Raw genomic sequence first — 72089 nt, 5'->3', positions numbered from 1 at the left:
CTGTTTTTACGTATTCACAGGCCTTTTGATAACATTTAGCGTAATGCTAGCGCTAAATTACGTGGTGAGTGAACTCGCTGTGACTGATGTTTCAACTCGTATTGTGCTTTTTCTACTAACATAATACCTTTCTAATATTATTATACGCTTTTCAACTTTATATAACTGTTTTGAGATTATTTCAGGCCTTACGTAAATATATAGCGTAATATTAGCGCATAGTAACACACACGGTGAAGTCGCTATGACTACTAATTCAACTTACAACCTATTTTTTTACTTATATAATTATTCTACACTAACATTGCACATGTAAACACTTGATATAACTGATATTACATCATTTCTGAACGTACGATGGAACTTAGCGTCATATTTGCGCGTACTTACACAGGGAGTGTTATCGCGATATCATTTGTTTCATCTTACACAAGTATTCAACTTATAAAATACCTTACTACTAACATTACAACATCATCCACTGTATATAATTCCTATCACATACTTACTGACCAGAATGTGGGTGTACTCGTGACATCAATTATGACAACTTACAGTAATGTTCAACTTATACGTTTTATTCATGCTAACATTACACCCGTTTCCACTTTATTTCCTTGCTATAACAAATTTACTGACCAGATTTACACAGTGGGTGTAGTTTTGATAACAATTCTTTCCACTTACACTAATTCTCATCTTATACATTACTTTTCTGAAAAAATAACACCCGTTTCAACTTTATATTTGACTTAGCACCTACTGACTGGCCTTACCATTATCATGAGCGTCATTTCGCCTTCCCACACAGTTTCAGAAGTGTACGAGATTATGATAATCCTTGAAACAAGGCTGAAGGCACAACGCAACATTGCACTCGACACACTCGTATCTTGTGTCTTTTCTCTGCGTTGATGGTCTGACTGTCGAGTGCTTACATACATGGCAGCGACGCTGGGGTTTACGACGGTTTGGTTCGGAAGGGATTGCGCTGGGGTAGTGGCGGGCTGCAAGACGTAGGGGAGTCTGAACAGCACGGGGGGCGCGGGGGCGGTGTGGGGGTCTTTCCTGGGCATGCTTGGCGATTATTTCACGTGCCAGCTCCCTCACAAACCCCTCAAAGGTCTCGGATACTCCGGTGGTCATTGCGTGCAGGTAGTGGGCGTTCAGGACCGTGATGTCGAGCAAGTGGAAAAAGAGTTTCTTGTACCACTTCATCGTTGTCCTGGCACAGTCAACACTTGAAATCATCGAGTCTGACTGATCAACTTGCCTCATGTTCAGATTATAGGCAAGTACAGACTCTGGTTTCCATACGTTGCGCCTCCTCTTGCTACGGTGATCCACGGAGTCTGTGCGGTGCATCAGGGGGCTGTGAACAGTTGATAGGAGGCAAACTTCCCTGTTGTGGTTCCACAGGGTTGCAAGGATGTTATTGGCCTGGAAGAAAACCACCTCATTCTTGTCAAGTTTCCTCCCTATCTTGACCATATGGCGACGGTTTCTCTTGACTGTACCACAGACTCCGGTGTCGTGTTGGTGGAGGAACCTAGCGAGAAGAGGGCTAGTGTACCAGTTGTCCAGGTACAAAACATGACCACGATGAAGGTACTCTTCTATCATTGTCTTCACCACGGCCCCAGAGAGTCCTATACTCCGATCTTCTATTATATCTGTCTGTGCGCCCGTGTACAAGACTATGTCTTGCACATAACCAGTCTTACAGTCACACATAACAAAGATCTTGAACCCGAAACGGTGTCTCTTGCTGGGTATATACTGCCTAAAGGAAATATTGCCTCTCCACAACACAAGACTCTCGTCTATGACAAGGTCTCTGTAGAGATAAAATGAGGAGCGGAACATTTCCCGTAAATGATCAAATACCAGCCTAATTCTCCTCATTTTATCGGTGTTATTTGCATTGGCTGGATCATCTGCATCAAAAAAGTGGAGGCGGCCGAGAATAAACTGAAATCTATTACGACCCATCACCTTTCCAAAGAAAGGTGTTAGGATGATTGGGTCCGTTGTCCAATAGGCAGGAATTTGATTTTTCTTCACCACACCCATCAAGATTACCAGGGCCAAAAATAGGAACATCTCTGATATAGTCACGGGAAAGTCATACTGTTCTGCATGCTTGCTTGTGGTTCCTAGGCGTTCACTTTCAAGGCGCTGTGATTGTGAAAATATATTCGTCTGTTCTACTATGCGCCCAACAAACGCCTAATCAAAAAACAAATTGAAAAAATCTAAACGTGACGACCCAGCATTTACACCTGGAGCCGTGCAACCTGACCGCCACTCCTCAGTGAACTGGTGAATGATGGGAGTAAAATTACTCCCATCCTCCCAGTTCCACGTGACACCACCGTCTCCAGCCACGTCACCATCGTCCCCTTCGTCAGGGTGGGGAGGTGAGGGTGGTGGGGGAGGTTGGGGAGGTGGAGAGCGGCGCCTCTCATCACTCGCACTTCTCTTCCCTCTCCCTTTTCCTTTACCCTTTCCCTTCCCTTTCTTTCCTTTCCCCACATCCTGGGGCTGTGGGGAGGAAGTTTGGGCATATTCAGGGGCGAAAGAAGTGCTGGGGAGTGACTCAACCTCCTCTCCCCTAGGCCTACGAGCACCACGTGCCCTCCCTCCCACCAATGGCCCCTTCACCCCGCACTACCCCCACACCACTCTCACTTTCACCCCGCGCTGCCGCCACAACACTTTCCCTTTCTCCCAGCAATCCCACCACACCACTTGCTACTTCCCCAGACAAAGTACTTGAACCATACCTTAGGTGTCGTCTCGCCCCACCTTCTGATCCACGTGGTGATATTTTTTCCTTTCCCAACCACTCGGCGATATCACGTCCTAGCCCTCCGTCATCCTCATCGTCCTCATCCTCGTCCTGATCAGAATCGTGATGGAGAGATAGCTGTGCACGTGGTTGGGGAGCGGCCTGGCCTTCCCTTGCCTTACGGTATGTCACATACCGCGTTTTTCGGGGCGAAGGGACCTCCTCATCACTGCTACTTATTTCTTCCTCTGGCTGGACGTAATCACGATCCACCACATCATCATCGAGTGGAGAATCACTGTCTCCAGTGAAGGCTTCCAGGACGGATGCAATTTGCTCATCTGAGAGACCTTTCCGCGCCATGTCTGACCTGGGTCACTGCTGGCAGGTGAGTGACCGAGACAAGGGCGAGCGCGGGTCACGCGGGGTCTAGGACGCTGCCCGCCTGGCAGCAGGTTGGGGAGGCTTGGGTACCCGGGCGAAACGAAAATCTCCCGCGAATTTTGAAATTTGTGGACATTATGAACCTTGCAATTGCAGGACGTTGAAGTACGTCCTCGGGACTGGCTGTGACAAAACGTGAGGACGTGGAAGTACGTCCTCGGGACGGCGCGGGTTAATAGTTTCCATAGGAGCAATTATTGTAAAATCGCTTATTTTTTTGCGAATAATGCCTGCTCCTGATGGTCGATTTTATAAAAAATGCCCAACCCTAAGAGGTTAAGCATCTCTGAATGTAAGAATGGGTCCGAGAGGTAGTGCTCATCCAGTTAGAACCTTGTTGGGTTGGACAGTTTGGAAATTAGTGAAAAGTAATTAACCAGGTAATTCTTCTGGGAACAAACTGACATTACTGTAGTAAATGAACATGAACATTTAAAATACCTAGATAACATTGTAAGAGATGCCTTTGATATCAATTTTCCTGAAAGAATAGTAGATGAGATGAGAGAACACTCACTAGGACAAAGTTTTCACAAGGAAAACTAGCGAGTCTGTGAGATTTAAAGATGGTCATTATGAAATACGCCTAACATTTCGTGATGATAACATTGTATTTCCTGATAATCATCATCATCATCATCACCATTTCCTGATAACCATAACTATGCAAACAGCAGACCTAGGGGCTTAGAAAAGACACCTGATACAGATTTTAAGGTCACTTCTGAGTACGCACAGTTTATGAATAAAATTCTTGACAGAGGCCACGAGTACGATGAGATGGTTCCTAAAGAGGAAATAGACAGGAATGACCGTAAAGTGTAGCATATACCCCATCATGATGTATATAATCCTAGAAAAACAAAATCAGCATAGTATGTGACTATTCATCTGCTTATTGTGGAGAGTCCCTTAACAGTCTGCTTCTTCAAGGGCCAAATATGACTAAGGATCTCGTTGATGTTTTGATTCATTTCAGACAAGGAAATATTGCTATAATGAGAGATTTAGAAGCAATGTTTTATCAGCCTAGGGTTTCTAGGGAGGACCGTGATTATTTGCACTTTCCTTGGTGCCAAGTCATCTCCAACATGTGCTAACTTGGCTTTATAACAGACAGTTATCGACAAAAAGAACTCGTGGTGAAATTATCCCTGGCTGCGTTTTGGATAATTTTTTACTTGGATGATTTCTTGGATCATTTCTTAAGTCAGTTCCCACTAAGGATGAAGCCACTGATCTAACTCATTAAGTGCCCACATTATGTAGCAAACGAGGACTTCATCTGACTGGTTGGATCAGCAATTGCAGAGAAGTGATGGAGTCCATTTCTGTCCATGAGACGTCAAAGGAAAGATAGGACCATGATTTACATACGATTACATATGAGTGTGTTGTTCCCCCCTTGAATTCATCTGTAGCTCAGTCATTTTCGTACCGTTTTCACGCACGTAAGATCGCTGGTTTGAATCCCGCAGCCACTTTGGTTGCTGGTTCCTTGAAAGCAGTGATAAGAAGCAGGGAAGTGAGCATGGAAGTGAAAAAGTTACTACATGACAGCACTGTGATACCAACTCTAACGAATGGAAGTGAAGCTTGGACGTTGTTGGAAGGACACAAGTCAAGAGTGAGAGCAGTGGAAATGAGTTATTTAAGAGGAGCCTGTGGAGTCACATGGAGAGACAGGCTGACAAATGAGGATATAAAGGAGCGTTGTGGTGTGGATGTGGATGTGACAGGAAGCGTTAGGAGGAATACACTGAGGTGGTTTGGCCATGTGGAGAGGATGGAGGGTGAAAAACTGACGAAGAGAGTGTATGTGAGTGAGGTGGAGGGGGGAAGAGGGAGGGGGAGGCCAAGGATGAGATGGAGGGATGGGGTGGAGAGGTATATGAAAGAGGCGGGTGTGAGTTGGAAGCAGGGCAGTGAAATGGCAGGGGACAGGGCGACGTGGAGGCGATTTGTTTGTGGCCACCCCGAACGGGATTGAGGCGTCTGGCAATAGATAGATAGATAGTGTTGTCCCAGACGAATAACTGTGGAGTATGACTGCAACTGTGTACAGGAGAAACAGTGATGCCTTGGAACGAAGAAATGGTAAAGGCATAAAACTTTTAGACCAGATAATGAAGGTAATGGACAGAGTTCCAGAAGGTATGACTAGAGAAAGGGTGAATGCTAATGAGATACAGTTTGGGTTAATGCCAGGCAAAGGGACCACTGATGCCATATTCACTGTTCAACAGGTTCAGGAAGAATATATAGGAAAGAAAAGGGATCTGTACTTTGTTTCTGTTGACCTGGAGAAGGCCTTTTGCAGAGTCCCCAGGGAGGTGGCGAAAAGGGCAATGAGAAAGCTTGGAATCGAGGAGTGACTGGTTAGGGTCGTTATGGCCCTGTATGGGGGTGCTCGCACCGAGGTAAGAGTGAATGGAGATTTGAGTGATGAGTTTTCTGTGAATGATGATGTGCATCAAGCATCAGTTCTCAGCCCCATTTTGTTTATCAAGATGCTTGAAGCCCTCCCACGTGACTTCAGTAATGGACTCCCATGGGAGATGTTGTATACCGATGATTTGGCATTGATTGTCAAGAAGAATGAAAGAGAGGCAGAGGAAAGATTTAAGAAGTGGAGAAATGGTATGGGGCACAAGGGTTTGAGAGTAAATGCAGATAAAATAAAGATGATGGTATCTAGAATTGGTGGTGGTACTGTCAAAGAAGAGGGAGATTAGCCATGTGCGGTTTGCCACAAGGGTGTGGAGAAGTAATTCCACCTTGTGCAATATTTGTGATAAGTGGGTGTACTGGAGACGGTGGTATTGGTAGACTGTGAGATAATGCTGATTTTGTGTGTGCAGTGAGTCGAGAAAAGCATGTAGAGATTGACAGGTGTGAAAGGAGTGATCATGCTGGTAAGTCTCAAGTGTGTAGAAGTTCTTTTTTATTCGGGGAATGTTATATGCTGGAGGTGGGGCTGGAGCTACTTCTGTGGCTTGGATAAGGACTGGCTGGAGAAGGATCAGGAAACTGTTGCCTTTCCGACACTGACAGGGCTCTCCCTCTCTGCTAAGGGTTCTTTCTATGGGGCATGTGTTGGGTATGCAATGCTGTATGATAGTGAGACCTGGGCAGTAGAGGAGAAGGATATTTGCAGTCCAGGTCATAAGGAAATGACAATGATTAGGTGGATGTGCAATGCATCATTGAATGTGAGGCCTGGGAGTGCTAGGTTTATGATGGAAAATTGCGAGGAAGGATGGGGCAGGAGTGTAATGGTGTTGTTATGAGGAGAAGTAGACTGAGATGGTTTTGGCATGCGGAGAGGATGGGGGATGACAGTCGGCTGCAGAATGTGAAAAGTGTGAATGCTGGGGGGTAAGGTTGTGAGACGCAGACTGAAAAAGACCTGGGACGAGGTCATACAATGTGACCTCAAGGATAAAGGAGGCCGCCAGAGATCGAGCAGCATGGAAAGCCGCCATTAAGTGACCAAGGCTTATGCATGCAGACATGTTGGAGCCTTTATAAATGAAACAAAACAAAACAATTATTACATGGAACTTCCACATGTGCTGTAGAAAGTCATTCATAATTTACAACAGACTTGACATCATAAAAAAAAATTAAGAATGATGGCTTAAGAAGGACATACTATTCTTGTCATACCTGTGGCCACATCCATTAGCACAGTACTCCAGCTCACAACACCAGCCAGGTCGAGGTCGCTCCTGACACTGCCGTAACTTGAAACAATGCTCACAGTGGAAGTGAATGTTGATATCCACCTCCTCCTCAAAGTCTTCAGGCAGCTCAAAAGACTCACTGCTTCCATCTTCATTGTCAGATTCAACTGGGGCCTCCATTTCTGTGAAGAAAGTCAAGATATTTATACACGGACTTGCAATGCAAATACAATCAGATTGTTGCAAATGCAGATAAGGTGGTGCCAAAGGATTAATGAAGGCTAAGGTAACTCCCCACACTTGAAGCCTCTCTTAAGGTGGAGACAACTGTCTGACATCAAAAATTATTCAGCAATGATGACACTGGATGGATGGAGTTAATACCTGGTGAAGAAACTGATCTAGTGCTGTACTACAACTAACAGAACCTTTCCCTGACTAGGTCCTTTCAATCCCTATGAAGACAAGACCAAACTTTTCTATTCTACAAGTGACAAACACTGCTATACAGTGCACCACAGTACTGTACTGTATAAGTTTACATTTACAGACTACCGTACTGACCATGCTAGCATGTACAATCACTCTAAGAAGTGATGACTCACTTTCACTAAATTTTACATAAAATTCCCTGGATCTGGCAACCTTCCAAATTGGAAGTCTGAGATGGTAATACTCTTTTTTCCTTTTTTTTTTTTGGATGCATTCCCAATAACCTGCTTGCCATCCAGACTTAATTTATGGTGCTAAAGAACTATAAGAAGGCTAATCTTGCAAAAACACAAGGTCTGTCTTTACCATTTTAGATTATCAATACTGTAATTAAATCATCATCATCATCATCATCATCCGGACCTCCCTTCCCACCCAAAGGCAGGGTGAGGAGTAGCAATGTCCAGACAGCCCAAAATTGCCCAATCCAATTGGCCACGCTTCCATTCACTCATCATTCAAGCCCCCAGAATCCTGGCTCTATCGGATACGCCAAAAACATTCACCACATTCTGTAGCTTCACATATCGTATCTGACAGAGTCAATCCAGACGCTGCCACATTAAAAAGGGGTGCCAAAAATCCCTGATCATGCATATCTCCTCACAAAATTCATCCAGCCAGCTCGATCCTGTCAGTTCCCTAGCCTCACCGACTTCCAAACCTCTCTTCCTCACACATTCATCCACCATGTCTCTCCACCTTCTCCTTGGCCTACCTTGCCTCCTCCCTCCTTCAAATTTGTTCAGATATACCTTCTTCACCACTCTATTGTTATCCATTCTCTCCACATGACCATACCATCTCAGTACACTCTCTTCAATTCTGGTGTCCACCAACATCCTCACTCCTCATCTTTCACGAATAACATTATTTCGTATCCTATCCACCCTCTGTACTCCACATACAATCCTCAGCAGTCTCATCTCCACTGCTCTTACTCTTGACTTTTCATTTTCATGCCACATCATAGTCTCACATCCATATGTTAAAGTTGGAACTAACACTCCTTCATGTAAGCCTCGTGCAGCTGCAACACTCAAGCCTCTGTTTCTTATCAAGGCCTTCATTGCACCAGCTACTTTTCTTCCTTGTGTCACTCTACTTTCAACTTCTTTTGCACATTTTCCTCTCTTTTCTATCACTGTACCCAGGTATTTGAACTCTCTCACCAATTCCAGTCTCTCTCCATTCACTGTTACATTGCACTGGGAGTCACCTTCTCTCTCAATAACCATCACTTTACTCTTTTCTACATTTACTCTCAAGGCACGACGCTTACAGACATCAGCAAAACTCTGCACTAGCCTACCAAGTTACTTGCAAGCAGTACTGCATCATCAGCATAAAACAAATTTGAGATATTCCATCCATCACCATTCATTGCCAATGCCATCCCTCTCTCCATTACTCGTGTTTTCACTTCTCTCATCACCCCATCCATATATACATTGAACAACCATGGGGACATCACACAACCTTGTCACACGCCCACACTGATTGTGAACCATTCACTTAGATGCCCATTAACCCTGACACTTGCTTCCCTACCATCATAAAAACTCTTGACGGCACCTAACAGCCTACCCTCTACACCATACATGCACAAAACTTTCCACAATCCTTCTCTGTCCACTTTGTCATATGCTTTTTCCAGATCCATGAATGCCATAAACACCTTATGGTCCTTCTCACAAACCTTCTCTACTATCTGTCTCACTGCAAATATTTGGTCCACACATCCTCTGCCACTCCTAAAGCCACCCTGTTCATCACTCACTAGGACTTCTGATATCTCTCTTACTTTCTCTATAATAATTCTTCCATATACCTTCCCTACCACACTCAGTAAGCTTATGCCATGATAATTCTTACACTCACTTCGTTCACCTTTATTTTTGTACAGGGGTACAATCACAGCCTTTTTCCACTCTGCAGGCACAGTTTCACTCATCCATGCCTTCTTACATATCTCCAACAAGCACTTCACTCCATTCTCTCCACTACATTTAAGCATCTCTGTATACACCTCATCAACCCCAGCTGCTTTCCCATTTTTCAGCTGCTTCACAGCACTCTTCACCTGTGCGAGTGTCACGTCTCCTGGCACTGCATTCCTTCTCTGCACACCCCCAAAACCAATCATGTTTACAGCTGCTCTGCTCTCCCTATCCCCATTCATCAGGCTTTCAAAATATTCTTTCCATCTGGTCCTTACTTCATCTCCATGGCTTAATAATCCACCACCTGCATCCTTCACCCCATCCCATTTCTTACCGCTTTCACTTCTACATTTCCTCACCTCTTTCCAGAATAACTTTCTATTTTCAGAGTAGTTTGCATTCATTTTTCTTCCTAGATCCTCATTTACCTCCTTTTTCCTCTTCACTAGTCTCTTTACGTGCCTCTTGCTCTCAACATATTCAGTTCTTATTTTAACTGAACCCCTATCTTGTAACCACTTTAGCCACTTCTTCCTCTTTTCCTCCTCTGCTCTCTTTACCTCCTCATCCCACCATGCCGTACTCATAGTAAATGATATCCGGCATGATTCCAGTCATGCCCAAGTGACCCAAGGAGGCCTTATGTTAGCCATGATCATGCTTTTTTTTTTTTTTTTTTTTTTTTTTATGCGAGGAAGAAGGAACCAAAGGCCATGAGCCCGCAGTAACAGTTCCCTCCAAGAGAAAAACAAAATACAATAGAGAGCCAAATTCAAGATCCGATCATTTTGAGATGCCTGGACACACTACGTTTGAAAGACTGGAGATCATAGGCAGCAGGAAATACAGACAGAGGGAGACAGTTCCAGAGCTGACCTGTTGCATAAATGAAAGACTGGGAGTAACGGTTAACTCTTGCATTAGAGAGTTGGACAGAAAAGGGATGAGAGTTTGCTGCCAGACGGGTGCTACGCGCCCGTCGTAGAGGTGGAGGAATGCAAGCAGACAGTTCAGAGGAGCAGTGGCCATTAAAGTAGCGACAGAAAAGAGATAAAGATGCAACAGTGCGGCGAAGAGACAGAGGTTGAAGGAAGTCAGTAAGAGGAGGAGAGTTAATGAGACGAAAAGCCTTTGACTCCACCCTATTGAGAAGAGCTGTATGTGGGGAGCCTCCCCACACATGAGAGTTGTACTCCACACAGGGGCGGATAAAACCCCTGTATAGAGTCAACAATTGTGCAGGGGTAAAGAAAGAGCGGAGTCGGCTTAGCACACCCAATCTCTTGGAAGCAGATTTTACAAGAGATGCAATATGATCTTTCCAAGATAAGTCCCGAGTAAACGAAACCCCAAGCATGTTCAACGATGATGCAGGATTAAGCTGAATATTATTAAACATTAGTGGGTATACCTGTGGAAGACTTTGTTGGGTTGATAGGTGTAAGAACTGAGTCTTAGATGCATTAAAGACAACCATATTATTTTTACCCCAGTCAGAGATATGAGCCAAGTCAGACATTAGGTGTGCCATAGCCTCATCCCTTGTTTCTTGAAGTAACTGTTGAGATGGGCGTTGCGGGAACCGAATGGAAAGGTGAAGGGTGGAGTCATCAGCGTATGAGTGGATAGGGTTAGATGTACAGCTTAGAAGATCACTGATGAATAAAACGAAGAGAGTAGGTGATAGGACAGAGCCCTGAGGAACACCACTTTTGATAGATCTAGGAGAAGAACGATGGCCGTCTACAACAGCGGCAATAGAACGACCAGAAAGGAAGCTAGCGATGAAGGCACAGATAGAAGGATAGAAACCGTAGGAGGGCAGTTTGGAAATTAAAGATTTATGCCAGACTCGATCGAAAGCCTTTGAGAAGTCAAGTGCAATGGCAAAGCTTTCGCCAAAGTCCCGAAAGGAGGATAACCAGGAGTCTGAAAGGTAGGTGAGAAGATCGCCAGTGGAGCGTCCCTGACGGAACCCATACTGACGATCGGAAAGAAGGTTGTGATAGGAAAGATGCCTTAAAATTTTTCTATTAAGAATTGACTCGAAAACTTTTGAAATACAGGACGTTAAAGCAATTGGACGATAGTTGGAGGGTTGGGAGTGGTCACCCTTCTTTGGGACTGGCTGAATGAGAGCAAACTTCCAGCAAGAAGGAAAGGTACAAGTTGACAGACAAAGGCGAAATAGTTTGCCTAGGCAGGGTGTAAGCACAGAAGCACAGTTCTTGAGAACAACAGGAGGAACCCCATCAGGCCCATATGCCTTGTTAGTACTGAGGCCAGTGATGGCAGAAAATACATCAACTGAAGAAATTTTAATGTCAGCCATAAGGAAGTCAGAGGGGGGAAGTGATGGAGGAACAGCACCGGAATCGTCTAAGGTGGAATTGGAGGAGAAAGTCTGTGCGAAGAGATCTGCTTTATCAGTAGAAGAAATAGCTACAGAACCATCAGAGTAGAAAAGAGGAGGGAAGGATGATGAGGTAAAGTTGTTAGAAAGATTTTTGGCAAGGTGCCAGAAGGAGCGGGAAGAATTCGAGTTGGAGAGTTGAGAGCATTTAGTATGGATGAAATTATTTTTAGTAGAGCGAAGAACAGACTTAGCACGATTCCGGGCAGAAACGTAAAGATTATGTGATTCAGGGGTGGGTTGGCTCCGGTACCTTTTGTAGGCCTTCTCCTTGTTGCGGACAGCATTAGAACAAGCGTGATTAAACCAAGGCTTTCTTGCGTTAGTCAAAGGATATGAGAAAGGAATGTATGCTTCCATGCCCGAGAGAATAACCTCCGTAATGCGCAAGGCACACTCAGATGGCTCACGGCCATGGAAGCAATAATCATTCCAGGGAAAATCAAAGAAGTACTGCCTGAGGGCCTCCCAGTCCGCGGCTCCAAAATGCCACAGACGACGTTTCCCTGGAGGGTCCACAGGCCGTACCGGAGTGATAGGACAGGTTAAGGTAATAAGGTTGTGATCTGAGGAGCCCAACGGAGAGAAAAGATTAACAGAGTAAGCAGAAGGATTAGTTGTGAGGAAGAGGTCAAGTATGTTGGAGCTCTCTCCAAGGCGGTCAGGGATACAGGTAGGGTGCTGTACAAGCTACTCTAGGTCGTTAAGGATAGAAAAGATGTAGGCTTGTTCACCAGGTGGATCCGTGAAAGGAGAGGAGGAGTGCATCTTTTCTGGCATTCATTGTCACTTTTTTTTTTTTTTTTTTTTTTTTTTTTTTAATAGCCATCCATTCATCCATCATCCAATCTTACATTGCCCCATGAGAAGCGTAGAAGCCTGGGGCTAGGCAAGTTGGTCCTGACATTTAAGACAAAAGTGACCAGCCTCACTCATCCCTGAGTGGCATTATGTGAGCAATAAACCCCAACCTTCCCTTAGACATAAACCTTCACCAGCTCAGTCCAATTGGAGCCCTGTAATTACCCACTAAACCACAAGGTGCCAAAATTTGGTTATATGGTTACCACCCAGCATAGTAAATGGCTTCCTGGTGTACAGGAAACTATTTGGCTTGTCACTCAGTGTAGAGTCACCCATAGGCAGAAGGAAGAGGAAAGAATGAAGGAAAGAAAGACAGAAGAGGGAGTGTAAAGTCACCTGTAGGCAGAAAGACATATGACCAACTAATTAATCTTTAGTTCTCTTCACATTTTTTCCTGCTTTTGACCACCACTCTTTCAATCTTCAGTTCTCTAATGAGACTGCTCTACATAAGCCTATTCTAATGTTACATGCTGAAATTTCATTGTCTGTCAATAAAAATTACTACAATTTTTAATTTAACTTGGTCTAAAATTGGCATCTTGCCATCTTGAAATCTATCTACCTATTTGCTACCAGATGCCATAATCCTGTAAGGGGTGGCTGTTTGTCTTGAACTGTTTTATGGGGAGGGGCACTAACCCTCTGCCAACCCACTTGTTGACACACAAGGAACATGTATGGGTTGGCTATATGATTACCAGCAATGTAAATGGTTTCCTGGCCTAGAAGAAACCATTAGGCTTGTCACACAATGTAAAACCTTCTGAAAAGGAAAGATCAGTAATAATGGAATGAAGGGAGAAACAGGAAGACAGGAAGGCAGACACAGAAAAAGAATGATGAAGGTGAAGTAAGAGGAAGGCAGCACTAAATGTCTTCCCATAATTACAGTAGTTGGACACTGTAAGGCTTTTCCATTCACTTGCATTTTAACTGCATCTTGTAATCTTAACAGTAGTAAGGCATCACAGGGTTAACACGGTTCATGAAAAGAGCTATAAACCTTCATTCTTATGAAATTAGAAGGATCCCTAACTCTTCTTCCTTACCAGTTTATTTCTATATGTTTGGGTTTACTAATATTTCTGCCTGTTGTGTGCAACCTATTACAGCTCAAAATAAGTAAATACAGTAACCCTTTTAAGACCCAGAAGTCCAAGTCCCGGTCATTTTGAGATTGGTCCAAAAATGACCAAAAATCATCAAAATGCAAAAGGCCAATATGTGTTCATCCCTACCCTAAATTTGCCGCGTGGTGACGAATAGCTGTGTTTTGATGCGTAGTTCTGGCAATGTCCGCTAGAGCACCCCATCCTCCCCATTTCCCGCCTACCTACCATCGTGACTGCACGCTCGTCGCCATGGTTGACCACGTGCTTGCTTTTGTGGTGGACAGTGAATAAACTGCAATACCTCACCACTAGACCACATGGGAATTTACAGTGCTGTGTAGTGTTAAGAAATTGGAATTCAGAATGCAAAGGAATAAGTGCAGAGTGCAACACTGGCGTGTTGCAACTGGTGTGGCGCAAGTAAGAACAGAATGTGCAGTGTTAATTATAACTCACAGTGCAAAGGATTAAGTGCAGCGCAACACTGAATTACTGTACATGCTTCAAGTGCCTTCTCCACTGTCAGAGCCATAGAGGAGGCGGGTTAATCTTTGCAATGGATGTATCATAAGTACCCTATACACTGCTAAATATTTTCCATACTCACTTCTAATTTCTCATTCCCTGGTTCCTTTTCATTTATTTTATGGTTTTTGTCCCTTATTTGTGTGAATAGGGTCTTTAATAGCTGCTGTGCATCTCCAGTAGGGAGTTATTTAGGTGTCTTTCAAAGTTAGGTTGAGTTGGGGTCTATAAGTACCTGTCCAGGGGCATTTTTTCCAAGTCCCATACAAAACTAAGTCCCGGACATGCCTTTGGCTCTACAGTATTACATCAGATCTTAGAGGGATTACTGTGACATAAAAGAGAAATACAGGAGGCCCCCCACTTTATGAACAGGTTATGTTCCTGAAAAAAAAAAAAAAAAAGTTCACTAAATGATTGTCGTTGTGTGAACCCATTATAACGTGAGTTAAATTGAGTTTGGTTCCAGGACCCTGATTTTCCCTCATCCTCCCGTATTAACCCCCGTTTTGCTCAATATGAATCAACATTTGTGTATTTTGTGACTCCCTAACCCTTAATCTACAACTATATTTATGATTTAACACACAACTGGCCAACAAAAACATAAATACCGGTAACACTTTAACAGCGTTTTATTTACTTAAATTTTACAGTTATGTTTAGGTACTACATGGGAAATTCCATTACCTTAATTACACAAGTGAGTTAATCAGATGTTTCCTGTGTGGTGGCAAGGTACTGTACTGTTCTGGATGGTAAGGTGGGAGTCAATGATGCACATTTTCACAGTGATGCTGTGGTGGAATCAGCTGAGTAAGACCGAACTTGGTTTAAAATTGCCCACGGAAAAAAAATAAGTTGGAGCAAATTTTGGCACACGTTAGATAGGTGGAGGGTAGTAAAACGTGATCTTCATTAAAATGAAATTTCATTGTGTAATCCTTCGTAAAGCGGGTGTCGCCTGTCCTGAGTGTAATATGACATGTTAATTTTCTCACTAATGCCTCATACAGTTGTACAGTATGTATTGGGTCCATCTATCTATCTATGACCAGATGCCTCAATCCTGTAAGGGGTGGTCACAAACAAATTGCCTCCATGTTACCCCATCCCCTGTCATTTCTCTGCCCTCCCCCCCCAACTCACACACCCCTCTCTCATAGCCTATACCACTCCACTTCATTCTTCTATTTCAGGGGTCGGCAACCTTTTCAGTGCGAGGGCCAGAGAAAGCTTCTAGGAGTAGCCTGCGGGCTGGAGTGCCAAAGAGAACCCAAAAGTGACAGTGTACAAAAATTTTATAGAAAAGCAGGCAAACCAGTGACTAGATTACAAGAAATTTATTGAAAAACATGCAAATCATTGACTGCCGAAAACAGTCTGTGACAACATACAAAAAAAAAATATAGAAAAGCAGGCAAACCAGTGACTAGATTACAAGAAATTTATTGAAATACATGCAAATCAGTGACTGCAGAAAACAGTTTGTGACAATATACAAAAATTTTGTAGAAAAGCAAGCAAACCAGTGACTAGATTACTAGAAATTTATTGAAAAACATGCAAATCATTGACTGCAGAAAACAGTTTTATCAAGAGACATACAAATTAGTGGGATGGTTGGTGCTGTTTGCCATGGAGAAGTGATTCAATGTCTGGATCAATTGATGAGGTAGACAAGAGCAGAATGTCATTGAGGTGGCAGTCACTTGGCTGGGAGCGAATGCGAGACTTTGTATATTTCATTTTTGAAAAGAGTTGCTCCCTGGCGATTTTCCGTGGTGCTTCTGTGGTAAAGATCTCAGTCATGCAAATTTGCCCCGCGCTACCCGCCACGATCACGTCGCGAGGCGCTGACTTACTCATTTAGTTGGCTAGGCTGTTGTGGGCCGGATTGTTATATAAATATCAAGCAGGGTGACAGGCCATGAGTTCGGACTCTGCGGGCCGGATCTGGCCCGCGGGCCGGAGGTTGCCGACACCTGCTCTATCTCATCCTTAGGCTCCCCCTTTCTCTCCCCTCCTCCACCTCACTTACATACACTCTCCTTGTTAGTCTTTCACTCTCCATCCTCATCACATGGTCAAATCACCTCAATGTATTCGCTCAGAACAAACTTCAGGAAGGAGCTGGAAAAAGTCTCTGACTCCCAGAAATCGGGTTTGGCAACTAAAGAAGCGTATGAACGAAACCTATGGTAGTACAATGATATGCTTTTTCTCAAAGATCAAGAAACACCTACAGCATCTAGGAACACCACCTACAATGCCGTGGAGGAAGAAATTGACACTAAATCACTTGTAAGTACTGTACTTAATTTATGTAATGTTGTACAGTCATTAGAGGTCAATACTAAGTACCGGTATACATTTTATATATATATGAATCATGTGTAACTACATATGGCAACATTTAAGTACAGTACAACTTTCCCTTTGCCAAGGGACTATCCCTTGTTGCAAAAGTGGTCATGGTTGGGGTCCCTTATGTCTTCAGCAACTCATCAAAGCATCCTGCATCCATTCCCAGGAAAGTCCTGTAGTCGTCCAGTTCATTTACTCACACTTCATTCAGGAGACAGTGTGTGTGTGTGTGTGTGTGTGTGTGTTTTCTTTTCAGTTCTTCAGCCATCCTTTCATCTAACATCTCTCCTTATGTCTGTTTTTCTTTTTTCTTCCCACTACCATAGCTAGTGCTAGTGCTGCAATGCCACAGTCCATGGTAACAGTATGCTACTGCAAATCTTCACTGCTTGAAGGCAGTGATACAACTGAATATTGATCATCATTACTGAACCACCGGAGGTCACTGGATTAATAGCCAAGTATTGACGTTAATATTACTGACCGTGTGTGGGCTGCTTAACACTAAAGTAAGATCATGAAGCTATGTTTATGCTGTTAATTTTCTGAAGTAATAAAGTGTTGTTTTAAATTAGTAAATGATAAAAATGGTAGATTACTAGTGGAGAAGGTAGAAAAAGTGAGCAAATGGAGAGAACACTTTAAGGAATTGTTGAACATAGAGGATGGAAGTAATGCGGGTATAAGTGCCTGGGGAATGGCTGGGAGAAGGAGGGAGATGAGAAGACAGGAAGAAATCAGTAGGACAGAAGTTGTGGAAGCAATGAAGAAAGTTAAATTGGGGAAAGCCCCAGGAATTTATGGAGTGCGTGGTGAAATGCTGAAGCATGGGGGAGAGATAGTAGTAGAATGGATGTGGAAGATGTGCAGACTGGCCTGGGAGGAAGGTAGAGTCCCGGAGGATTGGAAGTCAGGTATAATTATTCCCTTGTACAAAGGAAAAGGGGAAAAAGAAGTGTGTGGTAATCATAAGGGCATTTGTCTTCTTAGTATAATAGGAAAAGTGTATGGTAGGATACTTATTGACAGAGTTAGAGAAAGAACAGAGAAATTAGTTGGAGAAGAACAGGGAGGCTTTAGGAAGGGAAGAGGTTGTGTAGATCAGATATTCATTCTTAGATCTTTAGTGGAAAAGTTTCTAGAGATGGGAAAGAAGTTGTATGTGGCTTTCATGGATTTGGAGAAAGCATATGACAGGGTGGATAGACAAGGATTGTGGAAAGTGTTAAGAATATATGGAGTAGATGGGAAGTTGCTGAATGCTGTGAAGAGTATGTATGATGGTGCGAAGGCTGCAGTGCATGTGGATGGTGAACTAAGTGAATTTTTCTCTTTGAAAGTTGGGTTGAAACAGGGATGTGTCATGTCTCCATGGTTGTTCAATCTGTAAATGGATGGGGTAATAAAAGAGGTACAAGGTAGGGTAGTGGATGTTGGAGTGGCCCTGGTGAGAGAGGATAGTGTTTTGAAACTCCCTGTACTGTTGTTTGCAGATGATACTGTGTTGTTGAGTGAAGATGAAGGGGAGCTGCAAGGATTGGTGGATGAGTTTGAGAGAGTGTGTAAGAAACGGAATCTAAAGATGAATGTAGGGAAGAGTAAAGTGATGGTCTTTGAGATAGGTGAAGTCAGTGACTGTACAGCGAGGTTGGATGGTGAGGAATTGGAAAATGTGAGTATGTTTAAGTACTTGGGTAGTGTGATGAGTAAGGATGGAGGTTTGGAGGGTGAAGTGCTTGAAAGTGTACAGCAGGGAAGAAAGGTTGCTGGTTTTTTGAAAGCAGTGATAAGAAACAGGGAAGTGAGCATGGAAGTGAAAAAGTTACTACATGACAGTATTGTGATACTAACTCTAACGTATGGAAGTGAGGCTTCGACATTGTTGGAAGGACACAAGTCAAGAGTGAGAGCAGTGGAAATGAGTTATTTAAGAGGAGCCTGTGGAGTCACATGGAGAGACAGGCTGACGAATGAGGATATAAAAGAGTGTTGTGGTGTGGATGTGGATGTGATAGGAAGCGTTGTGAGGAACACACTGAGGTGGTTTGGCCATGTGGAGAGGATGGAGGGTGAAAGACTGATGAAGAGTGTATGTGAGTGAGGTGGAGGGGGGAAGAGGGAGGGGGAGGCCGAGGATGAGATGGAGGGATGGGGCGGAGAGGTATATGAGAGAGGCGGGTGTGAGTTGGGAGCAGGGCAGTGAAATGGCGGGGGACAGGGTGACTTGAAGGCAATTTGTTTGTGGCCACCCCAAACAGGATTGAGGCATCTGGCAATAGATAGATGGATAGATTAAAGTAGTAAGGGGCAACTCCAACTACTCGGATCCACTGCCATTTTATATTGTCCGCATTCCCTTTGTGAAAGCAGTGGAGATAAAAACTACACCCAGACAGTTAACTAAAAATTATGTGTACCCACAAGCACACCCAAGTCTGAGCTCATCATCAACTACCATAGAGGCTACCTTCACTAAACACTCCATTCTAGAGCTAAGCTTTTCTGTATTTACTGACCACTAATTAAGAGTGAATTAATTGGAAATGAGTGCGGGTTAAATGGCTAGGTTCAACCTACCAAAAGTTCTCACACATACATAAGCAGTTTGGTGACCTTTCTTCATCTCACATCACCATATCCACAAAGGTAAACCTGGGAATAGAAGGCTCACTTACCTAATTACAGTATTAGAAATGAGCAAAAAGACAGATATCTGGTGCACACTTTCCCTGGTCATTCAAGACAGGCTGCTGCGGCACATCAATCATACTTTTAGTGTCTCAAGTGGGGATCCAAGTGGACCTTACAAAAACTAGTCACTGGTAATCTGCATCTGCATACCACTACCTGTACAGGCAAGAAAAAGATATTTACAGAGAGAAAAGAACAAAATAAAGAGATTACAGAGTTAAACGAGACAGATAAAAATAATTCGTACCTTACTTACCACCACCCTCTTCGGCTCAGTTAACCAACCTCTCGGTAGATCTTCATATTAGTATATCAGTGTACAACTGGATACATGCTGATCTGTTATGACTAAAGTGAGCAGAAGGAATAAGCATTTATTGGTGGTTATTATTATTAATTTAAAGAACAAAAATTTTTCCATTTTACATTTTTTGAGTTGTAGAACATAAGATGAGACAGTTAAAACCCTCATCCAGCTGATCGCATCATATCACCGTCAAAATATATAATCTTCATATAAGTTAATTTTTCAAATTAAATGATTCAGCAATATTAATACCAGAAATCTTACTTAAATCATCGTGAAAAATACATATTGTTTGCTCTATTGAGAAAGGTTTTCATCTTTCCAATAACCCATGCAAATATTTTCTACAACGCAGATCGAGTCCGACTATTCTTCGTGTTTAGTCCAGTCATTGCTGTAGAAGCAGCCATGGGGCGCGACAATATCGTTAAAAATGTTGTTACCACCTACGAAAAGCTTAAAAACGAATGGTCAAAGAAAAACCGAAACCTACAGACGTGTGGGAAGTACTTATCCGATATAAAGGTAAGGTAGAGTAAGAGTTTACCTCATTTTTAACCAGCATTGCATTGGTGTCATGAAGTCTTAAGTTAGTTATCATTATCCTTTTACCATGGGTGAGGGCCTTTCATATTTGGAATTGACAGCAGTGTTTCATCGATTTTTTTTGTTATTTTTCATAAATTTAGTGATAAGAGGCTTATCGTTTCCATTTTAACAAAGGAAGGTGAAGTAGCGTATCATAACTTACGATAGCTAGCAAGTTTGGTAAATTTATCGTTTAAGCCCCTAACCTTACTTTATTTTTTTTTTAATTTGTTAACCTACCCTAACCAAACCAATCCATGCTAACCTATATGAGGCTGTGCTGTATTAACTGAAGTAACTGGTACTCAAAATTCTTGTCATTTGGAGAACTCTTCATTGGAGAACAGAAAAATAATGAATTCCGTTAAGTTAGGAGTTGAAACGATAGTAGAACTGCAAGTTTATATTCATTGATTTGAAATACCCTAATTTGAAAAGAGTACTTTCAGTACTGTACTGGGAGACATGAAACCACCATGTACTAACTTGTGCTGGATCTTGTACTGACTTTTGAGAGTAATCAAGTGGGAGATACAGTGTTAAGCTCTCTTCCTAACCATGGTCACAGTCCAGACAGGAATGAACTGTCTATCTATCTGTATCTATTGCCAGACGCCACAATCCCGTATGGGGTGGCCATTTGACTCTTGAGTTATTTGTTTTACAGGGAGGGGCACTAACCCTCCACCAACCCACTTGCACGTAGCGAGCACGTATGGTTCAGTTATATGGTTACCACCCAGCGTTGTAAATGGTTTCTTGGCTTACAGGAAACCATTTGGCTTGTCACTCAATGTAAAGCCACCTGTAACAGAAAGAAAAGCAATAAGTAGTGACAGGAAAGATGGGAGAAATAGGAAGAGAGGAGGGCAGGCACAAAAAAAGAATGATAAAGGCTAAGGAAGAAGTAGGCAGTACTACATCAAGTGTACTGTAGGTATAATGGTTGTCATAAATGTATTGTTTTTCAGGTTGAATTGACAAAACTTCAGTTCCTGCCATCTGTTGGGCATAGTGTATCGAAAGAGGAACTGCTGGTTGCTCGTGAGTATTTTTTCTTAAGCTTATGATGGTTAATATTTTCTGAATTTACCATTTTACTGTTTGTATAAATTCATGATAGGAGGAGGCCTTATAGTTAATGAATATAACACTTGTACCATATTACAGAAAATACAATTTTTACTGATTGATAGTGAGCAGAATTATTCTTATCATAAATTCAGTATGACCCTTTGATATTGAGGATTTCCTTTGAAAAAGAAAACCAGTACTATGCAGTACTAAGGCTTCTTTCTGAAACGGAGTACGTACTGAAGATTCTTTCTGGAACAGAAGGCTTTTGATCATCACTCTTCATCTCTCTAACATTCCTCGTTCACTATATCTATTACACTGAGCATTGTTGTGCTGAATTCAGCTCATATCATATCCACACCATGACGCTCATCACTTCCTCATTTGCCAATCAGTTGCTCTGTGCAACTCCACATGCTTCCCTTAGATATCTTATTTCCACTGCCCTCACTCTTGGCTTATGTCCTTGGACTTGTTGTAAGGAAGTTAAGAGTGAGAGCAGTGGAAATGAGTTACTTGAGAAAAGACAGACTGATAAATGAGGGAGTGGAGGAAAACTGTGGTGTGGATGTGGATGTGGATGTGATAGAAAGTGTTAGGAGAAAAACGCTGAGGTGGTTTGGCAATGTGGAGAGGATGGAGAGTGAGAGACTACCTAGGAGAGTGTATGTGAGTGAGGTGGAGGGGGGGCAGAGGGGGAGGGAGACCGGATGAGATGGAGGGATGGAGTTGAGTGGTATAAGAAAGGGGGAGATGTAAGTTGGGGGAAGGACAGCAAAATGGTAGGGGATAGGATGACATGAAGGCAGTTTGTTTGTAGCCATCTCTTATGGGATTAAGGCATCTGTGTATAGATAGATAAATAGTTTTTTTTTTTTTAGTTTGTTCTCTTGCCCACTGATTGAAAATTTGCACTCATTCAGCCTTTCCCAAAGAGGGTGACCATTCCCAGGCCTCTTACTTATCCCCATTTGCTTTAGTCACATTGATTTCAGTCTTTGAGGCCAGACAATCCTGAAAGAAACAGTGTTGTTCCTAGCCATCAGTAGCTATGGGTTATGTCAGAGGCACTTTGTTGGTGGTGATCTTTCTTTCCTCCCAGACTCATAGTCATTCTCAAAATGAAGTTTTGTGAAACTTTTATGCCAGACTTATCCAAGGCCTATAATCAAGTCTGACTTGATTTGATTGCTTCTTTATTGTGTCATATCTCTGCCTTCTTATAGTTTCCATCCTTCTGTATGTGCTTCATTTGAAGCTTTGTCTGATTGATCCGTAGCCTCGTATTGGGATTTTGGTGAAACTTGCTCTTATGCCAGACTTATCCAAGCTCTTTGACCAAGATTTGCTTAATTCTTTATTTTATTTTAACTGCCTTCCTGTACGTTCTGCTCTTTCATATGTACACCCACCGCACATTGTCTTAAGACCTACACACAGAATTGCTGTGGGAGAGTTGTTTGTCTTTACTTAGTGTTTTCACCTCAACCAAGGGAAATTTTTGGGCAAGAAGTAACTGGCAACTCCTCTTGTGTTGGCGGGAGGTGGTGAAACACTCAGCACGTCAGTGCTTGCCCAGAAGCGAGAGTGGGAGTATATGTTCCCGTCGCTTCGAGCTTGCACCTCCCTCTTTTTTCGTATGCATTACTGTTTGCCATGTTATTTTCTTAGAGTCGAGTTGTCATGCCTGGAAAGTACTGTTCAAGGGATGAGAGGGTCTGTATCATTGCATGGAGGCAGGATAATGTTCCTATCAACATGATTTGTGAACGTACTGGATACACAAAGTCGACTGTCATGAAGATTCTTCTTGCAGCGCGTGACCTGCCACCTGATGCTGTACCAGAGCACAAGCATTGGCGGTGGAAAGAAGAGGACAACTTCCAGAGGTACAGATACACTTCTGAAGAGGGAAATAATCAAGAATTCTCGACTGACAGCAGCAGAATTGAAGAGAATACATCCCCAGCTGTTATAAGATGTCTCAGTTCAAACTATCCAACATCGCATGCAGAAGGAGCTGGGTTTGCCAAGCCACATCGCAGCCAAGAAACCGCTTCTCACTGACTGCATGAAGAAGCAGCACATTCAGTTTGCCAAGAAATATGCACACTGGACGTCGGATGAGTGGAGAAAAGTTATGTTTTCCGATGAAAGCACATTTCAAGTGTTCCAGGTGCTTTCTGCCAAGGTTCATCGCCCTGCCTCCCGTAGCCAATATGATCCTGCTTACACGTTGCCAACTGTTAAGCACCCACAATCAGTAATGGTTTGGGGGTGTTTCTCAGGTGAAATGGGAAGGGGAGGCCTCTACTTTCTTCCTAAGAACTTGATGATGAATGGTGGCTGGTACATTCAAGTTCTGAAAGATCATTTGTTAAACTTTTCTGCTATTCATGGGTGCGACTTTTTCATGCACGATTCAGCTCCATGTCACAAGTCAAGGAAGATGACAAAATGGCTTCAGGATAATCAGCTTAAAGTCCTCGACTGGCCTGGCAACGGTCTGGATCTAAATCTGATAGAAAACTGTTGGGCAGAGATGAAGAAAATCATGGCAGAGAAGAAGATACCCAATCTGGACAACCTCAAGACTGAACTGACAACTGTTTGGTGCAAAGAAGTGTCCTTAGATTATTTTAGAGATCTAAATGATTCCATGCCAAAATGCACCCAACTGGTCCTGAAAAACAGGGAAACATGATTTCATATTAATGAATGGCATTTCGTGAACAAACATTGTGATATACTATGATTTCTGTGTTTTTTAATACCTTGTAGGGAAGGTCGTAAGTCAATTTGCGGTAGCTGTACCTTTATCTTTAGTTCTGTCTCTGTTTGATCTGTGTCTGCTTTTGTAAATGGTCACCAGTCATGTGAAGCTATCAGTACTATTATCAGATTCTTCTTCTTTTACTAGCTCTGGGGGGGTTGGTGGTAGCCAATACCCTCTTCAGGCACAAAATGATCCACAGGTATACATGGCGAGTGATGAGAAGGGTGGGTGGTGAACTGAATGAAAGGAAGGCAATGATTGATTATGTGTGTGTGGATGAAAGGATGCGAAGATGTGTAATGGATGCAAGAGCTTATAGAGGTTGGGGGAGTGGACTTTCTGACCACTACTTGGTGGTGGCCAGAATGAAGATCCAAATAAGATGGAGAAATAGAAGAAGGGAAGGACGGGAAGTACGAGCATTTGTAAGGAGAGTGGAAAGGTTACAAGAGGATGAGAAAAAGGCAGAGTATAAGAGAGAAGTGGAGGAACGATCGGTCAAATATGAATTGGAGCAGATGGGGGACGTGGAAGGTGTGTGCAGGATATTCACAGAAGAAATATGTGCAGCATGTGATGTGGTGTGTGGGATGAAGAGAAGACGGGAGGGGGGTGCAAGGAACAGCGTGGTGGAATGAAGAGGTGAGACAGGCTGTGGCACAAAAGAAGAAAGCATACAATGAATGGATGAGAAACGGGCGTGGAAGAAGTTTAGAGGCGGAAGAGAGAGTTATATGTAGAAAGAAAGAGAGAGGTGAAAAGATTAGCAAGAGAGAGTAAGAAGAGAGTGGATGAGGAATTTGAAAGGAATTTCAGTGTAAAGTGGAGGGACTGTAAGAAAATGTTCTAGAAAGAGGTGAAAAGAGTAAGACAGGGTGGAAGTGAAGTTAGCAGGGGAGTGAAAGATAAAAATGGTAGGTTACTAGTGGAGAAGGGAGAAAAAGTGAGCAGATGGAGAGAACACTTTAAGGAATTGTTGAACATAGAGGATGGAAGTAATGCAAGTATAAGTGGCTGAGGAATGGCTGGGAGAAGGATGGAGGTGAGAAGACAGGAAGAAAGCAGTAGGATAGAAGTTGTGGAAGCAATGAAGAAAGCTAAATTGGGGAAAGCCCCAGGAACTGATGGAGTGTGTGGTGAAATGCTGAAGCATGGGGGAGAGATATTAGTAGAATGGATGTGGAAGATGTGCAGATTGGCCTGGGAGGAAGGTAGAGTCCCGGAGGATTGGAAGTCAGGTATAATTATTCCCTTGTGCAAAGGAGAAGGGGGAAAAAGAAATGTGTGGTAATCATAGGGGCATTTGTCTTCTTAGTATAATAGGAAAGTGTATGGTAGGATACTTATTGACAGAGTTAGAGAAAGAACAGAGGAATTAGTTGGAGAAGAACAGGGAGGCTTTAGGAAGGGAAGAGGTTGTGTAGATCAGATATTCACTCTTAGATCTTTAGTGGAAAAATTTCTAGAGATGGGAAAGAAGTTGTATGCAGCTTTCATGGATTTGGAGAAAGCATATGACAGGGTGGATAGACAAGGATTGTGGAAAGTATTAAGAATATATGGAGTAGATGGGAAGTTGTTGAATGCTGTGAAGAGTATATAAAGTCCTCGACTGGCCTGGCAACAGTCCGGATCGTGTGGATGGTGAACTGAGTGAATTTTTCTCTTTGAAGGTTGGGTTGAAACAGGGATGTGTCATGTCTCCATGGTTGTTCAATCTGTACATGGATGGGGTAATAAAAGAGGTACAAGGTAGGGCAGTGGATGTTGGAGTGGCCCTGGTGAGAGAGGTTAGTGTTTGGAAACTCCCTGTACTGTTGTTTGCAGATGATTCTGTGTTGTTGAGCAAAGACGAAGGGGAGCAGCAAGGCTTGGTGGATGAGTTTGGGAGAGTGTGTAAGAAACAGAATCTAAATGTGAATGTAGGGAAGAGTAAAGTGATGGTCTTTGAGAGAGGTGAAGTCAGTGAATGTACAGCGAGGTTGGATGGTGAGGAATTGGAAAATGTGAGTACGTTTAAGTACTTGGGTAGTTTGATGAGGAAGGATGGAGGTTTGGAGGGTGAAGTGCTTGAAAGGGTACAGCAGGGAAGAAAGGTTGCTGGTTCCTTGAAAGCAGTGATAAGAAACAGGGAAGTGAGCATGGAAGTGAAAAAGTTACTACATGATAGTACTGTGGTACCAACTCTAACGTATGGAAGTGAAGCTTGGACTGTGCTGGAAGGACACAAGTCAAGAGTGAGAGCAGTGGAATTGAGTTATTTGAGAGGAGCCTGTGGAGTCATATGGAGAGACAGGCTGACAAATGAGGATATAAAGGAGCATTGTGGTGTGGATGTGGATGTGATAGGAAGTGTTAGGAGGAATTTACTGAGGTGGTTTGGCCATGTGGAGAGGATGGAGGGTGAAAGACTGACGAAGAGAGTGTATGTGAGTGAGGTGGAGGGGGGAAGAGGGAGGGGGAGGCCAAGGATGAGATGGAGGGATGGGGTGGAGAGGTATATGAGAGAGGCGGGTGTGAGTTGGGAGCAGGGCAGAGAAATGGCAGGGGACAGGGCGACGTGGAGGCGATTTGTTTGTGGCCACCCCGAACGGGATTGAGTCGTCTGGCAATAGATAGATATATAGACTAGCTTTGTTATTGACTGTTGATGTGAAATTTACAGTACGACACAATGTATATACGTCTTACTCTGTCCATTTATGTGTTGATGATTTTACCCATTGTCCAATACAGCAGTTAGTAAAACTTCCTCATCTTGCAGTATTGATGGTATCTGTATACCTTGATTGCAGTAGCAGCTGTACATCATACAAAATCAACATCACAGAAGTTAAATTTCCTGAACTTACTCCTCACCTTCTTTAATCCTACTCAACTGCTGATGCACAGAGGCCTTATTTATGCCTGCATGAAGTATATCTTTCGTGTGAGGGGGTGTAAGGGGAGGGGGGGCTCCAGTATTTTTGGAGTGGGTGGAGCTTGCCTCTTCTTACTAACCCCATTCAGTCTCTCTTTTGTCACTGCTGTGCTACTACAGCTACTGCAAATTGACTTAGGACCTCCTCCCACAAGGTATTAAAAAACACAGAAATCATAGGATATCACAATGTTTGTTCATGAAATGCAATTCATTAATATGAAATCATGTTTCCCTTGTTTTTCAGGACCAGTTGGATGCATTTTGGCATGGAATCACTTAGATCTCTAAAATAAACTAAGGACATTTCTTTGCACCAAACATTTGTCAGTTCAGTCTTGAAGTTGTCCAGATTGGGTGTCTTCTTCTCTGCCAAGATTTTCTTCATCTTTACCCAGCAGTTTTATATCTGATTTAGATCCGGACTGTTGCCAGGCCAGTCAAGGACCTCAATCCGATTATCCTGAAGCCATTTTGTCACCCTCCTTGACTTGTAATATGGAGTTGAATCATGCATGAAAGAGACACACCCATGAATAGCAAAAAAGTTCTAACAAATGATCTTTCAGAACTTCAATGTACCAGCCACGATTCATCATCAAGTTCTTAGGAAGAAAGTAGAGACCTCCCCTTCCCATTTCACCTGAGAAACACCCCCATACCATTACTGATTGTGGGTGCTTAACAGTCGGCAACATGTAAGCAGGATCATATTGGCTACGGGAGGCAGGGCGACGAACCTTGGCAGAACGCACCTGGAACACTTGAAATGTGCTTTCATCGGAAAACATAACTTTTCTCCATTCATCCGATGCCCAGTGTGCATATTTCTTGGCAAACTGAATGTGCTGCTTCTTCATGTGGTCAGAGAGAAGTGGTTTCTTGGCTGCGGGTCGGCTTGGCAAACCCAGCTCTTCTGCAAGCAGTGTTGGGTAGTTTGAATTGAGACGTCTTGTAACAACTGGGGATGCATTCTCTTCAATTCTGCCGCTGTCTGTCGAGGTTTCTTGATTACTGCCCTCTTCAGAAGCATATCTGTATCTCTGGAAGTCGTCCTCTTCTTTCCACCACCCATGCTTGTGCATCAGGTGGCAGGCTGCACGCTGCAGCAAGAATCTTTGTGACGATCGACTTTGCGCGTCTAGTACGTTCACAAATCGTGTTGATAGGGACATTATCCTGCCTCTGTGCAATAATACGGACCCTCTCATCCCTTAAGCAGTACTCTCCAGGCATGACAACTCGACTCTAGGAAAATAACCACAAACAGTAATGCATACGAAAAATGGAGGTGCAAGCTCGGAGCGACGGGAACATACTCTCCCACTCTCACTCCTTGGCAAGCACTGACATGCTGAGTGTTTCACCACCTCCCGCCAACACCAGAGGAGTTGCCAGTTACTTCTTGCCCCAAAAATTCACTTGGTAGAGGTGGAAACACAAAGCATAGACATACAACTCTCCCATAGCAATGCTGTGTGTGTAGGTCCTAAGTCAATTTGTGGTGGGTGAGGATGAAAGTAGATATACAAGCGTGGGCAATTGTATGTGCGTATGCGCCGAGAGAGGACCAAGTGGCAAGAGTGAAAGATGAGTTGTGGGCGAGTGTAGAAGCATGTATGGACAAATTTGAGAGGCACGAGAGAGTGCTTTTGATTGGAGACATGAATGGCAAAGTTGGGAATGTATGAGTGAATGGAGTGGTTGGTCAGTGGGGTGTGCCAGCTAAAGTAGATGGGAATGGTAGTGCTCTGGTGGACATCTGTGCTGGTAAGGGGTTGGCAGTAGCCAACACCTACTTTCGGCATAAGATGATCCACAGGTATACATGGAGAGTAATGAGGAGGATGGATGGTGAACTTGTTGAATGAAAGGCAATGATAGACTACGTGCGTGTGGATGAGCGAATGAGAAGACAAGTGTTGGATGCAAGAGTGTGGAGAGGGTGGGGGAATGGAGTCTCAGACCATCCATTAGTGATGGCCAAGGTAAAGCTGCAAAGAAGATGGTTGAAGAGACGAAGGGGAAGACAGGAGGAAACAGCTCCTGTGAGAAGAGTGGAGAATCTGCAAGATAGTGAGAAAATGGCAGAGTATTAGAGCATAGTGGAAGAAAGATTGGGAAGGTATGAGTTAGAGCAGATGGAAGGGGTGGAAGACTTATGTAATATATTCACAGAAGAGATAGGCACAGCGTGTGAGGTGGTTTATGGAGTGAGGAGGAGATGCAAGGGTGTGCAAGGGACAGGATGGTGGAATGATGAGGTGAAATGAGCTGTGGAACAAAAGAAAAAGGCATATAGTGAATGGCTAGCGAGTAGAGGTAGGGGAGAAGATGAGAGAGAGAAGAGAGAGGTATATGTGAGCAGGAGAAGCGAGGTGAAGAGACTGGTGAAGGAGAGTAAGAAGAAAGTGAATGAAGCATTTGGGAGGAATCTGAGTGTGAAATGGAGGGAGAGTAAGAAATTTTGGAAGGAGGTAAAGAAACTAAGGCAGTGTGAAAGGGGAAATAGTAGGGGAGTGAAAGATAAGAATAATAGATTGTTGGTGGAGAAGAGAGAGAAATCGAGGAGATGGAAGGAGCACTTTGAGGATTTGTTGAATGTAGAGAGTGAGAGCAGTGCGAGTATAAATGGTTGGGGAATGGCTGGGAGAAGAAGAGATGAGTGGAGGGAGGAAGAGATCAGTAGGGCATAAGTAGTGGAAGCAGTGAAGAAGATCTAGATTGGAAAGGCCCCAGGAATTGGTGGAATGTGTGGTGAAATGCTGAGGTATGGGGGTGAGATTGTTGTGGAGTGGATATGGAAATTGTGTAGATTGGCTTGGGAAGAGGGAAGGGTTCCAGAGGACTGGAAATCAGGTATAATTGTTCCCTTATACAAAGGAAAAAGGGAGAGAGTAGTTATGTTGTTCCCTTATACAAAGGAAAAAGGGAGAGAGTAGTTATGTGATAACCATAGGGGTATTTGCCTTCTTAGTGTGATTGGAAAAATATATGGTAGAATTTTTTTTTTTTTTTTTACATGTCCGACTCTGGGCAAAGACTTCAGGGCCTATTTCTCGGTGGCAGTGACCTATCCCAAGGCCCAGTAGTCCTCCTACACCTCCACATGTCACCACTTCGGCGCTAACACCCACCATCCATATTGAATACATGCTAGGGCTGTCTCATACAGGATTGGTGTATTGGTATTAGCAGGGGTATTTGTACGACATGTCGGCGGGTCATCTGATAGATCAGGAAAGTCTGCTTTTTAGGAAATTCAAGTCCTTAAAGGTTAGGCATATGACAGAGGAGCTATTTGGACATCTAGGGGGATTTATGAAGGGAAAAGGGTGTGTAGATCAGATATTTGTTCTAAGATGTTTAGTGGAGAAGTATCTAAAGAAGGGAAAGAAAGTGTATGCTGCCTTCATGGACTTGGAGAAAGCTTATGACAAATTAGATAGGCAAGGAATGTGGAAGGTTTTAAGAATATATGGAGTGGAGGGGAAATTGTTGAGTTCTGTTAAGAGTATGTACGAAGGAGCTAGGGCAACGGTGCGAGTGGATGGTGAGCTGAGTGAGTTCTTTGATCTCAATGTGGGACTGAAACAGGGTTGTGTGATGTCTCCATTGTTGTTTAATATATACATGGATGGGGTTAAAGGAGGTGCAAGGTAGGGCCGTGGATATGGGGGTGGCTCTAATGAATGAGGGTGAGATTTGGAAGATTCCGGTGTTGCTGTTTGCTGATGATACAGTATTGTTGAGTGAAGGTGAATGGAAGTTGCAGGGTTTGGTGAATGAATTTGGGACAGTGTGTAGGAAGAGGAATCTGAAAGTTAATATAAACAAGAGTAAAGTTATGGTGTTTGAGAGGAATGAAGTCACAGAATGTACAGTGAGGTTTGATGGCGAGGATATGGAGAATGTGAGTGCATTCAAGTACTTGGATAGTGTGATGAGTAAGGTTGGAACGTTGGGGGATGAAGTGTGTGACAGGGTACAGCAGGGAAGGAAGGTTGTTGATTCACTGAAAGCAGTGATGAGAAATAGAGAGGTGAGTATGGAAGTTAACAAGTCAGTGCATGATAGTATTGTGATCCCTACCCTGACATATGGAAGCGAAGCATGGACCTTGCAAGAGGGGAACAAGTGAAGAGTGGGAGCAGTGGAAATGAGTTACTTGAGAGGAGCATGTGGAGTGACATGGAGGGACAGGTTGACGAATGAAGAAGTGAAGGAACGTTGTGGGGTGGATGTAGATGTGGTTGAGAAGATTAAGAGAAATACACTGAGGTGGTTTGGACATGTGGAGAGAATGGAGAATGAAAGACTGACTAAGAGGTTGTTTGTAGGTGAGGTGAAGGGAGGGGTAGACCGAGGATGAGGTGGAGGGATGGAATTGAGAGGTATATGAGGGAGGGGAGAATGAGTTGGGGGGAGGGTATTCAAATGGTGGGTTACAGAGCGACTTGGAGGCGTTTTGTCTGCGGCCACCCTTTGCGGGCTTAGGGCGTCGGGCTATAGATAGATAGATAGAGTATTTTTGCCACTGCTTATGTACAGTACTGTTATGTAACAAGTCAGTTCTGCAATATCCTACCTCAGTCTGACCTGTACACTGTCTGTGACCTTTTTGTCTTATGTCGTTGTTGTTGTTAACACCAGTCCGTCTGGTACTGGTCAAGCAGACTCATCAACTGCAGACAACCAATCAACCTCTCAGAGCCCTTCCATACAGTGGACTGATGTTCCCTTGTGGCAGACAACGCCTTGACACAGTGAGGTTTGGGGAAAAATGTGGAGGTTTGGTTCTTGGATGGACACTGGATTTGTTTCTCCACCCACTTAATAGGGGCACCATAGTAGGCTCCACATCATCCCATTATTTAATTATATTGTTACCACCCAGCATTGTAAATGGTTTCCTGGGTCATGGGAAACCATTAGGTTTGTCATTCAGTGCAGAGCTACCTAAAGTAGTAAGAAAAGTAATGAAAAGTGACAGGAAGGATGGGAGAAAATATGAAGAGAGGAGGGTAGACACAGAAAAAGAATGATAAAGGTGAAGGAAGAAGTAGGCAGCACTACACAAAGTGAGTGCATGATGGTTGCCACCACCATCCACCAGGCTTATACTGTAAACACATTGTACTACAAGTCTTGAAATGAACTGGGCTTGTGTTTGGCATTCTTTTATTCAGCATCCTTTTAGATGAAACAAGTTTTGCTTGTTTTCAGCTTTGGTTCTGTATGAAAATGCTGAGGGATGTTTGAGTCTTCACTCGGAATGGCATTCGCATTGAAGGATGTGAACACCACCCAGGGAAAAAGAATGCAAGTTTATTGATCACATAAGTACATTGCATTAGAGACCTCAGAGGAGGCCTCACTGCTTGGTTTATGGCATATTGATGTGTGCATCCAGTGTTTTGTCATTACTTCAGAAGTGATTTCCTCTTGATCTCGAAAATGCTTCTGTAATACTGTACCGTACGTTAGTTGTAAGTAGGGCTTGGTGTTTCATACTGATTTCATTTGGTACTTTTTTTTTTTTTCATAAACCTGTTTCTTTGAACATGTCCATATCATCTGAGATCCAAGGATAACACCAACAGCAATAACATCTCAGTGAATCTCTTTACCTATTAAAGTTCATTATTATCATCTCTGTTGCCACATGCCCTCCTCCTCTGGGAACCCCTTGACAGAATGGCCGTGACAGTACTGCTTATTGTCTATGGCATTTACTTTCAGTTTGTCTTCTTCTTCCTTTTCTCTCTCCACTCCTTTTCTTCCATATCACATAATGTTACTTTATTGGTATGAATTTTAAAAAAAGTCCAAGGTATATGTTATATGTTTAATATTGGTTGCCATGCCTCATGCTTGATTGCTACCATTGAAACATTTAATAGGTGTTAGTTTACAGTATAGCATTGATGTCTGCAAGTAGATTAACTTATGGTAAACTTGATTACATCAGGTAACACACTGGAGATTGGAGCTCTGTGGAGCATTGCCAGCAAAGACATTCCATCCTTTGAGCGCTACATAGCAATGCTGAAGATATATTACATGGATTACAGGTGAGTTTATGCACAGTGTTTCACTCTAATAGCCTAAGTACTTTCACATATAGTAGCTATAGTGCATTGGTGTACTCAAATTTCCAAAGATTATGAGAAGTATATTATTGGTCCCCTTTACCATTAGATGCTTTAGAATAATGAATGACCTGTTGTTATACTGGAGGGCATACTGCAGATTCTGCTGCTTCACATTGAGACAGAAATTATCCTTCCCAAAAGAGAGAGAACTTCTCCAAGCCAGACTATGATGACACCTTACCCTTCTCTACAGGCAATCCCCAGTATCCGAGAGGGTTAGGTTAAGTAAAGTTAGTGCTGATAGTGATTTATTGCATATGAAAGTGGTTATAACATGCATTTTATGGGACTATGCTAGATTTTTTTTTTTTTTTTTTTTTCCGACTCTGGGCAAAGGCTCCAGGGCCTATTTCTTGGGGGCAGTGACCTATCCCAAGGCCCAGTAGTCCTCCTACACCTCCACACGTCACCACTTCGGCGCTAACACCCACCATCCATATTGAATACATGCTAGGGCTGTCTGACATAGGATTGGTGTATCGGTATTAGCGGGGGTATTTTTACGACATGTCGGTGGGTCATCTGGTAGATCAGGAAAGTCTGCTTTTAGGAAATTCAAATCCTTAAACTGTTCCCTGCCCCAGCCGGGATTTGATCCTGGGTCCATTAGGACCTCAAGCCACCTCTCTACCGATTCGGCCACCACCTCCCCCTAGATAGAGGTTTACATTTTGGTGGCTTAAGTCAACCCCCATCCGTTGCACATCATAATATACTCAGTATATGCTAACAGTAGGTGGTAGGTGGGGGCATCCATCATCCACTTACTTGAAGTAATGCTACCTACTGTACTTCTTCCTTCACCTCTATCATTCTTTTTCTGTGTCTGTCCTCCTCTCTTCCTATTTTGCCTATCCTTCCTGGCACTATTTATTATGTTTCTGTCCCCTTCAGGTGGCTGTACACTGAGTGACAAGCCTAATGGTTTCCTGTAACTCAGAAAACTATTTATAACACTAGGTGGTAATCATATAGCCACATAACAGGCTGATGTGGAGCCTACTATGATATCACTTTTAATTGGGCAGAGATATACAAATGCAGCATCTGCCTAGGAACCAAACATTTGCACTATTCCCTGAACAACACTGTGATGAGACACTTTCAGCAGCATGGGAACATTGATTCACTGCACAGAACTGCCCTGCTGGGGAGGTTGCTTGCTTGCAGTTGGTGGGTCGGCTTGATCAGACAGGCTGGTATAGCAGAACAACATAAGCAACACTAACCACAACACAGTACAGCAGATCCTCGTTATGCGATGACCTGGTATGCAATGAATACAACGAAGAAAAGGTTAGGGCTTTTTTTCAATATTTGTTTTATTTCCTTTCATTTATCAAGGCACCAACATGCTTGAATGCATCGGCCTTGGTCACCTAATGGTGGCTCTCCATATTGCTCAGTCTCTGGCAGCCTCCCTATTCAGTCCTTCATCCTTGAGTCACACTCTATGACCTCATTGCAAGCCTATTCAGCCATCCTTTAGCAACTCAACCCCCAACATTCACACTGCTCACTTTCTGCACCCAGGTGTAAGCTTCCCCCCATCCTCTCTATATGCCCAAAGCATCTCAGCCTACCTCTCCTCATGATAGCACCAACACACTCTCCAGTTCCATCCTTCCTTTCAACTCTTCAGTCACAATCTACCCTCCTTTATCACAACACCAACACACTCTCCAGTTCCATCCTTCCTTTCAACTCATCAGTCACAATCTACCCCACTTCATCACAACACCAGCACTTACCAGTCTCAGCTCTTCAGTTGTAAACCTCCCCCCCCTCCCCCCAAGACCTCCAACTCAAGGACACATTGCACATTAACCCAATCTTTGTCATTTTTGTATATTCAAGCCTACAAATATCCCCTTCCTTTACTGCTCAGATCTCACTACCATACACCACTACACTCTTAATACATCTATCTATCTATCTATAGCCCGACGCCCTAATCCCGCAAAGGGTGGCCGCAGACAAAACGCCTCCAAGTCACTCTGTCACACACCATTTGACTCCCCTCCCCCCAACTCACCCCCCCTCCCTCATATACCTCTCAACTCCATCCCTCCACCTCATCCTCAGTCTACCCCTCCCTCTCCCTCCCTCCACCTCACCTACATACACCCTCTTAGTCAGTCTTTCATTCTCCATTCTCTCCACATGTTCAAACCACCTCAGTGTATTTCTCCTAATCTTTTCAACCACATCCACATCTACCCCACAACGTTCCTTCACTTCTTCATTCGTAAACCTGTCCCTCCACGTCACTCCACATGCTCCTCTCAAGTAACTCATTTCCACTGCTCTCACTCTTGACTTGTTCCCCTCTTGCAATGTCCACGCCTCGCTTCCATACGTCAGGGTAGGGATTACAATACCATCATGCAGTGACTTCTTAACTTCCATACTCACCTCCCTATTTCTCATCACTGCTTTCAGTGTACCAACAACCTTTCTTCCCTGCTGTACCCTTTCACGTACTTCATCCCCCAAAGTTCCATCCTTACTCATCACACTACCCAAGTACTTGAATGCACTCACATTCTCCACATCCTCACCATCCAACCTCACTGCACACTCTGTGACTTCATTCCTCCCAAACACCATAACTTTACTTTTGTTTACATTAACTTTCAGTTTCCTCCTCCTACACACTGTCCCAAATTCATTCACCAAACCTAGCAACTCCCATTCATCTTCACTCAACAATACTGTATCATCAGCAAACAGCAACACTGGAAGCTTCCAAATCTCACCCTCATTCATTAGGGCCACCCCCACATCCACTGCCCTACCTTGTACCTCCTTTACAACCCCATCCATATATATATTAAACAGCCATGGAGACATTACACACCCCTGTTTCAGTCCCACACTGAGATCAAAGAACTCACTCAGCTCACCATCCACTCGCACCGTAGCCCTAGCTCCCTCGTACATACTCTTCACAGCACTCAACAATTTCCCCTCCACTCCATATATTCTTAATACCTTCCACATACCTTGCCTATCTATTCTGTCATAAGCTTTCTCCAAGTCCATGAAGGCAGCATACACTTTCCTTCCCTTCTCTAGATACTTCTCCACTAAACATCTTAGAACAAATATCTGATCTACACACCCTTTTCCCTTCCTAAATCCCCCTTGTTCTTCTCCAACTAGCTCCTCTGTCATATGCCTAACCCTATCAATGAGTATTCTACCATATATTTTACCAGTCACACTAAGAAGGCAAATACCCCTATGGTTACCACATACTTCTCTCTCCCCTTTTCCTTTGTACAGAGGAACAATTATACCTGATTTCCAGTCCTCTGGAACCCTTCCCTCTTCCCAAGCCAATCTACACAACTTCCATATCCACTCCACAACAATCTCACCCCCATACCTAAGCATTTCACTACACACTCCATCAATTCCTGGGGCCTTTCCCAGCTTAATCTTCTTCATCGCTTCCACTACTTCCGACCTACTGATCTCTTCCTCCCTCCTCTCATCTCTTCTTCTCCCAGCCATTCCCCAACCACTTATACTCACACTGCTCTCACGCTCTACATTCAACAAATCCTCAAAGTGCTCCTTCCATCTCCTCAATTTCTCTCTCTTCTCCACCAACAATCTATTATTCTTATCTTTCACTCCCCTACTATTTCCCCTTTCACACTGCCTTACTTTCTTTACCTCCTTCCAAAACAATTTCTTACTCTCCCTCCATTTCACACTCAGATTCCTCCCAAACTCTTCATCCACTTTCTTCTTACTCTCCTTCACCAGTCTCTTAACCTCCCTTCTCCTGCTCACATATACCTCTCTCTTCTCTCTCTCATCTTCTCCCCTACCTCTACTCGCCAACCATTCACCATATGCCTTCTTCTTTTGTTCCACAGCTCGTTTCACCTCATCATTCCACCATGCTGGCCCTTGCACACCCCTGCATCTCCTCCTCACTCCACAAACCGCCTCGCACGCTGTGCTTATCTCTTCCGTGAATATCTTACATACGTCTTCCACCCCTTCCATCTGCTCTAGCTCATACCTTCCCAATCTTTCTTCCACTATGCTCTTATACTCTGTCCTTTTCTCACTATCTTGCAATTTCTCCACTCTTCTCATAGGAGCTGCTTCCTCCTGTCTTCCCCTTCGCCTCCTCAACCACTTTCTTTGCAACTCTACCTTGGCCATCACTAAGTGATGGTCCGAGACTCCATTCCCCCACCCTCTCCACACTCTTGCATCCAACACTTGTCTTCTCATTCGCTCATCCACACACACGTAGTCTATCATTGCCTTTCGTTCAACAAGTTCACCATCCATCCTCCTCATTACTCTCCATGTATACCGGTGGATCATCTTATGACGAAAGTAGGTGTTGGCTATTGCCAACCCCTTACCAGCACAGATGTCCACCAAAGCACTACCATTCCCATCTACTTCAGTTGGCACACCCCGCTGACCAACCACTCCATCCACTCGTACACTCCCAACTTTGCCATTCATGTCTCCAATCAACAGCACTCTCTCGCTCCTCTCAAACTTGTCCATACATGCTTCTACTCTTGCCCAAAACTCATCTTTCACTCTTGCCACTCGATCCTCTGTTGGAGCATACACACATACAATCGCCCATGCTTGTATACCTACTTTCATCCTCACCCATACAATCCTTGCACCCACTGTTCCATACTCTCTCATATTCTCCTTCCACTTCTTGCTTATCATCAGACATACTCCCTCTCTTGCCCTCTCATTCTCACTGACTCCCGCACATATACCTACACCGTATTCCAATTCTCTCATCCTTTCACCTTTCCATTTAGTTTCAGTCAATCCACATATATCCACTTTTGCATCCTCAAGCACCTGGACAATCTCTCTCTCTTTCACTTCATCATTCACTCCTCTCACATTCCACGCTCCCACCCTCAGAATGTCCTTTGTCCGTTCCTTAGTCGTCAACGTATGGTCTGTCCGGGTCCGAGGCGCTTTATTTGCTTTTTTAGTTAGTTCTTTTTACGGGGTGGGGCACTAACCCACCACTCTTAATACATGCTACATACAAAGATCCCTTAGCACAGAGGGAGACCCCTGTCAGTGTCAGGAGAGGCAACAGCTCTCTGAACTTCTTCCAACCTCTCCTCACTTCAGCCCCACCTCCAGCACATAACTTGTCTCCCAGGTAAAAAAAACTCTTCCACACACCAGCAACAGCAATCTTTTCATGCCAGTCTACTTCCTCATGCTCTCCCCAACACACCACACACACAAAATCAGCATTACCTTACAGTCCACTCGTAATACCACTACATCTCTTATGTACCCACATATCACAGATACTGCAGATACTGCACAAGATGGAATTACTTCCCATGCCCTTGTAGCAAACTGCTCATGGCCACTCTCCTTCTTCTTTGACAGTATTGCCACCAGCTCTAGATACCATCACTTTTGTTTTATCTGCATTTACTCTCAAGTCCTTGTACCCCATGCCATTTCTCCACTTCCTGAATGTTTCCTCTGCCTCTCTTTCATTCTCTGCAGTCAACACCAAATCATTGGTAAACAATATCTGTCACGCGAATCTTTTTCTGAAGTTGTGGTAGGTGGGGGTGCTCACCATCCACTCACTTGATGTAGTGCTGCTGTCGGGTGTCTGCCCTTTCCTCTCCTCCATCTTCTTTCCTTCCATCCTCTTCTGTCTTCCTTTACTTCATTCTTTCCTTGTCCTTCTGCCTATGGGTAACTATACACTTCCTCTTCTGTCTTTCTTTCCTTCATTCTTTCCTCTTCCTTCTGCCTGTGGATGACTCTACACTGAGCGACAAGCCAAATGGCTTCCTGTACACCAGGAAATTATTTACTACGCTGGGTGGTAACCAGATAACCAAATTTTGGCGCCTGGTGGTTTAGTGAGTAATTATTGCGCTCCGGTCGGATTGAACCGGTGAAGGTTTATATCCAAGGGGTGGTTGGGGTTGATTGCTCATGTAATGCCACTCAGGGATGAGTGAGGCTGGTCACTCTCATCTTAAATGCCGGGACCAACTGCTTAGGCCCGGGCTCCTACGCTCCTCATGGGGCAATGTAGGATTGGATGATGGATGGATGATACATGAGAGAGCTTCAGGCACCATGATGAACAATATAGGGCTCAAAACTGACTGCAGATGCACACCAACATTCATGGAAAACTCATCATTCAAATCTCCATCTACTCTCACCTTGGTTGAAGCACCCAGGTACATAGCCCTAACCACTCTAACCAGCCACTTCTTGATCCCAAGCTTTCTCAATGCCCGCTTCACCACTTTCCTCGGGGCTTTGTCAAAGGCTTCTCCAAATCACAGAAACAAAGTACAATTCTCTCTTCTTTGCTATGTATATTTGCTGAAGCTGTTGGACAGTGAATATGGCATCAGTGGTCCCTTTGCCTAGCATAAACCCAAACTGCATCTCATCAATATTCACACTTTCTCTAATCAAACCTCCTTGTCTATCTATTCTATCTATTGCCAGACGCCTCAATCCCGTTTGGGGTGGCCACAAACAAATTGCCTCCAAGTCGCCCTGTCCCCCGCCATTTCACTCCCCTGCTCCCAACTCACACCCCCCTCTCTCATATACCTCTCCATCTCATCCTCGGCCTCCCCCTCCCTCTTTCCCCCTCCACCTCACTCACATACACTCTCTTCGTCAGTCTTTGACCCTCCATCCTCTCCACATGGCCAAACCACCTCAGTGTGTTCCTCATAACACTTCCTATCACATCCACATCAACACCACAACGCTCCTTTATATCCTCATTCGTCAGCCTGTCTCTCCATGTGACTCCACAGGCTCCTCTTAAATAACTCATTTCCACGGCTCTCACTCTTGACTTGTGTCCTTCCAACAACGTCCAAGCTTAACTTCCGTACGTTAGAGTTGGTATCACAATACTGTCATGTAGTAACTTTTTCACTTCCATGCTCACTTCCCTGTTTCTTATCACTGCTTTCAAAGAACCAGCAACCTTTCTTCCCTGCTGTACCTTTTCAAGCACTTCACCCTCCAAACCTCCATCCTTACTCATCACACTACCCAAGTACTTAAACGTACTCACATTTTCCAATTCCTCACCATCCAACCTCGCTGTACATTCACTGACTTCACCTCTCTCAAAGACCATCACTTTACTCTTCCCTACATTCACCTTTAGATTCCGTTTCTTACACACTCTCTCAAACTCATCCACCTAGCCTTGCAGCTCCCCTCCGTCTTCACTCAACAACACAGTATCATCTGCAAACAACAGTACAGGGAGTTTCCAAACACTATCCTCTCTCACCAGGGCCACTCCAACATCCACTACCCTACCTTGTACCTCTTTTATTACCCCATCCATGTACAGATTGAACAACCTCCTTGTACTCTCTCTATTTCCTTCATTATCAGGTCCAAAAGTTTTATGCCTCTGTAATTGCTCTTTCCAGGGCATCACCCATCCCCTTGTACACATTTACAATCACACACTTCAGACAGTCATCTGGGACAACACTATCTATCTACCTGTAGCCTGATGGCATAATCCCGTAAAGGGTGGCTGTTTGAATTTGAGTTAATTTTTTTATGGGGAGGGGCACTAACTCTCCACCAGCCCACTTGTTGACGCATAGGGAACACGTATGAGTTAGTTATATGGTTACCATCCAGCACTGTAAATGGTTTCCGGCATTCAGGAAACCATTAGGCTTTTCACTGAATGTAATGCCACCTGAAAAGGAAAGAGGATAGTAAAAAGTGACAGGAGTGATTGGAGAAATAGGAAGAGAGGAGGGCAGACACAGAAAAAGAATGATAAGGTGAAGGAAGAAGTTGGTGCCACTACATTGAGAGAGTGGATAATGGTTGCCGATTTTTTTGATGGGTGAGAAAGAAAATCCTGTGCAGACACATGCCACCCACGCAAGCCAGTAGTCATAGATTTGAGCCAAGATGGTCACCTAGTTTTTAATGTGATCTGAACATCACTGCTATTATAAAATAACAGTGCAAACACACAGCGAATGGTGCAGTGTGTGATATTGAGTGGAGAGAGAACTTTTTTGTGTGTGAAATAATAAAACTTGTTCCTTGGAAAACACCGCATCTGCCTTCCCCAGCTTTGGGTTGACAATTCATACTGGCCAAGGACAGGCAGTGTTTCATGTGGGTGGCAGAAATACTTTTTAGAGTGTAAGTTATGGGACCTTTCCCCTCCCTCTCCCTATCCACATTGAACGCACTCTAAATTGGCCTCAGTTTGCAATTTCTTGGGTTGGTATCAGTATGCATTTCTTGGTATACAATCTGTTTTCACGGGACATAACCCTATTGCATACTGGGACGTGACTGTCATTCAGCCACCATGTACATCTACCGTACAGGGTTGACACTGTACAAACTAAAGGGTCATTTACTGCATGTTGATAGGTGGTGCAAAAAATAGCAGTTATGATGAGTGAAAATTGGATGCAGGGGGTTGCCTGTACTTGTATACCACTGCAAAATACAACCCGCTCAGCTGTGCTTGCACTGTAATACAACTTTCACACTAACTCATCTCTTGCATCTCACTCTCATACTGTTGACAAATTTTCACTATAACCTTGACAAAGATCTGTTGGAGCATCCAGCTTAAGTGGTTTGTATTTTCTGGTCCAGATAAGTGTGGGGCCACAGCACTAAAAATTTAGACCTTCATTACTCCATTTCCAGTATTTCTGTACTCATGATCCATAGCAATTTTTTTTTTTTTTTTTTTTTTTTTTTTTTTTATGCTAGGAAGAAGGAACCAAAGGCCACAAGCCCTCAATAACCGTTGCTTCCAAGAGAAAAACAAAATACAAGAGAGAGCCAAATTCAAGATCCGATCATTTCGAGATGTCCGGACATGCTACGTTTGAAAGATTGGAGATCATAGCTAGCAGGAAATACAGACAGAGGGAGACAGTTCCAGAGTTGACCTGTTGCATATTGCATAAATGAAGGACTGGGAGTAATGGTTAACTCTTGCATTAGAGAGTTGGACAGAAAAGAGATGAGAATTAGCTGCTAGACGGGTGCTACGCGCCTGACGTAGAGGTGGAGGGATGCAAGCAGACAGTTCAGAGGAGCAGTGACCATTGAAGTGGCGATAGAAAAGATATAACGATGCAACAATGCGGCGAAGAGACAGAGGTTGAAGGGAGCCAGTAAGAGGTGGAGAGTTAATGAGACGAAAAGCCTTTGACTCTACCTTATTGAGAAGAGCTGTATGTGGAGAGCCTCCCCACACATGAGAGTTGTACTTCACACAGGGGCGGATAAAACCCGTGTATAGAGTCATCAGTTGTGCAGGGGTAAAGAAGGAATGGAGATGGCTTAGCACACCCAGTCTCTTGGAAGCAGATTTTACAAGAGATGTAATATGATCTTTCCAAGATGAATCATGAGTGAATGAAACCCCAAGCATGTTCAAGGATGATGCAGGATTGAGCTGGATATTATTAAACATTAGTGGGTACACCTGTGGAAGATTTTGGTGGGTTGATAGGTGTAAGAACTGAGTCTTTGATTCATTAAAAACAACAAGATTATTTTTACCCCAGTCAGAGATACGAGCCAAGTCAGACATTAGGTGTGCCATAGCCTCATCCCTTGCTTGTTGAAGTAACTGCTGAGGTGGACGTTGTGGGAACCAAATGGAAAGGTGAAGGGTGGAGTTATCAGCGTACGAGTGGATAGGGTTAGAAGTACAGCACCCATGCTACTCATTTGTGCAGTACAGTTGACACCCCTTAATTTTATAACTACATACCCAATATCCATCTTTGCCAGAACAGATAGTGACTTTTACTATACACTTATCAAGATACTCATCACTGTTACAATGGTAGGACACATACATAGGTCAGGCAGTTAATCAAAGGCAGCTGATCACTTCAGGGGGTTTTATTCTGAGCACAAGTGAGATATAGCTACTGGCAAAGCTTTGTGACTTTTCTCTCACATTAACTCCATCCTTCACTCACTAACTCTGTCACGCACTCTCTTTATCACTGTATGTACGCCACTTACTGTTGACTGACTGTTGTTATTTACTCTCTGACTTTCATTAACGGCCACTGGTTCTTGCTCAATAACAACCGTGCCCCAGACAAACTAATAGTACGCGCTTCCTGGCTTACCCAACTGGCACACTGACTAAACTGAACTGAACTGTCCAGGAGGGAAGGGGGGGGATGGTCCTTTAAATTCTCCCCCAGTCCCCCAACTCCACCTATCAGCACAGCCCAGAACACACTCAAGGCCAGGAGAGAACTCTCATTTTTGACACAATAATGCACATTCTTGAGCCTGGGAGAGAACTGGTATTTTCCCATGCAATAATGCATGTAAATTAACAGTGCACAATAACAATAATGACGAATTAATTCCAAAGGTAAGAGAAAATAAAACACGTGCCAAAACTCCAGAATGTTCCTCACATCCCCAGATATAAGCATTAACCAGATCCTGTGACACAACACTTAATTTCTAGAGTGTTCCTTACAAATTTCTAGAATGTTCCTCACATCAGATATAAAACACTAACCTAATCCGTCGAGCATAACAATACTTTTTCCCTGTTTTCTCCTGTGATATGCTTGAGATTATTGAGTGTTATCTGTTGTTTGTCTGTCTCCAAATAATGCACATAAAACAGTTGTTTCCTGTCAGATCTTCCATATTTTGGCTTACGTTTGTCCTATCATCTTGCATTTTTGCATTCAATTTATTTCCTCCCCTCACAAATTCTTCCACATCCATGCTGAGTTTTACCCATGGGGTAACAAATTACACTTGGTTACTTAAAGGAAAAGTCAGATAGAGGATATAAATGTAAAGGAAAAGTCAGATAGAGGATATAAATGTAGAGTTAAGTTGAATTTGTCTCCCATATTATTGCATTTACATTATGATGGCCTTGGCCATGTATGCTTGTGTAAGCCTATTTTTCTGTTGATGACAGTTAATACTGATAACTGGCTACCATGTAGCTCCAACACCATAGTTGTGCCATCAACAAATAGCTTACAATATATATATATATTTTTTTAATGGTAATAAACCCCAATTTTTACCCAGTGATATGATAGTCTTTGGACTGACTGTAGCTGGTAGATAAAGTTAAGTGTGTCTGTGTAGGTGGTTATGCCTGTGAAGGTGAGTCAGAATTCCAGTGGCTTGAATGGTGAGAGTTTGACCCATTTAGTTGGACATGGTGATAGTTCTCCCACTTTCAGGTTTTTTTGTTCTCTGGACCCAACCTTGCCCTGCACTTGGTGGGAAAATTGGTTTGGATGATGATGATAATACTCTTCCTGTCATCATTCCTTACCTAGAGCCTTGGGTTTGACATTGGATTTGTCATTCTCCTTGACCAGCTGTTGTTTATGTCAGATGAGTTCAGCTTGCCCCAGGGAATAGATTGCAGTTGTGTAGAAGAGATATGAATGTGTAAGTGTCTCAGCCTGGCTTTTGATTATGTAAATATGGTATAGTTCCCTAACCTAGGAGTGGTGTGCAATGTCGGCTACTGGGGTTTTGGCCCCACTCCACTCTCTTCTGCCTCCTACTTACATAAAGTGATCTTATGTTCCTGTTATTAATGTGTTGACTATAACCATGTAAGACTAAGCTGTATAAACATTATGACAGGGAGCAGCTGCCAGAGTCTGCCTACATGTATGAGCTGCTAGGCCTGGACCTCCTGTGTTTGTTGGCTCAGAACAAAGTGGGAGAATTCCACACCAGTCTGGAACACCTGCCTCCCCCAGCTGTCACTGATAATGTTTACATCAGGCATCCCGTTGCCATGGAGCAGTACCTTATGGAAGGTGCTTATAACAAGGTATTGTACATATGATACTGTTATATAGAAACTTTATCCCCTGATTCTGTAATAATTTTATTTTTACTACTATTGTACCAGACTATTTCAATCCACATAAGAGGAAAAATCTTGTTGTGACAGGAATGTGTCAAAGTAGGGGTTCTCAACCTTTTTCTCACCATGAACCCTCTGAGTTTTCAAACCACCAACCTAGACCCCGATTAATCTGATAGTGAATTGTATCATGTCGATTGTGAAGGCTCAAACATGCTTGCATGTGTCGGACATGGTCACCTACTGGTGGCATTCCGTGCAGCTTGATCTCTGTCAGCCTCCCTGTTCAGTCTCTTATATGAATGTTAATATATTGAGACATGCGATGGATATTATCAAATGGTTGAAACTGTAATGACATTATTAACCTGCGGTGTCCCATCGACGTGAATTAACGTCCACACGTTTTGTCACTGTCAATCCCGTCAACGTACATAAACACGAATCAATTGCAAGGTCCCTAATTTGCACAATTTTCAATTTTCGCGAGTGATTTTTGGTACATATACACGGGACACCTTCATCTACAAGATGCCAGGCAGGGACAATGCCTTACCCAGCATGACCTCCCCCCCCCCAAGCATGCCATTGTCTCAGCAATTCACCTGTTACCAGTGACCTGGCCAGTAAAGCCATGTCATGCCACGGTACGAAATTCAGGGCCAGAGTAATTCCCCAATCAATGACAATGTGGAGGACAAACTTTACATAGCATTAGAGGAAGAAACAGCCAGAAATGATGATCAGGTAATGTCGCCAAAAAAGGTCAGGTATGTTGATGTGTTTGATGAGTGAAACAATGCTTATATTGCCTATATTACTGTGTGAAAACCAATATTCTCTTGTACTACATATATATTCGTACCAAATAAATACAGGTAACTCGCACGGAACACGTGGGTTTCGTTCCTACCGTGCCGTGTTAGGTGCGAAATCGCGTATATTTAAACTACTCCGTATTTTGCTCCCTAGACCCCCCAAATGTGTTGTTTTGCTGTTATCTGTCACTGGTAATCACTAGAAAGCACTTTAAGTGGTTAGAAGGTTTATTTAATGTTATAACTCACAAATACAGTACTCCACAGCAAAATTTCAACACACAAATACTGTACGTAAACACAAGGAAACATTCCGACTTCGATCATAGGTAATCATATAAATCAGTTTAACTGGTACCAGTGCTTTAACTTACAAGTACATACCAGAACAGTACATATTTAACTTAGAAATGCAGTACTGTGATATCGAATGATTTCAGTACATAATCTGTTAGTAATGGCTGGAAAAAAAAAAATGTTATGAATACATTTTCACCTTTTTGATGTATGTTTATGGTAGTTTCGAGTTATTTTTTACGTTATCGTTGTGCCCATGCTTGGAAAAGGGAGCGAAAGAGTTGAATTTTCAGTCCTAAATGAGAAAACTGCACGTCCTCCAAGGCTAGACTCTGCCACGGGAGAATAAAGTGAAGGGTCAGTCCAATTAGCAATAAGGAAGTTGTGTCACAACTTCCAGCTCCCACACCACGAGAATGGCTAAAAATAGAATCGTAATGCAGTTTCAGAACTAACAATAAGTCTAATTATTATGAATACAGATACAAAGCAGAAATAAATACGTTTACAGACGGGGAAAACGTACTTCTTCCGTCATAACATGTTCATCTTTTTCTATCATTTTACGTTCATCTTTATCATTGTACCTTGTTAATTTCGCAATATATATTGCTGTCTCGTAAACAGGGTGGTTGAGTGTGTTTTGCAAGGGAGGAAAAAGGTTGTATTTTCTGTCTGGGTCGAGATAATGGGTGTAACTATGTGTGGTTAGGCATGGCCACAAGCGAAAAAATCGTACATCCACTCCTCACGATAGCAGGTGGCGAACTGACAGATGATACATGAGAGGGTGAAGTCAAGGTAAGTCTCATGTCCCAGATTTTCGTTCACTGCCCGAAAGTTTTCACAGTTTTCTACAAGTTGCATTGCATCAAATGATCCAAACCATTACAGCAAACCTGAGCAAATAGGTAAAGATACCAAGACAAAAATGTATTTTTCTCTTATTATAAGTCTTTAACGAACAAACAAAAATGGCAATATTCCGATGCCGATCATGGGTAATCATATAAATCAGGTTAACTGGTTACAAGGCTTTATTTAATGCTTTAATTGCTTACTAGTACATACCAGAACAGTAAATATTTAACTTACAAATACAGTACTGTAGAAAAGCAGTACAGTAAGAGTTTAACGAACAAACAAAAAAGGCAATATTCCGACGCCGATCATGGGTAATCATATAATTCGGGTTAACTGGTTACAAGGCTTTATTTAATTATTTAACTTTATTTAAGTGCTTACAAGTACAGTACATACGAGAACAGTAAATATTTAACTTACAAATACTGTACAGTACTGTGGAAAAAACGAACAAATAAAAAAGGCAATATTCTGACGCCTATCAGGTTAACTGGTTATAAGACTTTATTTCTTGCTTTAACGTTATTTAATAGTACTTTAAGTTGCACATAAACTTACCAGAACAGTACAGTACTTTAAATATTTAACTTACAAATACTGTGCTACTGTACTCGGGAATGTCTTACTCACTGAATAATTTCCCGCCTAGATCGTCACGTAATCAAAACAAACCGCGCGCTGCGGTGACGTTCGAGGATTTGATCTTTCCAAGGCCTCTCCTGCGTTAATTTGTAGTTTTCATAATGGTTTTTTAATCTTACGTTGTCTTATATGTATCCCAGCCCTTACCGTGTATAATTGCGAGCGCGTTCCGTGAGATCGTGTTCCGTGCGAGTTACCTGTAAATAAATACCGTTTATGAGTGGTGTGAAATGGTTACACTCCCATAGAACTCGTTTTCTTTGGAGCCAGCCTGATAGAAAACACAGCAAGGTGAGGAGGTACTGCTACCTGTTTCGAGTATTTAAACCTCAGGTGAGCGATTTCTCTATGATTTTTCGATGTTTCTCACCAAAAGCGGAGGTTTGAGCCAAAAAAAAAAAAAATTCCAAAAATGGTCAGGATTGGGGGGAGTCAGTGGTGGAAAAGTGGTCGGGATGGGGCGGGTTAACCCCTTAAGACCGCAATTGTTTCAGGCAATTCGAGGGTGTTTTGGCGACTTTCACCGAGGGCAAATTGGCTGTATTCTGGCCAAAGAGAAAGAATTTACACACCTGACAACGCAATCCGTACCCCCATAGGCCTAATGGTTACCGCACAATCGCGCTTCAGTTAAAAAAAAGTTTATGATAGTTACCCCTCAAAAACAATCGAACAAATGAAAATTTTGATAACTACCTATTTTTCTTATTGAAACAGGTCATTTCAAAGTGTTTTGTCACACCAACCATGAAAACAGGTGTATGTAGGTGTGGGGAGATTACTAGGCTGTGGAGAGATAACGTAGGCTGTGGAGAGTAGGCCTATAGGTACAGGGGTTGGTAATAACCAGCTTTTCGCATGAAAAGAAAGCACTTCATTGTGTTCTGTAACATCTACCATGAAAACAGGTGTGTATGTAGGTGTGGGGAGATAACTAGTGTGAGGAGTAGGCCTACAAGGCCATGGTGGTACTTGGGGAGAAAAATTTCGGCAACAACCAAATTCTCTTGTGGAACCCCTCCATTTCAGTGGGATTGTCATACCATCCATAAAAACAGGTGTGTATGTAGGTGTGGGGAGATAAAACAGGTGTGGGGAGTAGCGCTACAAGGCCTCATAATCATTCCAAAACTAACACAGACGCATATAAATGTTTATAACCATCAAGGACATCAAAATAAAGTTGAATAATGCAATAAAAGCATGCATAAGAAAGGAAAAAAAAAACAATAATTTGTTTCCGATTTCTCTTTTTACTGTCCCAACTTCTCATTACACATTTATTCCACCATTACAGTTATCACATTTTCATTACACTTCATTATACTTATCATCACAGTTTCGGCAAGAACCAAATTCTCTTGTGGAACCTCTCCATTTCATTGGAATTTATCACACCAGCCATGAAAACAGGTGTGTTTGTATGTATGGGGAGATGAAACAGGTGCGGTGAGTAGCCCTACAAGGCCTCATAGTCTTTCGAAAACTAATACAGATGGACACTACTCAGAGGTGCTAATCTGGGCAGGTAGAAAAAAAAAAAAAAAAAAATGCGTCGTATGTAGTACAACATACAGCATTCTCCAACTACATACGTACAGAAACTGTTAGGTACGAAGTGAGAAATGAACAGAGTGAGGTGTAAAAATTTGGGAAGAAGTAGAAATAATATGAACCAGATAGTATTGTGATCCCTACCCTGACGTATGGAAGTGAGGCATGGACCATGTAAGAGGGGAACAAGTCAAGAGTGAGAGCAGTGGAAATGAGTTACCTGAGAGGAGCATGTGGAGTGACGTGGAGGGACAGGTTGACGAATGAAGAAGTGAAGGAACGCTGTGGGGTGGATGTGGATGTGGTTGAGAAGATTAACCCCTTAACCGCAGGGCATCACTTTCGTGACGCTTGGGAGCAAGGGATCATACCGCGGGGCGTCGCTTTTGTGATTCTGTGTTATTTTGAATTCACCCGGGCTTCCAAGTGGGGGCTTGTATCATCTATCAGTACTGCCAATGTCCAACACTAGTCAGCACTCCTAATCTCATCTGTACTCCCATCCATTGTTGGCAATTTAGCCATTTCTCCCCGTTCTTGACTCCCCTCCCTACCCCCCCCTCCATTACACTATCCTCTCGCCTGCCTGGCCATACTACGCTAAGTAAATCTTCCCTGGAATTTTTCACTGATTTCATCCATTGAAATAAGCCCTATGCCCTATTCTTATACCAAATAATATATACAAGAAAGAAATAAGGTAAGTGAGAGTGCCATACACCTGGAATTGGCTAATTATCACCTGACAACACCTCACGTGCACTCGTTCGCTAATTTTCGCTGTTTTTTTCCCCTTGAAATATGCCATATAATCTATTTTCATAGTAAATATACATATAAGGAGGGAAGGGAGAAGCCTAAGTGATATTTACATTCACCTGGAACTACCTAATTTTTAATGTATTGTCTAGATTTCCTGCCAATCATTTCAGTGAAATACATAGCTGTTTCAAGAGCTACGTTGGTAGTGCTGAATAACCCTCAAGTAGGCCTCAACCCGGGCCGGCCCTCCTATCAGTTCTCTCTCAGATTCCGAAGAGGAGGTACAGCTCATCCTCTTGCTGACTTCAGGGACTTTTTTCACCCCCATGCAAGGGCCCTGTGACCTTTACCCCCTACTAAACCTTGTGTGGAAAGAGGTAAAGGGCTGACAATTGATAAAAGAGTGACTACGATCTTTCTATTGAGTAAAACAGTGCAAGTGGAATTGTAAATAATGTGTAAATAATGTGTAAACAGCAAGTGAAAGTAATGAATGTAAATATACGTGAACAATGGAAAATAGTTTTATAAGTTACTTCAAGTGACAGTGCATAACACAGTGTAAATAAAATAGAAATGTAAATAACGTAAATAAAATAGAGAACGTAAATAGAAATGTAAATGAGTAGTATTATAAGAATACGAGTATATACCCTAGGAGTAATGAAAGTGAAAGTTTCACTCTAGCATGTCTGAATACTATGAGTTATGAGAGTGAAGATGAAAGTGACATTCACTCTCAATGCCAGTATACAGGACGAGAAAGTGAATGCTACGTATTTTACTGAAAGAAATTGAATCCCTACAGTGGCAATAAACTAATACTACTGAAGGAAACTTATGGATAAAGACTGTAGATATATATAAGTGTTATGTAGTTATAGAAATATAAAGTGTGAGGGGTTTTATGAATAATAAATGACAGAGTACCAAGAGCGAACTAGCGGAAGTGCGGCGGTCAGACGCGCTCATAATTTTCATTGCTTTCACAGTGGTTTTTTTTTTGGAGTATGGATCCCAAACTACTTGAAAATCATAGAGTAGTATTTATAGTGTTAATATCTGGCTGTGGTAATCATATTACGGGCTGTCGGGAACTGTAAAGTGGAGACTTCGTTACCCAACTTCAGAGGTCTCCACAAGTCCTACGGTAACTGACGAAGGCTCAACAAACATTCCAGGAGAAAGCTGAAGGTATGTGCCATAAGCATATGTAATTTTAATATTCTAGGACTAATAACTGATTTTTGGCAAATATTTTTTGAGAGTCTGTCGGAGCCCGAATAACCCCGCGGCACACGCAAAACATCGGTAAACATGCCCGCGGTGTAGGGGTTAGGAGAAATACACTGAGGTGGTTTGGACATGTGAAGAGAATGGAGAATGAAAGACTGACTAAGAGGGTGTATGTAGGTGAGGTGGAGGGAGGGAGAGGGAGGGGTAGACCGAGGATGAGGTGGAGGGATGGAGTTGAGAGGTATATGAGGGAGGGGGGGTGAGTTGGGGGGTAGGGGAGTCAAATGGTGGGTGACAGAGTGACTTGGAGGCGTTTTGTCTGCGCCCACCCTTTGCGGGATTAGGGCGTCGGGCTATAGATAGATAGATACATACATACATACATCAGGCCTGACACTCGGGGGGCCTGTTGGGGGTTGGAAGGGTAATGAGGGACAAGGAGGGAGAGATGGGGTGGGGTTTGGGGGTGGGGAGAGGCTAGCAGGGAGGGAGGAGGGACAAGAGAGGGTGGGATGGGACGCAGGTTGTTGTTGGAGGAGAGATGCTGTTGCGTGGAGGGGTGGGAGAGTGATGGGGGACAAGGAGGGTGTGAGGGAGTGGAGTAGAGGGGGTAATGAGGGACAAGGAGGGAGAGATGGGGTGGGGTTTGAGGGGGGGAGAGGCTAGCAGGGAGGGAGGAGGGACAAGAGAAGGTGGGAAGGGATGCAGGTTGTTGTTGGAGGAGAGATGCTGTTGCGTGGAGGGGTGGGAGAGTGATGGGGGACAAGGAGGGTGTGAGGGAGTGGAGTAGAGGGTGGCATGGAGGCGGCCGAGAGGGGGGTGCCTCCCCCCCACCCGGGTTGGTCCAATCCCCCCTCACGCCATATCAGGGGCGAGTTCTCATTGGCCTGAAGCCATGTACGTCATAATCGGGGTGGAGCAAGCGCCCCGCAGTTTTTTACAGGCCGCGGTCAATTGATGCGATTAGGCATTTTGGCATAAAACTCAAATCGCATTAGTTGATGTGATTAGGACGTAAGGGATTAAGCAGTTAAGCATTAACACCAGTCATTGTACAGTGATACTACAGAAGAGTGAAACAGTGTATTTATGAAGAAAATAAACAATAGCACTAATTCTGTGTAGAATGGTACTATACCAGTTATTGTAAGACTGACGAAATGATAATGACTTCATCTAGCAAATAAACATTAACACGGATTTATATATGACAGTCAGTATTAAACTTCAGGTTGAAGGCTGTGCCTGTTTTTTGCAAACATTTCTCAGTTTGAGGAGCAGTATTAAACAGACGTCCTCCAAGGTCATGCTTCACATTAAGCCATGCTCGATGTTTAGTTTTCATGTTCTGCTGCGTTGAAAACCCTTGCTCATAATAGGTAAGTACTAGGGAGCATCAGCTAACGCCTCACAGCAACATCAGCTGCAGCAGGTTAAAGCTAGCCTGTTTTAAATCAGAATCTGGTCAGGGGAATTGCTTCAAATGCATCATTTGCAACAGTCATTCACCAACTTTGGGAATTCTTCTTACATGTAATCTAGGAGAAGGTGGATGTTAACAGTGAATGGGTTTCATGTCAGTTTTGATTCCAGCTCTCTAAGTACAAGGAAATAAAACTGCTGTTCCATCCACAGGGAAGAAAGATTCGTTTGGACAAGGTGCACCAATTGTTGTTCTTCTCCAGTGTCTTTGTTTTTATCAAATGCCTCATTAAGATGTTGAAGCATGCTAAGATTTTCATTTTTGACCTTCCCTTCCCACAGCCCTAGCTTCATGTTGAATGATCTTAATTTGTTCATGAAATCAGTCACTGCAGTAAAACGACCTTGGATAAGTTTAACGAGTTTAGATGTAACACTGTCCTTCAAGTAGCCAATTTCAGGAGCAACTGGTTGTCTGACAAAATCATAATGAACTCAGGTGACTTTGTCTGGTTGTCACATTTGAAGAATTAAGAAAGCTTTATCAGTGACTCTACTCTTGATACGACATTCCCCCATGACAACCAGTGTCTCTGTAATGGGTAGCCGTTTGTCTTTGAGTTAGTTGTTTTACAGGGAGGGATACTAACCCTCTGCCAACCCACTTGTTGACACATAGGGAACACACAGGGAACACACGTGAGTTGGTTATGTTTACCACCAAGCATTGTAAATGGTTTCCTGGCTTACATGAAACCAGTAGGTTTGTCACTCACATATTAAGCCATATGAAAAGAAAAAAAGAATATGGTAATAAAAAGTGACAAACAAGATGGGTGAAATAGGAATAGAGGAGGGCAGACAGAAAAAGAAAGGTAAAAGTGAAGGAAGAAGTAGGCAACACTACATCAAGTGAGTGGATGATGGTCACCACCACCACCCCTCTCTCTCTCTCTCTCTCTCTCTCTCTCTCTCTCTCTCTCTCTCTCTCTCTCTCTCTCTCTCTCTCTCTCTCTCTCTCTCTCTCTCTCTCTCTCCTCTCTCTCTCCCTCTCTGTACAGTATATATACACGACATAAATAATCCATCCATCCGTCATCCAAGCCTATGTTTTCCTATGAGGAGTGTAAGAGCCCGGGGCTAGGCAAGTTGATCCTGACATTTAAGATGAGAGTGACCAGCCTCACTCATTCCTGGGTGGCATTACGTGAGCAATAAATCCCAACCAAAAAATTGTAGATACACAGTGTAAACTTTTTTTACAAGTTTTATTTAGCTCTTAGGCCAGACCTCTAATAGTGGAGTGGTTAATGAAAGCTAAGTTATATTCACTATGTTCAGCTTCAGAAATCTTTCATGAGCTGAATAAAAATGTCTGGTATTAGCAGTAATAGAATATACTCTACTATGATGTGTCATTAAATTGAAAACATGCTAATAGAAGAATGACCATCTCATGGATTTTGTATATCCCAGTTCATACTGTCTACTGTATAATCTTAGGCATGTTCTCCTTCACAAGCATCATTGTCCCCGTTCTGCCTAGTATGATGCAATATTAAACCTATTCATATATTTTTCTGTAACCCATTGGTCTAGGGGATCTCTTATTTTATTCTTGCCATCTGATGATCTGCTGACAGTTGTACTCAGCTTAGGTTGGATCTTTTGAATTGTTGAGATTTGATACTTCCTTAATTAACCTCCATCAGTAAATGAGACCTTTCCCAAGTTACATGTAATCATCTGGTTGCAGCAAGAACAAACTAACAAGGATGTTACCCGGTTTTAAATAGTTATAATCTTACCCATCATTCCTTTTATAAAATAAGACCTGACATGAAAATATACCGATTGTTAATTGTACTACCCTTAGATCTCCCTTACATGTAGCATCTTCCCTCCCCACTTCCTAGCCATGTGCCTTATAATACCAATATTTTTCCATTAAAGTGTGCCTAATCAGCCCTTCCTTAACCCTTACACCACGGACTTGTTTTGCTTTTTCTTGCGGCTCCCGCAGGCATATTCGCGCTTCGATAGACTCTCTAAAAATATTTGCCAAAAATCAGTTATTAGTCGTAGAATATTAAAATCATATATGCTTATGGCACATACCTTCAGCTTTCTCCTGGGGTGTTTGTTGAGCCTTCGTTCAGTACCATATAACTTGTGGAGACCTCTGAAGTTGGGTAACAAAGTCTCCACTTTACATTTCCCGACAACCCGTAATATGATTACCACAGTCTGATGTTATCACTAGAAACACCATTCTATGATTCTTAAATAGTTTGGAATCCATACTCCAAAAAAAAAAAACACTGTGTAAGCAATGAAAATTACGAGGGCGTGTGATCTTCCCACTTGCGCTAGTTCGCTGCTGGTGTTCTGTCATTTATTATTCATAAAAACACTCACAGTTTATATTTCTATTACTGTATAACACTTATATATATCTAGTCTTTATCCATGAGTTTCCTTCAGTAATAGTAGTTTATTGTCACTGTAGACATTCAATTTCTTTCAGTAAAATACGTAGCATTCACTTTCTCGTCCTGTATACTAGCATTGAGAGTGAATGTCACTTTCACCTTCACTCTCATAACTCATAGTATTCATACATGCTAGAGTGAAACTTTCACTTTCATTACTCCTAGGGTATGTACTCATAATCTTAAAATACTACTCATTTACATTTCTAGTTACGTTCTCTGTTTTATTTACGTTACTTACATTTCTATTTTATTTACACTGTGTTATGCACTGTCACTTGCAGTAACTTATAAAACTATTTTCCACTGTTCACGTATATTTACATTCATTACTTTCACTTGCTGTTTACACATTATTTACACATTATTTACAATTCCACTTGCACTGTTTTACTCAATAGAAAGATCGTAGTCACTCTTTTATCAATTGTCAGCCATTTACCTCTTTCCACACGAGGTTTAGTAGGGGGTAAAGGTCACAGGGCCCTTTGCATGGGGCTGAAAAACGGGGGAAGTTAGCAGGAGCAAACGGATGTACCTTCACTTTGAAAGACGACAGTGAACTGATAGTGGTGGCCTCCTGCCGCCTGGCTAGGGTGAGTGCAATACTACCAACTTTAGCCTTGTGAGACCTGCTAATATGTAGCAATGAAATGATTGGCAGGAAACCAAGACAATACATAATAAATTAGGTAGTTCCAGGTGAATGTAAATATCACTTAGGCTTCTCCCTTCCCTCCTTATATGTATATTTATTACGAAAATAGATTATACGGCATATTTCAAGGTGAAATAAACAGCGAAAATTAGCGAACGAGTGCACGTGAGGTGTTGTCAGGTGATAATTAGCCAATTCCAGGTGTATGGCACTATCACTTACCTTATTTCTTTTCTGTATACAGTATATTATTTGGTATAAGAATAGGGCATAGGGCTTATTTCAATGGATGAAATCAGTGGAAAATTCCAGGGAAGATTTACTTAGTGTAGAATACAGTGTGGTGGCCTGCAATAATTAGGTAGTTCCAGGTGAATGTAAATATCACTTAGGCTTCTCCCTTCCTTTCTTATGTACTGTATATTTTTATTACAAAAATAGATTATACAGCATATTTCAAGGGGAAATAAACAGCGAAAATTAGCGAACAAGTGCATGTGAGGTGTTGTCAGGTGATAATTAGCCAATTCTAGGTGTATGGCACTCTCAGTTACCTTATTTCTTTCTTGTACTGTATATATTATTTGGTATAAGCATATGGCTTATTTCAATGGATGAAATCAGTGAAAAATTCCAGGGAAGATTTACTTAGCGTAGCACGGCCGGGCAGGGGAGAGGATAGGGTAATGGAGGGGAGGTAGGGAGGGGAGTCAAGAATGGGGAGAAATGGCTAAATTGTCAACAATGGATGGGAGTACAGATGAGATTAGGAGTGCTGACTATTGTTGGACATAGGCAGTACTGATAGATGATACAAGCCACCACTTGAAAGCCCGGGTGAATTCAAAATAACACAGAATCACAAATGTGATGCCCCGCTGTATGATCCCTTGCTCCCAAGCATCACGAAAGTGACGTCCCGCGGTTAAGGGGTTAAAAAATTACCAGGCTTTCAAAATACGTTGCATTTTTTCCGTCCATTGTAGCAAATAAATCCTGACAGTGAATTAAAAATCCATTGCTTCTTACAAAGCTGATTTATGAGTTTCCCCCAGTTTGCAGTACCTGATGTATGGAAATAGTTGTTATATTTAGGGAGTAAGCTGTAGCTCCAGTCAGTTAGGGTGGTACTTCCTCGGAAGATAGGGAAGCTGGTTGTAGGGAGAGCAAGAGCTTCCATCTCGCTAGGTCTCAGGACTAGCTCAAGACCATCCCTCTTTGGTGGCCTTTTTGAGTATCACTCTGCCAACATTCTCCCTCTGGCATATTTCTTAGACTGTCCACTGTATGCTAAACTTCATGCACTTTACACACCATACATCATACCTTACTACAACATGGGTTGGTGCCAGCAAAGACATGTGGCCAGAAAACTCTGCCCCCACTACCTAGTAGGGGACATGAGGGGGGGTATGAGGCGTGCTTGTGGCTGTGCGGGCAGGGTCCGTGGTCTGTTTCTACCTTTTATTTATTCCAACCATGGCTTAGAGAGGCTGCTAGAGATTGAGCAGTGTGGATTGCCACCATTAGGTGACCAAGGGAGATATGTTAACATGTTAAAGCCTTTATTAATGTGAATGAACACATCCTTTTCACATAAAGCTCATTCTCCACTAATGTTCTCCCCCAGATCTATCTTGCCAAAGGTGAAGTCCCTGCAGAGGGCTACAAATTTTTCATTGAAGAGCTTCTAGCAACCATCCGGGAGGACATCGCTGACTGCGTGGAAAATGCCTATGACCGAATACGGCCAGAGGATATTGGAAAGATGCTATACCTTTCTGGAACCAAGGAGATTCTGGAATACTGTTCTCAACGGGGGTGGGAAGTGGGAGGGGATGGGTATTTACAGTTCAAGAAGGAGGTTAGGAAGAGTGATGATGCCATCCCATCAAAGGAGCTGGCACACCAAATGATTAACTATGCTAGAGAGATGGAGCAGATTGTTTAGGTGGCAGAGCATGTTCTTATATACAGTACATTATTAGCCCCTTCAGTTCATTAACATGGTTTTTATTACATTCTTGCTAATTCCTGGCACTTTTGGTTTGGAAAAGTACCCTAGCAGCACAGGAGCCATTGGAGACCCTGCCAAACCTCTTCATTTCAGATCTCCCAAACTGAATAAAATTGACTGGTAATAGCAGGAATAAACTTTCATCAGATTGAAGAGATTAATGACTAGAACTTTATTCACCCAGTATGTGTGGAAGATTGAACTTGTGCTGTAGTAGAACCTTGACTGGCTTAATCCTTTCAGTTTTGTGACATAATATTTTTAAATTTTGTTGTGGTTGTATCCAGGTAATTTTATTCAGGTTAGGACAGACTTTTTGAACTTGAGGGGTTAGATCGAGCCTTCATTAACCCTTTCAGTATGTGAGGCCTTTCAAAAAGTTTGATAAATTGTCTGGATGTAGGAAGAATATAGATGAAAATAAGTTATCTAAGTGCAGGAGTTGACCATATGCCCACTCCCACCCATATATTATCATAAACGTTAGATATGGTGAGATCTGAACATATCTTTATTTTTATGGTACTTATAAATTTATATCACTCTCATCTTAAATGTCAGGACCAACTTGCCTAGCCCTGGGCTCATGGGGCAATGTAGGATTGGATGATGGATGGATGGATAAATTTTATGTTTATTCATGGAACTAACACCCCTTAGCTATTTTCCAAGTTTCTTCTCTCTCACTCTCACCAACGTACCTTTTCTTAGCATTTGCACTCTTATCTTTGTATCAGTTTCTTGCCTTACATCATGCTAAATTGCTTTATTTATTTATCTTTTTTCTGAGGATTTTTGTGTTGTCCTGAATGTGGTCAGTTTTGCTCTTGTGTAAGTTAACCCAGGCAGTCCAGTGACATAAGGCCATTCAGTTCAGTGACATAAACGCATTCAGTCTGGTGTTATAAATCCGTTCAGTCCAGTGATACATATATTTTAAATTCATGCCACTTCCATCCAATTATAATCTTTTTAGGGGAGACTTTTTGTTGTAAAGAGAGTAATAAAGGCAGAATCTAATCCTCAGTCTTGAGTAGTCTCTTCTTAGGTGAATGGAATCATCTGGAGATAGCAAGAATGAAATATAAATTATTTGGTTGAAGTGAAGGGGTTAACTCCAGATCACTGAGTTGTTAACTGTTTAACTTAAGACCACTGAACCTGTCCAACTTGTTTTTCAGTGTGTTAGATATATCATTACACAAAGTGTCGCCATTAGTCTTTGCTATCTTTTTTTTTTAATTTTGTGTGTATTAACTTTGTAATAAATTGTAAAAATTTTTCCTTTGAGTTTTAGTTTGGTGGGGGCACTCACCATCCACTCACTCAGTGTAATGTTGCTCTTGGGTGCCTGCCCTTTCCTCTCATCCTTCTTTCTTTCCATCCTTCCTTGATTCTTACCTCTTCCTTTTAGCTTGTCACTCAGTGTGGAGTCAGTGTGGGTGACTCCACACTGAGTGACAAGCTAAAAGGTTTCCTGTACACCAGGAAACCATTTACTGCACTGGATGGTAACCATAAAACCAAATTATGGCACCTGGTGGTTTAGTGGGCAATTAAAGCACTCCACTTGAATTGAGCTGGTGCAGGTTTATATCGAGGGGGTGGGTGGGGTTAATTGCTCACGTAATGCAACTTGGATGAATGAGGTTAGTCACTCATCTAAAATGTCAGGACCAACTTGCCTAACCCTGGGCTCCTATGCTCCCCATGGGACAACACTGGATTAGATGATGAAGGAATGAATGAATGATGAGTTTTATTTACCGGTACTGAGAGAGACAGGATTGAAGCATTCGGCAATAGATACTGTAGACAGATAGAAGTTCATTGATCAGCTAAGTTTGTATATTTGGTAATTATTTTAATCTTTATATACTTGGCAGTGGCATAGTTTTAAAAACTGGCGGTAGTGCCAAATACCCATGTAGTCTGTGGGGGCACCCATCATCCACCCACTTGATTTTGGAGTAGTTGTACATTGAGTGGCATGCCAAATTATTTCCTTTAAACTAGAAAATCATTTAATATGCTGGGTAACCTTAAAACCAAAAAACACGTTCCCTACATGTCAACAAGTGGGCTGGTGGAGGGTTACTGTCCCTCCCTGGTAAACGACCAACTAAAGATACGAACAATAAGCCTCGGATGAGGACGGAGAAGGACCAGGCAAAGGACGTGGTTCAGATTGCAACATGTGATGTAAGGGGTGCGAATGATGAGGTGAGAGGGAGAGAGATTATTCAGGTACTTGAGGGTGCAAAAGTGGACACATGTGGATTAACTTAGACTAAATGGAGAGGTGAGAGTGGGAGTATGGATGGGGTATATGCGTAGAAGTAGGTGAGAACGAGAGGGCAAAAGAGGGTGTATGTATTGTTGTGTGCAAGAGATGAAAGGAGAATATAAGAGAGTATAGATCAGTTGCTTCATGGATTGTGTGGGTAAGATTTAAAGTAGGATTACCAACGTGGATGATTGTGTGTGTGTGTGTGTGTGTGTGTGTGTGTATGTGCCAACTCAAGATCGTGCAAGCAGAATGAAAGGAGTTCTGGACAAATGTGGAAGCATGCATGGAAAAGATTGAGAGGAATGAGAGAGTTTTTGATTGGAGATCTATCTATCTACAGCATATATCTAAGCTGCTTCCCCCAAAGAAAGGGAGGTAGCCGAGACAGGACAACACGCTCCCAGTTTACTCATCCAAACACACATTTATTCATATCTTATCTCCAAGGGGGGAAGGGACCACACCACACTAGGGTCAATTGTGCTGTGTAATCAGCAACATCCGCAGCAGGGTGCGACAGCAGAGCTGGTTTACCCCTGCCACATCATAATGAACCCATCCTCTTACCCGCACGTGACCTGATCAGCTGATTAGACCCAATGTGGGAGAGTATCCCCTCAGAGCTACAACACAATTTATTCGTTCACAATGTCTCCAGTCATTCCTATCACACGCAGCCACTCTTACTTGCTCAACAGACATCCCCCTTGCATCTAACACCCTCTTCACACTGTCCATCCATCCTATTCGTGGTCTTCCTCTCAGCCTTACACCTCCCACGTCCGATCTAGTTATCTTTTTCACCAATCGCACTTCATCTATTCCCTCCATATGCCCAAACCATCACAGCACACTCTGCTCAACTCGATCAGCCATTTCCCACATAACTCCAGTTCTTATTTGCACTTCATCATTTCTTACTTGATCCATACACGTAACCTCACACCTACTCCTCACACACCTCATCTCCATTACATTCAAACTCTTCCTCTCTGCTACACCCATATTCCATGTTTCAGTCCCTTATAATGCAGTTGGTACCACTACACCCCTATACAGCTTTCTCTTTACATCCATTCTAAGTGAACAACATCTAAACACTTTTTTCATTCCTCCCAGCACCTTTCCTGCTTCATTCATTCTAAACTTCACTTCTACATCTATTCTTCCATTTACAGCAACATGTGACCCAAAATACTTAAAACATTCTACCTCCTCAAGCAACTCACCATTCACAAGTATATTAATCCTCCCACCATCTACCAACCTTGTACACTTCATCACTCATTTACTCTCAATTTCCCCCTTTCACACACCCTTCCACACTCCTATACCAACTGTCTCAGTATCTCCTCCGAATCGCCACCAGTGCAGTGTCAACCGCAAACAGCAGCTGCTTCAGATTCCACTCTCTACCATCAGCATTCACCAGACTCAAACCTCCACCTGACACTCTCACATTCACCTCACATCCATCCATCCATCATCCAATCTCACCTTGCCCCGGGAGGAGCATAGCAGCCCGGGGCAAGGCATGTTGGTCCTGACATCTAAGATGAGAGTGACCAGCCTTACTCATCCCTGAGTGGCATTACGTGAGCAATAACCCCAACCATCCCTTGAATATAAACCTTCATCGGCTCAATCCGATTGGAGCGCCGCAATTACCCATTAAACCACCAGGTGCCATAATGTGGTTATATGGTTACCACCCAGCCTAGTAAATGGTTTCCTCATGTACAGGAAACCATTTGGCTTGTCACTCAGTGTAGAGTCACCCATAGGCAGAAGAAGAGGAAAGAATGAAGGAAAGACAGACAAATGAGGTAGTGTAAAGTCACCCGCAGGCAGAAGAATGAGGAAAGAATGAAGTAAAGAAAGACAGAAGAGGAAGGAAGGAAAGGAGAGAGGAGAGGAAAGGGCAGACACCCGAGAGCAGCACTATATCAAATGAGTGGATGGTGAGCGCCCCCATCTACCACGAACACGATCCATATAAATATTAAAATGCCAGGAATAGTGACTGAGGGCAACACGACATCCCCGGGAGGAGCCTACGGAGGGGCAGACAGAGTGCGACCTGACCCCAGGCGACAGGGACATAAGTCCGCCCGGGCTGCTTGCCCCTATGACCCCATCCCCATCCCGATGCAGATGACCCTCGTCCTCCCTCAGGTGCTTGAGTGAGCGCTTCACGAGGCTTTTTGGCTCCAGCCCTGAGGTCCGCACTCCAGCTCCCAGCCCCGACAGTGCAGGGACTTTCGCCGCCCACAGCCCCGGACCAGAGAGGACGCCCCCACGAATGATCTTGTGGCCCCTGGACACAAAGGCCACAGACGGGACTCAGCTCCCATCAGGAGTTGGGCTGAGTTGTCTCGTCGCCCCCCTAACCACGCCGCCGCCCCACTGACAGTGAGTGACAGTGAAAGTGCAGTGACAGTGTAATCGTGACCTGAATATTGGGCAGTATACTATCCGAGGGAATCTAAGTCCAAGGCCTATTAATGTGTGATAGTTACGGTCCAGGCAGATGGTGAAATAGTGAGAGTGAGAAGGAAGATCTAATTAGAGTGCAGTGATTTCAGTGAACATCAGATTCGGCCTTCATAGCGTGATTCCTCTGCGATACTGGACCTGTGAATAAGTTGCCCAGCCTAAGCGCAGTGTATACTTCCCTCAAAGTGACCGTGACCTATTCCCCTGCCCAAAAGACCTCAAACACTGTTCGTTGTGCTGTTCACCTGCTATCCTGAACTATTGTCTATGTAATGCTAGGTGAAATTAGGCTCGACTTCTTGTTCCTATTACACCTAACGTGGAGCGGGGTCCTCTTTCAAGACCGGAGCTTAGTGCAATAAAGAGAGGCAGGACACAAAAACTCTAGGCAACAACCTTTACACGTACAGTATATTACCACAATCAGACACAGGACAAGTCAGCAGATATTACAGCACAATACATAGCAATATAAAACCTTATCTAGGATATGGGTATCTCGCAGGATACTTGCTTCTCTGACAGTAATGACAACACAATCAATCCTAGTGTATCAAGGGTGCAGTGAATATAGGCGCCCGCGGGAGGCGCGGGGGGGCGGGGTGAGTCCCAGGAGGAGAAGATAGGGGACTGTGCGGAGAGTGACTTGTGACGGCTAGGGGAAAGTTATGGTAATACTGGAGAGAGGCAGATATTAGCCGTGAAGTTTATACGGTTTCCACTGGCCAAGGGACTTTGGTAATTGATTTTATTCTTGATTCACACTTACTCGGGTTATTGGGATGAGAGGGAGTGATATACAAGATGTATGGGCAGCGTGGGGGAGGGAGAGAATACCATTAATACTCTCTTTCACAATATTCCTTTAGAGCTCACAGTAATGGGGGTATGTTATTACAGAGGAATCTCCAGGCGGCACAGGCTTACTAATTGTATAAAAGGGACGTCACTCATAAATATAGTTCATCAGATCTTGTTCCACACACTCGTCCTTTAGTTTCTCGCTGTGATCTTATTCGCCCCGATATTCACTATATCGAGTCACTGCACAATACTTATCCTAGGGGAAATCACACTTAACGTAAATCACTCGTACTGTAGTATCACACGTATTCATCATGGGGATGGGCGGGAACATGTCGTCGGCGATCCTGCCGGGCTAGGGGCACCGCCAATGTGAGGCGTACCAAGAGGGCATGGGATAACTCGTAAGGTCGTCCTCTCGCGTCCTGGGCTACCCGTGGCTTCCGGGCTGGGCTCAGGAGTGTGGCCCTCGGGACTGGGGCCGAATAGCTCCAGGAACCTCTGTTGTAAGTCTCGGCCTGTAGGGAGAGCCTTACGGCGTCGTGGGGGCATAGGGAGATAGCGCCAGGGTGTCCTGGGGAGAACTGAGTGAGACTGCGGACTGCGGTCTCCAGCGTCTAGGGGCGCCGACAGAGGAGGGCTGCGGCAGCGACTTCCACTGGGGCCCGTCAGGTGCGTCTGCTTTAGAGCCAGACATAGGGAGCAGAGGCCAGGGGAGGCTGTGAGGCCTGTCTGGGTCACTCTGGGATGGGAAGCCTGGGCTCTAGTCTCCTGCCGTAGTGACGTCTCTCTCCTTACCTCTTCCTGCACACCCTTGGAGCGACAATAGATCGTCTCACAAGGAAGGGAGCGACAATAGACCGTCTCTACCAAGACACTCTCGGAGCGACAATAGGTCGTCTCACGAGGAGGGGAGCGAAAATAGGCCGTCTCTACCGGAGCACTGTTGGAGCAACCATAGATCGTCTCACGAGGATGGGAGCGACAATAGGCCGTCTCTACCGGAGCACTTTCGGAGCGACCATAGATCGTCTCACGATGAGGGGAGCGACCATAGGCCGTCTCTACCGGAGCACTTTCGGAGCGACCATAGATCGTCTCACGATGAGGGGAGCGACCATAGGCCGTCTCTACCGGAGGGGCGCTGTCTGGAGTGCTTATGACAACTCCACCCCTAGCTGGTTCAACAATCCCACTCCGTGAAGGTAGTGTCTTTCTCCTACGGCGGCGATGGCGTGGTGGCTGTGTGACATAGGGGCACAAAGCCCGGGCTGACATATGTCGCTGTTGCCGGGAGTGGTTCTGACTGGTGGCGGCTACCCCGTGGGGTCCGTGTGGGGGTGTCGGTACATTCTCGGGCATACTGAGCTGTATTTTGCTTGCCCCGTTGTCGGGGGCACTATGGTATATTTCGGGGGCACTGTTCTTTAAGTCACGCATTTTACCACTCTCCCCCTGTAAAAAGTCACGTCCTCGTGGCTGGAGGTGGAATGCTTGTGTGTTGGAGGTGGTGTACACGGGCTGGAGGTGCTGCAGCACAGTTTGACAGGCGACGGTGTAGGGGTTTTCTTCTTGTTCTGGGTCGCAGGTGAGGAAGAGTGTGGAGGCAGTGGTGGTAGACTGGAGGAGGGTTAGCAGGTGGTGTGGCCCGCGGAGTCTGTGGTTCCTGCCAAGGGTAGGCGCCCATACGGCCCGCTTCACTCTCATCTTGCTTGGTGTGGCTGTCGGTGTGGTTGGAAGCTGGATGCTGGATACCGAGGGTAAGGGCCGGGTTTTGTGCCGTGGTAATGCGGTGTTGAGTCTCTGGGGAGTACAGGTAGAGGAGATTTGGGCCTGATGTAGCTTGATGGTGTGAAGTCGTGGAGAGGTGGGTGGTGTAGGGGTGTGGGTGTATCGGGTGGGTGGGCATGAGAGTCGGCCGGAGGGGGTTGTGGTGGTGGTTCTGAGGGTGGGTGTGGGTGGGGAAGTAGGCGTGCGGGGTGGGCGGGGTCGGTTAGCATGGGCTGTTGCGCGCGTTGGGGGCGCGGTGGAAGGTGAGATCGTCGGAGTGGGCGTGCGTAGGTGTGGAGGGAAGAGGGCGGTGGTAGTGGGTTGTTCTGTGGGATTGGCGGGGTGGGCGGGGCACGTGGGCTTGGGTGGAAAGGGTGGGGCGGCGGGTGAGCGGTGTGTGGCGGGTGAGATGTCAGGTGAGATGCGGGGGGTGGTGGAGGCGGTGGAGGCTGAGGTGGTAGGGGAGGTGGAGGGGGATGGCGAGGAGGAAACATAGCACTCGTAAGTGGAAGTGACAGGCGGTGCGGGAGCAGGGGGAGGTTGAGGATGTGGTGTCGGTAGCGGTGGTGAGGTGGTAGGAGAGTTGGCTTGGAGGGTAGGTGGCGAGGAGGGAGTGCGATCTTGTGGCGCCATCCTGGTGTTTGGTGGTGGGGTGGTTTGGGCGGTAGCAGGGTTCTGTGCTAGTGGTGTGGGGTGGGCGGTGGGTACGAAGCTAGGGGATGGTGCGGGTGTGGGAGTGATGGCGGACGGTGTGCGGTGCTGGAACCGTGGTGGCTTGTCAGGGGCTGTGGAGTGGGATGTGACAGGTGGTGTGTGTCGTCGGAGGCAAGGAAAGGTGGGGTGAGGTGTAGGGGGAGAGGGAGCCGATGGTGGTGGGGAGATGCGGCCTCGCGGGGTTGTCTGAATGTTAGGGGATGGGGCGGTGCAGGTGGTAGCAGGGGGCTGAGCTCGTGAGAGAGTGATGGGTGGTGGGGTGCGGGGTGTGGTGGGCAGCGAGGCATCTGGTGGGGTTATTGGGGACGAGGTGGTGGTCCGTGGGGATGGTGAGGTTGAAGGTGGGGTAGGGGAGGTGAGCGAGGAAAAAAAGGTGGGTGGGGATGAGGAGGAGGGTGTGATAGGGAAGGTGAATGAGTTAACCATGTGGGCGGGGAAAGCGAGCGGTGGTGATGTGATGGTGGTGGGTGGTGCGGGGTGGTAGGTGGAAGGCAGTAGACAGGGGAAGGTGGTTTTAGGAAGTAGGTTAGGGGAAGATGAGGAAAGGGTCCTAGGAGGCCTGTGAAGAGGGAGGCCGGTTTTGTGTTGAGGGGGTATAGTGGTGTGTGGGGTGGGAAGGTTAGAACTAGGGGCAGGAATAGGGGAAGGTAGAACAGAAGAGATAGTGAGAGGGGAGGAAAAGGAAAGATAACGTTCCCCCCTGTCGTAAACTGGGGGAGATGTGAGGTGGCCCCCGCCATTACGGTGGGATGCGGGGGCAGTGGGGGGGGGCTTTTTGTGTTTCCCTTTTTGTATTTTCTTCCCCTGAGGCTTAGGGGAATTTGCGTATGGTGGGGAGGTTTGTAAGCGCCCTCGTGTCATTTGGCTGCACTGGGCAGCTTCTAGCTGCTCACGGATGTCGTATATCGGGCATCCGTGGTAGCACAGAGAAAATTCCCACGGGTTGATGGTGATGAGGTCAACGGGGAATTGATTTATTTCACCGATGCGTTGAGGGGTGGCATGGACGACTAAAAGGCGCCTCATTAAACTGATATCTTTATCCAGGTCTCCCGTCGGTTCGTGTATTATGAAATGTTCTTTAATATAATCGGGGAGAATCCTGAGGAGTGTATGAAACGTGAGTTGTTCCCGGGTTTGTTCATCTGCCTCCGGGTAGGCAGTGGTGACTCGGCGTCTTGCCAGAGTTAGGGTATCATTTAGATTCCCGTCAAATTTTAGACTATCCAGTTGGGATAGTGCCTCCACTTTCCCTAATGATAGGGTGATGGCTTGTACAGTGAACTTTGTAAAGTTCTGCCAGGTGAGCTCCGGGATGATTTTCGGTGCTATGGTCGCCGCCGCTTTACCCAACGTGGTAGTGTGATTGCAATTTTTTGTTGGTCATTTTCAAAGCCAATATCCAGTAAGGGTTTAGTTATTGCCAGATATGTGTGTATATCATACTGGTCGGGGTCAAATTTGGGTAACTGAACGTGCGGTTTAGTTGCCATTTTGCCAAATATTCCTGATTACCTCTCTTTTACGCCCGGGTCTAGAACCACCGCTGGCCACCAGTGTAATGCGAGGTGAAATTAGGCTCGACTTCTCGTTCCTATTTCACCTAACGTGGAGCGGGGTCCTCTTTCGAGACCGGAGCTTAGTGCAATAAAGAGAGGCAGGACACAAAAACTCTAGGCAACAACCTTTACACGTACAGTATATTACCACAATCAGACACAGGACAAATCAGCAGATATTACAGCACAATACATAGCAATATAAAACCTTATCTAGGATATGGGTATCTCGCAGGATACTTGCTTCTCTGACAGTAATGACAACACAATCAATCCTAGTGTATCAAGGGTGCAGTGAATATAGGCGCCCGCGGGAGGCGCGGGGGGGGGGGGGTGAGTCCCAGGAGGAGAAGATAGGGGACTGTGCGGAGAGTGACTTGTGACGGCTAGGGGAAAGTTATGGTAATACTGGAGAGAGGCAGATATTAGCCGTGAAGTTTATACGGTTTCCACTGGCCAAGGGACTTTGGTAATTGATTTTATTCTTGATTCACACTTACTCGGGTTATTGGGATGAGAGGGAGTGATATACAAGATTTATGGGCAGCGTGGGGGAGGGAGAGAATACCATTAATACTCTCTTTCACAATATTCCTTTAGAGCTCACAGTAATGGGGGTATGTTATTACAGAGGAATCTCCAGGCGGCACAGGCTTACTAATTGTATAAAAGGGACGTCACTCATAAATATAGTTCATCAGATCTTGTTCCACACACTCGTCCTTTAGTTTCTCGCTGTGATCTTATTCGCCCCGATATTCACTATATCGAGTCACTGCACAATACTTATCCTAGGGGAAATCACACTTAACGTAAATCACTCGTACTGTAGTATCACACGTATTCATCATGGGGATGGGCGGGAACATGTCGTCGGCGATCCTGCCGGGCTAGGGGCACCGCCAATGTGAGGCGTGCCAAGAGGGCACGGGATAACTCGTAAGGTCGTCCTCTCGCGTCCTGGGCTACCCGTGGCGTCTGGGCTGGGCTCAGGAGTGTGGCCCTCGGGACTGGGGCCGAATCGCTCCAGGAACCTCTGTTGTAAGTCTCGGCCTGTAGGGAGAGCCTTACGGCGTCGTGGGGGCATAGGGAGATCGCGCCAGGGTGTCCTGGGGAGAACCGAGTGAGACTGCAGACTGCGGTCTCCAGCATCTAGGGGCGCCGACAGAGGAGGGCTGCGGCAGCGACTTCCACTGGGGCCCGTCAGGTGCGTCTGCTCTAGAGCCAGACGTAGGAAGCAGAGGCCAGGGGAGGCTGTGAGGCTTGTCTGGGTCACTCTGGGATGGGAAGCCTGGGCTCTAGTCTCCTGCCGTAGTGACTTCTCTCTCCTTACCTCTTCCTGCACACCCTCGGAGCAACAATAGATCGTCTCACGAGGAAGGGAGCGACAATAGGCCGTATCTACCAAGACACTCTCAGAGCGACAATAGGTCGTCTCACGAGGAGGGGAGCGACAATAGGCCGTCTCTACCGGAGCACTGTCGGAGCGACCATAGATCGTCTCACGAGGATGGGAGCGATAATAGGCCGTCTCTACCGAAGCACTGTCGGAGCGACCATAGATCGTCTCACGAGGATGGGAGCGATAATAGGCCGTCTCTACCGAAGCACTGTCGGAGCGACCATAGATCGTCTCACGAGGATGGGAGCGACAATAGGCTGTCTCTACCAGAGCACTTTCGGAGCGACCATAGATCGTCTCACGAGGAGGGGAGCAACCATAGGCCGTCTCTACCGGAGCACTTTCGGAGTGACCATAGATCGTCTCACGAGGATGGGAGCGACAATAGGCCGTCTCTACCGGAGCACTTTCGGAGTGACCATAGATCGTCTCACGAGGATGGGAGCGACCATAGGCCGTCTCTACCGGAGCACTTTCGGAGCGACCATAGGCCGTCTCTACCGGAGGGGCGCTGTCTGGAGTGCCTATGACAACTCCATCCCTAGCTGGTTCAACAATCCCACTCCGTGAAGGTAGTGTCTTTCTCCTACGGTGGCGATGGCGTGGTGGCTGTGTGACATAGGGGCACAAAGCCCGGGCTGACATATGTCGCTGTTGCCGGGAGTGGTTCTGACTGGTGGCGGCTACCCCTTGGGGTCCATGTGGGGGTGTCGGTTCATTCTCGAGCATACTGAGCTGTATTTTGCTTGCCCCGTTGTCGGGGGCACTCTGGTATATTTCGAGGGCACTGTTCTTTAAGTCACGCATTTTAGTCTAAATAGTATCCTGCGTGATATCCTGCCAATGATACTTGCATGTGACTTATAATTACCCAGATTCCTGTTGTTGTGACATCTACCTGTTCCACATATAGAATTTGTCAATACACGTGTAAGGTTCATGTTGCCTTGAGTTTCTGTGTCCTGCCTCTCTTTTATTTGTTTAAGCTCCGGTCTAGAAAGAGAACCCAGCTGCACATTAGGCGTTGAAGGGACGGGAAGCTGACCTTTAAATACCTAGCATAACAAATATTAACTAAGGCGACAACACGCTCTACTATTTACATAAAAACTTTTTACTCTTTTTAACAACCTGCTACCATCAAGTCCATACAATCTCAAAACAGCCCACAAAGCCTCCCTATTAAATCCATGTGTAATGGGGTGTATAGAAAGCCCGCGTTGCTTAGAGGCAATATGGGGATCCTCTCTTTGGCTCAGTGATAACGTGCGCACATATGAAGCACAAGGTCCTAAGTTCAAATCCCGGCCAGACCAGTGATTAATTTGTTAAGTTTCAGTTTGATCCTTTACATTGGTTGGCAGCGGTGTGGGATGTGAGTCGAGGCCTTGAGGGCATTGATGCTGTTGACAGCCTTACCTCCCGGGAGTGAGCTGTCTGTGTGGTTAGCTGGCTCCCCCAGTGGTGACCTCCAGTGTGCGACGCTACCATGTGTATTCGAAACTGACCAAATTAATCACCAGGGGGAGAAAAGAGTGATGTAATGGAATGTATGAAAAGCCCTCATTGCTTAGACGCAATCGTGGGGATCATCTCTTTGGCTCAGTGGTAACGTGCGGCGTATGAGGCACGAGGGCCTGAGTTCAAGTCCCGGCCAGACCAGTAATTAATTTGTTAAGTTTCATTCCCACGTTTACACATGAACGCCCAAAACACATCCTTACCTTTCGCTAAATACTTTTCATACATATGTTTCACAGCAAACACCTTATCCACGCATCCACTCCCTGTCCTAAAGCCACACTGCTCATCATCAATCACTCCCTCTGTACCCTTTCTAACTCTTAACACTCTACCAAGTCTACCATACACATTACCCACAATACTCAACAGACTTATACAGTACCCCTAAAGCTAGTACTTTCATACTTATCACCCTTACGTTTATATATAAGAATCACACAAGCAATTGCCCACTCAGTTGGCACCATACCGCTCACAAAACCCACATTCAGCAGTCTTACTAACCACTCAATAATAGTCGCTGCACCACCTTCCAGGCATTCCACAGCACACCCATCCATACCCGCGGCTTTCCCTGCTTCCATCTCCTTTACTGCCTCCTGCACTTCTTCCATCGTGATCAATGAATCATTCAGCTCTCCTAACACATTTATTCCTTGCACCCTTCCATCTGCCACAATCTCGGCCTCCCTTTCCTCCTCTACATTTAACAGTCTTTTAAAATACTCAGTCCATCTCGTCCTTACTGCATCCATCTTAATTAACATTCTTCCATCCTCTTCTTTTACTCGCTCTTCCTTCCCAGATTCTCCCTTTCACACAATTTTCACCTCCTACCAAAACATTTTCTTACCTCTCATCTTCTGCCACTATAGTATCTAAACTACGCACCGCCGCCGCCACCGGGCCAACCACCCTGCCACCCCCCACCCCCCTACTGAGCCGCAGCCCCACCACCACCCCAGGAGGACACCATGGCTGGCCAGGTCAGGGTGAAGCTGACCCAGAGCGAGAAGGGCGCCAGGGCGCCCCCACCTTAAGTCCCTCTTCCACCCAGCCGACCCGACGACAACCAAGGAGGAAAAAGCAACGACCCTGCGAGAGAAGCATCCTTCACCAGGTTCGGGGTGGGACTGCTCCAGGAACAGTCCCAAGGAACGCCGCGGTAATGGCCACAGTACGTACTGGGGAGGGAGCGGCCACAGTACGCCCCTCAGTTGTTGCCCCCTGTAGCGCCGCCACAATGGCCACAGTACGTGTGGGGAAAGGAGCGGCCACAGTACGCCCTTCAGCTACAATCACCCCAGGAGACGGCCTCGAAGCGTTAGCTATTGAGCGCGCTCCGACTGGCAAAGGAGGGAGGAGTGGAGCCGCGACAACAGCCACAGTACGTGTCGGGGAGGGAGCAGCCACATTACGCCCCTCATCCACTACCTCCTCCTCCTACGGGAGCAACACCGCGGTAACGGCCACAGTACGTACCGGGGAGGAAGCGGCCACAGTACGCCCCTCAGTTACGTCCCGTCAGGCAGGCAGAGCTGCGACACCGGTCACAGTACATGTCGGGGAGGGAGCAGCCACAGTACGCCCCTCATCTGCCTCTTCCTCCTTCAGGAGCAGCACTGCCACAACGGCCACAGTACATGCGGGGGAAGGAGCGGCCACAGTACGCCCTTCAGCTGCTA

At 44.4% G+C, this 72089-nt stretch overlaps 1 protein-coding gene across 1 annotated transcript; it reads left to right on the top strand.

The window, feature by feature from the left end:
* Positions 1 to 20028: 20028 nt before the first annotated feature.
* Positions 20029 to 58102, top strand: LOC145412798 (26S proteasome non-ATPase regulatory subunit 8-like). Its single transcript, XM_080282579.1, has 5 exons — positions 20029 to 20163; positions 21198 to 21270; positions 32971 to 33073; positions 44855 to 45047; positions 57459 to 58102. The coding sequence occupies exons 1-5, from the start codon at positions 20047 to 20049 to the stop codon at positions 57777 to 57779; spliced, it is 807 nt and encodes a 268-aa protein (XP_080138705.1). The 5' UTR covers positions 20029 to 20046; the 3' UTR covers positions 57780 to 58102.
* The last annotated feature ends 13987 nt before the right edge of the window (positions 58103 to 72089 follow it).

This window comes from Coenobita brevimanus, chromosome 94 (assembly GCF_032717465.1).
Source record: "Coenobita brevimanus isolate Jiangsu-jjx chromosome 94, ASM3271746v2, whole genome shotgun sequence".
NCBI lineage: Eukaryota > Metazoa > Arthropoda > Malacostraca > Decapoda > Coenobitidae > Coenobita > Coenobita brevimanus.
Note: the sequence above shows the minus strand (reverse complement) of the source record. Positions and strands in the feature narration are given on the sequence as shown.

Coding starts and splice junctions, on each gene's coding strand:
- LOC145412798 (XM_080282579.1), top strand. CDS start 20,047: ATGGGGCGCGACAATATCGTTAAAAATGTTGTTACCACCTACGAAAAG. Junction 21,271..32,970: donor AGAGGAACTGCTGGTTGCTC/GTGAGTATTTTT, acceptor TGATTACATCAG/GTAACACACTGGAGATTGGA. Junction 33,074..44,854: donor ATATATTACATGGATTACAG/GTGAGTTTATGC, acceptor ACATTATGACAG/GGAGCAGCTGCCAGAGTCTG.